At 41.9% G+C, this 72089-nt stretch overlaps 3 protein-coding genes across 9 annotated transcripts; all 3 read right to left on the bottom strand.

The window, feature by feature from the left end:
• Positions 1-13719: 13719 nt before the first annotated feature.
• On the bottom strand, positions 13720-17926 carry LOC147879662 (pentatricopeptide repeat-containing protein At5g27110-like). The gene is made up of 3 exons (XM_087371999.1): positions 17206-17926; positions 16991-17109; positions 13720-16910 (listed from the first exon to the last, which is right to left on the bottom strand). Exons 2-3 carry the CDS (start codon positions 17042-17044, stop codon positions 14376-14378), a joined length of 2589 nt encoding a protein of 862 aa, XP_087228125.1. The 5' UTR covers positions 17045-17109; positions 17206-17926; the 3' UTR covers positions 13720-14375.
• A 16141-nt stretch (positions 17927-34067) lies between these two features.
• LOC147879661 (pentatricopeptide repeat-containing protein At2g34400-like) lies at positions 34068-36798 on the bottom strand. 2 transcript variants are annotated; one of them, XM_087371784.1, is made up of 3 exons: positions 36773-36798; positions 36500-36656; positions 34068-36397 (listed from the first exon to the last, which is right to left on the bottom strand). In XM_087371784.1, the coding sequence occupies exons 2-3, from the start codon at positions 36618-36620 to the stop codon at positions 34347-34349; spliced, it is 2172 nt and encodes a 723-aa protein (XP_087227910.1). In that variant the 5' UTR covers positions 36621-36656; positions 36773-36798; the 3' UTR covers positions 34068-34346. The 2 variants fall into 2 exon arrangements, with proteins under 2 accessions (XP_087227910.1, XP_087227908.1); XM_087371782.1 differs by having other exon boundaries at positions 36500-36786.
• Positions 36799-40115: 3317 nt separating this feature from the next.
• On the bottom strand, positions 40116-56875 carry LOC147879660 (uncharacterized). Of its 6 annotated transcripts, XR_015540664.1 has the most exons (6): positions 56806-56868; positions 56388-56519; positions 53740-53775; positions 53234-53384; positions 41209-41280; positions 40116-41052 (listed from the first exon to the last, which is right to left on the bottom strand). XR_015540664.1 is itself a non-coding variant. In XM_087371843.1 (5 exons), the coding sequence occupies exons 1-5, from the start codon at positions 56655-56657 to the stop codon at positions 41873-41875; spliced, it is 498 nt and encodes a 165-aa protein (XP_087227969.1). In that variant the 5' UTR covers positions 56658-56875; the 3' UTR covers positions 41726-41872. The 6 variants fall into 6 exon arrangements, 5 of the variants coding, with proteins under 5 accessions (XP_087227969.1, XP_087227970.1, XP_087227971.1 ...); XM_087371843.1 differs by lacking the exons at positions 40116-41052; positions 41209-41280 and adding an exon at positions 41726-42048 and having other exon boundaries at positions 56655-56875; XM_087371844.1 differs by lacking the exons at positions 40116-41052; positions 41209-41280 and adding an exon at positions 41726-42048 and having other exon boundaries at positions 53740-53770; positions 56655-56875.
• Positions 56876-72089: the final 15214 nt, after the last annotated feature.

The raw sequence follows: 72089 nt of genomic DNA, 5'->3' as shown, positions 1-72089 counted from the left end.
TGTACCGACATTGCATAGTGATTCCATGAGTGCTATTCAGCTAGCACGGAATCCGGTCTTTCATGCAAAGACCAAACACATTGAGGTCAAGTACCATTTCATCAGGGAGGTACTTGAGGACAAGCGCATAGAGCTTGTCAAGGTTCATACAGATGACAACCGTGCAGATATGCTGACGAAGAGTCTACCTAGTCAGCGGTTTGAGTATTGTCGTGTATTGATGGGCATTGGATAGTATGCTCACTGGTTGTTCTCCCTGAACGGCATATTATCCTTTAAGTGGGAGGTTGTGGGGGTTAAAGGTCACTGTGCCTTTACCCCGGTTATGTACAATACTCAAACACATATATAAATGAATGAAAAAGAAGATTAGGGTGGTTCTGCACCCACCAAAACTTGTGTGGCTCTCTGTCTCTCTCTCTCCCTCTTCCGTTCTTGCTTCCGTTGAGAGCACTCTCATAATACTTAGCATATTGATCTCTCCTATTGATCTCTCCTTGGCATAATACTTAGGCTCAAGCAAATTTTCCAACTTCATGGCCTCATCCAAGACTTTGGTCTTGATGTGTTACATGTGACGTAATTTCTGTTGCAAACCACATACGAACTTAACCATTCTCTTGTGTCATCAACATCCTAACATAATCACACATATTGGTCTATAGTAGAATGAGAAAATAAGGTTTTAAGAATTTTTGCTTGAACACATCTCAATGTAGAAATTGGGGCCTTCAGCCATCGTTGACCCCATGGAGTTGATGCCTCCACCAAGTATGAGTGTATTGCTCCAAATGTGGGATTGCAAAGTGAATTTTTGCAGCATTATCTCTAGGGATTAGCTTGAAATAATCTTCCAACTTCCTCAACCAATATTCCAGCTCATTGGTGAGTTGGTCTTCCATTCAAATTCTTTCTAGTGATCTTATCCTTATCATTGTTGCCCAAACCCATCTCTTTACCTAGATCATTTTCGATGCCACTAGAAATAGACTTGAAAAACTGAGCAAAGGGCATTGCAAACCTCACATCAGGGTCTGATTGATTAAATGCCATAAGCTCATGTGAAAATCTCTCTTCCTTTTAAACGATGCTTGATAGAGTTTGAAGGATATACCAACATCATGCTTGATTGTCCTTGGAATTTCTCCACCATCAAATTTACAATTCAAAGTTGGAGGCACATTTAGAAAGGGGAGATATGTGTCTAGAAGGGTATTGCAAACAACTTAGAACTATCTCCCTTGAAAAGATGATCTGAGAATGGAAGTTTTGTGATGTCTTAAATTACAATTTGCAACTTTTGGTGACTTTTGTGCATGTGGTGCTTGCAATTTGTCCTACAAAAAATTTGTCCCACAGTGGTTTGCATGTCTGCTTTGGAAATTTTCACATTATCGATTTGTGCTACCATCCGATTAATAAAGTCATAGGACTTAATGAACAAAAAATTCATATTTGGTAGTCAAATGTGTAGGTATACCTTACATTATAGATATACTCCAATAGCCAGTTGTGTGCATTGTACTTAACCATAGTGGGCAATACCATAACAAAACACCTAAAAAGCACTACAAAAGTTTATATGGCTTGTAATGCTTGTACATATGCATAATGGACAACACCTTACTGAAAAACTTAAAAAATACCGCAAAATCTTAGATGGTGTGTAATGCTCTAAGTCAAGAATGTTATGAAAGATGGGGAAGCATTTCTTAAATGCCCAACAAAGTACACAATTATTTTCATTTACAGATATCCTACTTCATAAACCCACAAACTAAGAGAGAATCGTGATTTTATCCTTAATGTAAAGTCAATTTTAAAACTTTGACAGCAATTCCACAATCATATAACACAATCTAGCTAAGAAAAATGTGCCAAAGGAGAAGCCGTGCTTTTATGGGCCACTTGCGCTCCTTTGGATCTATGCTAACCCCGCAAGCTGTTAATTCCTTTAACACATGGCATTCATGGTAGACTGTGCGAATCCACTCTGATAACTACGCCTGCTAGAAGTCATATTAGTGTGGTGCAAAGTGCATAACAATCGTTCTGGGCTAAGCTAGGCAGAGAACCTGTGCAAGTAGACATCCATTGAATCCATAGACCACAATTTGATCCATTCCAAATAAGAAAGTACGTTCATTTTATTTGGAGCCAAATAAGAAAGTACGTTCGTTTGATGATTGCATCAGGATCAACACTCTTTGGTTTTGATACCCCCACCGCTCGGGGGGTGCACTACTAAAAAACCCTAGGTATCACATGCATTCAAGGGGTATTTTAAAAACCCCTCAACTAAATTTTAAAACCCCTCCTATTATTGTAACCCTGCTATTTTTTTTTCAAAAGTTAAATTAAAATACCCTTGCTTTTGAATGCACATGATACATTAAATTTTTCTAAGGTGAACCCTCGAGCCCCACTACAACCAACAAAATAGTGGTTGTACTGTCTCCACTTGTAGGCTCATCTTGTAGGCCCGACCTTTGGGCTTCTTCTTCTTCATCATTGCTCAATGACGCAGTTGTTGTGGGCTCGAAGAAACGCCACCAGTATCGCTCGGTTCTACACCAATAGAAATCCACACACCTTCTCATTGAGCACGTTGTCATCGTCGCTGGCATCGCTCCCTCATGCACATCTTTTTCACATCCACCAGCCACCACTGCATTTGGTTCCTCTATGCTAGATCCACCTATGCTGGAACTGCCCACTCCTCACATATAGAAGCTGCTCTCGAATGACCATTCCGAGTGGCAAATTGAGATCTTGCCTCTCCTGGAGTGATGCTGGGCGCTCGAACTCCTATGGCTAGAGAAAGGGTGCATCTAGAAGTGCAAAAAAAGGTGTGTGCCGCTCCACGTAGTGCACTTCCATAAAATGATCAGTCGCCTTCCACCACAGAGGTCGAGGTGGAAGGGTCAGTGAGAAGGAGTATGCGGTGCACTCTAGCCAGAAGCACAGTCGGTGCATTTTCTCCTTAAGGTGATTGACTTGGGCTGTATGTGCTCTAAGTGCATGGGCTCCTGACTCCGCAAGGGCATTGTAGCGAGCTTCCCATGACTCTATGTATTCCTCCACTACCACCTTGCCTTTGTCCGAAGTGCAGCTTTCGCTCGCTGTGGTTCCCTACTGTGATCCGGTGACAGTAGGTGTTGGACCTGTGCCAGTTGTCTATGCAAAATTGGTGGCACCCGCACCTGCACTGGAGAACCCGCCTGCTCAGCCACTTGAGGAGGGGGTCTGGGCCCTGAGGATGGGGTCTCAGCACGATGCTTCGGCATGTCTCCGAGACCACCGCACATTACTCTCGTTGGATCTCATCCTGGAGCATGACCAGCAAGTCATATAGCTGCTCCATGTTGACGGACATCGTCCCAAGAATTGTGGCTAGAAAGTACACTAGTGCATCCTATGCAACTCCGCAAACATGCTACGGAGGCTCTCTTCATGTGATGTGTGGACCTGGTCTGCAGACTCCTCCGCCGTCCGAACCTGCTCATCTAGTGTAAGGCATCGGTGCTGAGCTTAGGCCACGTAGTTCTAGAGTGCTGCATTCTACGTCCGCAAGTCCTGGTTTTCTTTTCGCAACTCCTATAGTTGTGCTCCTTCCACCTGCTAAGTTGTCCATTATTGTGACAACTCAATTAGATAGCACCCACATGCCTCCAACTGGGCAAGCGGTGATGCTAGTTGTGAGGTCCATGGAGAGGTCATCCATGGCTAGCCATCCGCAGTGACGAATAGAGCTCGTTGCAATGGAAGAGAGCACGCCACCTATGTTGATACGACAGTCGTCCCTTCTGCTAGCATAGAGACCACACTAGTCTACGGCATTGAGATGTTCAAGATCTGCTCATGCCACCACTGGGATGAGCCAAATGTGGCGGCGCTTTGCTAGTGTGTGCTCACTAGACTACTTATCGAAAGGGGGTTGGTCACCTTGCTCAACATTGTTGTCCCTGCCACACTGGTTGCTGCTGTGCAGAACTGGGCTGGGTATCCTCAATGCTTGCTAGTGCCGTCACATAATGACAACTGATGAGACTGCTGTTGCTACATCATGATTCCACCGAAAGTCATCAAAGAGGAGATTGGTGGTGGCAAGGGTACCGTTAACACTGCTGCAGACACCAATGGGGAGGAGGTTGATGGAGGCAAGGGGGGCATTGGAGCTGTTGAGGTCACCATAACCTGTGTGCGAGCTTGCGACGAACCGCCACCTTTCAGATTGCGCTTCCTCTTCCTCTATTGCTTGATGCGAGAGATTCTCAAGCCATCTGGCACTAGTGACCTGATGATAGCACCGAGGTACAAGGGCACTTCGGTGTTGCCAGTGATCAGGAAAAGCAAGTTAGGCACCTGGCGTAACTTTGTCGTAATGGCTTTGCCCCTTGTTGTTGCTCTCACCACTCTAGCTGCCTCTACTTTGAGTCGTTCCTTGAACACCACTAGGTGTGTCTCTGCTAACAGCAATATGCCACGGGTGCGAATGGAAATAGTATACGACTTGGCTTGCACAAAGACAGACTTGATTACCCACCTGTAGCCGTCCCTGAGATGCATGTCGGCATGGTTTCTCAGTCGATACTCTCCTCATACTGCTGGCCCAAACTGTGCCTCCAAGGATGATGCATCAGGATTTGGGAAGTCTTGTATCTCTCCAGCCATCGGCAAGAAGAGTTGCTCGTACATCAATCCCAATGTTAAGTCTTCGACTGATCTAGCGTGTTCACCTGATCGCCTTGTGCCAGTTGCTTGCATAGTTGCACTGTCTCAGTGTGTACCACGATTTGAGCTTAGGGATTTAGCATTAGAGTCAGAATAGAAACTGGGAAGAAGCTTTGCTACTCACACCTCCCAAGTAAAGAAAATGTACTCTATTCTTCCAGAAGGAAGGCGCAAGTGGTAAAGTTGGTAGTTATGATGGCAAGTCTAATTGGAAACCTATTAAGTCACGTGTAAATTGAAGAACTAATGTACTAGACGGTCTCTCTCCACAGACGGAGACTTACATGTGGATCGAGATGTTCAGCGGACTCCACAAGATGGTGGTGGTGGCATACTGGGACATGTTGGCACCTGATTCAAGTCAGAACGGTCAAAAGAGAATGCGCAGGAGCCCTGTTCGTCACAACCGCAATCTGAGTGTGGACGATGCGGTGCAGCCCCACAGGATCGACGTGTGTTAAGTGAGGCATCTTCATTGATAGCGGGCGGCATTTTATTGGTGGTTCATGGTTTATTCTTCACTTCGCAAGTGACAACATCAACTAGGGGACCACTTCATAGCGGGCTGCAGGCACTGATTGTCCAGGTCATTCTGACCAATCTAGTTGCAATGGCGGCTGCTAATGTGAAGTATACAAAATTCCAAGGGAAGACTCATGATGATCTGGATGCCCACATTCAACAATTTGATAAAATTTACACTCTCTACATGCCTGGTGTGGTGGATCTAATGCAGAAGGGGGACGTCTTTGAGTCCACATTGGAGGCTAAAGCAATGAAATCAAGGTCACTTTTCTATGGCAGTTTTGTAAGGAAAAAATGATTCCACAGATGCTGGAGGGATGAGGATCTTGAGACAAGGTGATCAAGATGTGGAAGACTACACAGCTCAGTGCCTCCAACTTTTGCAAAGGGTTCCAGTGACTCAATGACCGGTAGTAGAGGTGTTGAGAATTATTTTATCAGCGGTCTTGCCAAGGATGTGTGGACTGTAGTGGCAACAATGGACAAGGCTACTTTACCCTTGAATGATCTAATCAATCAAGCAATCTGGGCGGGTGAAGCCCTGCAAGGGGGAATGGCGAAGCACAGACAATCATCCAAGAGTAAGGGCAAATCCAAAAGGCAATCTTCAAGGAAAAAAGAAGGGATAGTGATGAAGAGTGGAACGAGGATAATTTGGCAAAAAGTTCATCGAAAGAAAGCAGTGAATCGGAGGCAGAGGAGGTTAAGAAGCTAAAAAGTTCTCGAAAGGAGGGAAGGGGAACTCCGTAGCATCCACAAGTCACTCAATGGGGCATCTGAATGTAGATCTTTGGTGTGTACATTGCAAGAATCCGTGACATTTTGAAATGGAGTGTGCGATCCAGCAATGGTATGCAATTTGTCGAACTAACACACACATAATAGAGCAATGCAGCTACAACGAACGCCATGTGCATTGGGACAACCTCAATGGCCACAACCACTAGCTATGAAGCCTGTAGTGGCATATGCATAGCAAGTTTGTACCGTGGAAGTTCAGGAACAACCTCTAGCCCGAGGGGGTAGTGGAGGGGTGCGCAATCATGGACGAAGTGGTCCGTGATCGAAGACGTGCTTCTTCTGCCTAGGTGAATGTCACTGGTGGAACGAGTCTCGTGAGGCTCAAGAATGGGATCGCAAAAAGCAAGAACATTAGAAGATGGTGGGGAAGATGCCCAACACATCTATGGTACAAATCATGGAGGACGACCCAGTCTTGGCACCAGAGGTGAATGTGGTAACTCAATTAGGCAGAGTGATGCAGACCAAAGTCGGGAAGAAACCCACGTTACTTCAGTGGCCTGTGCAAGAGGGGGTGCATCAGCAGGTGCTTGAGTGGGTCTAGGAAGTGGTCCCAATGGAAGATAAGCTGACAGCTACTCCAAGAGCAGTCCACAAAGTCCAGTTTGAAGAAGTGTCACATCGGGCGGTCATGCAAGAAGCAGGCCACTTAGGAGGTCGTACCAAGAGTTCCAAGGCAATTCTAGAACCAAGTTCCAGAGGAATGACGAAGGCAGACAACAGCTGGAATGGGTTATGGCCTAGATGAACAAAGATGGTGTGGAAGACATTTTGGAGGCACCCATTTAGATTTCGTTGGGACGGTTGCTACAGTTGGTGCTGCAATTTCATAAGAGACTCCTATAGACGTTTATCGGAGTGTCACCGGTACTCGAGATGGATGTATTTCATATCGCATCAGTGCCAGTTGCAACCGTACCTGTCACCGACATGCGATACCAGTAATCTCCACGAGCATCAATGGGCAAAGCTTTTCACAGGTGCTAGTCGATGGTGGATCTAGGGTTAACATCATCACCCTGTGGACATGCAAAGAATTGGGCTGGAATGATTGGGATATGGTGCCACTTTTGGTTTGAATGGCTGATCAGCAGAGAGTACGTCCTTTGGGCATGCTACGAGACCTGTGCATGGAGGTTGCTGGAATCGACTTCATACTTTTCCTTCATCATGCTTAGCATGGAGGCACCGCGGCCGGAGGACAGTTTCCTTTTGGGATGACCCTAGTTACAGCAGGAAAAGGTGAAGCAGAATCGGGCCCTCAATACGCTGTCGGTGTGATAGGGTAGACACAAGGTCCGCATGCCAATGGGGGTGGTCAGTGTGCTCGAGGGGGCAGTGTGACCAATCATGGCCAAAATAGTGAACATGCTCTGTGGCCTCGAGGATGATGACGAAGAGGAGTTTCTTCACAACCGCTTGGATGTGGTGCCACTGTTTACAATCGATGTCATGGAAATTTCAACACAATACCGCTGGCCAGAACTAGGGATGGGTCTAATGTCACCGCAACCGCAGCTGCAACCTATGGAGGACTTCTTGTCTCCGGATATGAATATGAAAGCTGTCTTGGAACAGGAGCAGGAATTTGAGGAGCGAATAACGTGGTAATGTGCGTTCAGGAAGATGCCCTGGAGACAGTGTTCCTAGGTGCGGATGGGATCTCCAAGACTGTGAAGGTCGACACACTTCTAGAAGAGGAACTAAGGAAGAAATTGGTGTCATTGTTGACCGAGTTTGCGGATGTGTTTGCATGGGACTATTTTGATATGTGAGGGCTCGACCCAAAATTTTACCAGCACCGGGTGAACCTAAAGAAGGATGCAATGCCCACCAAAATGCATCGTTACTGCATGAATCGGCATGTGGCTAAGCAATTCAAGACGGAACCAGAGAGGCTACTGTAGGTGGGATTCATTGCACCAATCGAGGATTCGGGGTGGATTTCTCCGATTGTGATTGTGCCCAATAAAAATAAGAAGCTAGGGATTTGTGTGGATTACCCCGCAAACTAAATGCGGCTACAATGCCAAACCCATTTCCACTCCCATATGAAGTGGCAGGGCACGAGCTCTTCTCATTTTTTAACAGGTACAGTGGATACAATCAAACTTAGATGGCGTCGGAGGACCAGCCAAAGACCACTTTCATTATGGCCTGGGGGGTTTATGTGTGCACAATCATGTGGTTCGGATTGTGGAATGCACCATCGATGTTCCAATGCACTATGTAGGAGATCTTTAGAGAATATTTAACAAACTTCATGAGAATCTTCCTAGATGACCTCAGCGTGTTCAAAACCAAAGCCAATCACTTTGATCACTTGTGGCTATGCTTTCAATGCTACAGAGAAGTGTCGTTCAGATTGAATCCAGTGAAGTGTGCATTTGTGGTCCGGAGTGGCCGCCTCTGCTGGGGCATGTGATGAGCACTAAAGGAATAGCAGTGGACCCGGATAAAGTGGTAGCAATAATGCAGGCGCTAGCACTAGCTAACCCGCAAAAAGACATGCACTTTTCGTTCGTAGTAAAGACTCTATCTGGTTCTCTATCAAAACCATAGTAACCAACCCTTGAGATGAAGCTCCTAAGGAGGTCTACTCTGTGATGGAAAGGGAGGGTAAAGAACCTACTTCCCTTAGAACCGAAACTACAAAGCTAGCTCCCCCCCAAGAGCCCTTCCACTATCATCATGTTATCCTCTTTTGCTCCTACTTCTCTAGGTTTCTCTATGGAAAGGCATTCTAGATTGGTCTCTTCTTCCCCTCAAGGGGATTTTCCAGCTCAAACCTGCAAAGTCCTCTTCCCCCCGTAAGCCCCCAATTTACCTTTTGTCACCCGGCCTCGGTGTACCCATTTCTTCTCCCATAATTCTTGAAGGAAAGATCTCTCAAGTTATGTACAAGAGACCAGGCCACCATAGGATGTTCCCAATGGAATCAAGTCCTTCTCTAGCCCTTAAGAAGCCGTTGGATGGTAAGGGTCTCGAACCCGCCAATTTCAACCCCCCCACCATCAGTCCTAGCTCAAGAATCCCATCCTAGTGGAACGTTGATTCACTATTCAATTTGCATTGAGGAAAGATTAGATGGAACAGGTCAATGAATATTCAACTACTTTTGTTAATCCTCTGATTGTCAGTGGTTTACCAACCATGTCTACGTATCAAAGAGGAATAACATTGACAAAAGTCTTGTCTTTGAGAGCCAATTCTTTGTTTTCTATAGCAATGTTGTTACGCAAGGTCACTACCAGTTTAATTTTGTGTGATCAAGACCTGATGTATCTCCCATATTTGCTATATGACAGGGTAGAGAAAGTTTTTATAAATATTTTAAATAATATGAGACACCAACTTTAAGAGAGAGAGAACTATATACACTAAGTTGTATTCCAAATAAATTGAGGATATATACATGGACCCCTTAGGGTAGGTTTAGAGTTTGTTCCATGAACCCTCTCTAGATGGTGCAATGTAAACCATACTCAACACCCCTCTACATAAGCAAAGGATGCTTAACAAAACACAATCCTTTTTATTTCTTAAATGTTTCATGATGGCAACAAAAGTAAAGACAAAAAAAGATGCACAAGAGTGCAACGAAAAGCATGTACAAAGTCAAACAACTTAGCCTTCACTTCCCCCTCTTGAGCTTCAATGGGAAAATACACTGTGATCTTCGTCGTCCATAAGAGTCACATGATCTCCTTTGCTAGGGCTTTGTTCCAAACCTGCTCCCAAGGTAGCTTGGCAAACTTCAGAAGCTTGTTGCTCCTAAGAATTCCTCTGACAATGTTGTTGCCAAAGAGGCGAGATGCAAAAAGGTGCTCTATGCCTTTTTTGTCAATCATTCCCCTAAATTTCTCCATGGCCACTAGCACAGTATAGGATGCAATAGATGGAACTGGAAATGGAGTGATGAGAGACCAATTGAAAATGAAGATGAAGAGGGAAAGTAGATAGTAAGGGAGAGTAAGAGCAAGTGACGAAGACGATGGAAATCCAGAGTTAAGTGTAGACAACAATCAGCTAAAAATGGACGCCTTGTCACTTGAATGGTTGGATGATTCAGTAGAACACCCCCTTCTTGGATATGATTAGTCAAAATTAATGCCATAATAATGTTCAAACTACCATGGGATTGCATGCAACACATCCCTTCTACCGTCACTAAATAGCTGATTGGCATGCGTACCGGCACACAATCAACCATGGCATTCTCAACCGAGTGATCTGTATCCAAGCCTTGTGTGACCAAGGAACTTGCTACTTCGTAAGGCTTTACTTTTCTCCATTTATTTAACTCGGGGAACACATTCCCTTGCAAATCCTCATGTTGTACCATCACATTGGGAAATAATTCAATCAACTTGTATGGCCCATTCCATCCAAGTTTGAAATTTGTTTTAAGGGGTCCTAGCTTGGCATTATACAGTAATACAAGCATACCTTTTTCCAAGTGTTTAGGTACAATATGCCTATCATGCCATGGTTTCCTTTTGCATGGAATCACCTGCTGGGATCAGGATACTTGAAGACGTAGTTCATCTAGGTGGCATAGATGATGCAATCGTCCCTTGATTGCTTCACTTTCATCTAGGTGATGTTCAGTGGCCACTCAAAGAGTGGGAACAATAAATTACAAGGGTACTATAGCTTCCAATCCAAAATTCATACAAAATGGTGTTCGATTAGTAGTGACCTTATAGGAAATATGGGAAGGCCAAAGCGCAGCATGAAGTTTAGCATCCTAATCAATCTTATGAGACTACACTGTCTTAGTCAAGATTAACTTGATTGTTTTATTGGGGTTGATTCGGATTCACCATTACCATGAGCATAATAAGTGGTTGAAACTGTATGCATAATCTTGAATTCATCCTTCAGCAACAATTGCATAACTTCATGCTAAAAATGTGAACCTTGATCACCAACAAGATGTATGGGGCATCCATATCTACAAATGGTATAATCAAAGAAAAACTTGGCAATACTTCGAGCCGGGTTATCACGAGTGCCTTAACTTCATTCCATTTAGTAGTATAATCAATTGCCACTATGATATACTTATTTTGTGTGAACCTAGCAGGTTTAAAAGGACCAACAAAATCCAATCCCCATCTCTAGAATGCTTCCCAAGAACGAGTTGGCTATAATGGTATAGACTGGTTTGGCATAGATGTCCAATACGTTGGCACACATCACACTACATACACTTAATCTGAGTGTCCTTAAAAAAGGTTAACCACCATAAACCTACCTGCAAGACCTTTCGGGTGGTCACACTTAATCTTAGCATCCTTAAACAATGTTTTCCACCATAAATCTACCTACATGACCTTTTGGGTGGTCAATTCTCCCTGAAAATGTCCACCAGATGGACTGAGTGAGCTTATTGCAAAACTAGAGCTCACTCATGTGGCAAAACCCATGGACAAAGAACACCATCTACACACTGATGGTAGAGATGTCCACCAATTATTTTTCTCAAGAAATAGTTTGTTATGTGTCTACTTGAAGGTACTCTCCTAGTCTTGCTACTCAGAGGTGGCCTTGTTAGTGCCTCTAGGTTGTTTCTCATCCTATTGCTTCATGGTAGTCTTTTCTTTGCCACTAGGCTATTCAGAGGCTACCTCTCTTCATCTTGATCTTTGCATCCTTCCCTACATCCTCCTATAAGGCCCTTGCTTGGTTGCAGTTAGTTGAGAGGTACTCGTGGGTTGAGATGTTGGTGATTCATTGGACATATCGTCATCTTGGGCTTTTCCAAAACTTGTATCAAGAGAGAAAGGGATGATTGTTGGCTTGCTTTCTATGGGCTGAGGCACTAGATTTATTGAGGGGAAAGATTTACTGAGGCACTAGATTTACTGAGGAAGGGCAAGATAACAAGTTTGGGGGAGCTAGCCAGGCTACCTGGTCAAAACACAATCTATACTTCATCATGCACAAGTGCGGTCTAGGCTTACAATGAGCTTGGACCTTGTGCATTGCTTGTAGTTGGGACTCAAAGATTTTTGTAAAAATACCAAACTAGTACACTTCCTGATTGATAAGCTTCTACTTTCCTTATTCCATAAGAGTCTTGGGCACATTGCATGCACTTTTCTTAAGAACTATATACTCAAATAAAAACAAAAAATAAGCAAACACCTTCATGCACCATTTTGTTGATCAACTAACCTTGTGCAGTCGAGTAGCCACCCTCTTGGAAGTAACATTAAAAATCTCATTGTTGGGCATGGGAAGTAGGAATACCTCATGCAACAACTTCTTTGTGACTTGAACATATTGCCTGTTGATGAAGAGACAAGGATCATGAGGAGAGTATGAAACCAAGACTTCCTCAATGGTATATGAAACTTGCATAAGGCCAATAAGGTCTTCCTTATCCTCCTCTTCATCATTATCTTATCAGTAGTATCAGCTTCTACCCCATGCTCCTCCTCATTTGTTTGTATTACAATGATCATTCTAATGACAAGGAACCTCTTATGTCATTTTTGGATATTTCTTCTCATATGTCACATCTCCTAAGTTCGCTAAAATTTTATGATTGCAATAAATATATAAATCTTTTCAGCTCAGTCTTCTAGGAGTTTTCTCTTCAAAGTACTGTCAATGTACTCGTAGTGGCTCCAATTCCTTTTAGGACTTGAGCTGGAGCATGGTTCTACCACAATGATCATGGCAAGTGGACATAGGAGGTCACACGTAACACCATTTGTCATCCACCGTTTCCATGCAGGTGCATTTTTGGCTAGTGATTGCAAAGTAGCACATGCAAACTCCTTGCATCGTTACTTAGCTACCTAGTTACAACACCTTGTAAACATAGCATCCTCTAGATAATATGCTCAAGAGGTCTTATGGAGACCATTCATGACTCTAGGATGGGTTTCATGTTCCACCACAATGGGTCAAGGAGGTACCCAACACTTATGCAATGAACTATGAGCTTTCTCCCATTGGTTTCTAAAGAAACTCCATGGCTCCCATTGAAGTCTGTCTTGACATTTTGCTGATTTGGATGCATCAATGGATTTCTAGCAATGTTCCTACTCTATGCTCCAAAAGTGCATACATGATAGTCAATGTTATCCTCATGGCATCCTCAAAATACTTCCATAATCTTGGTGACAATATCTTTTCTTTCATATCATTGTATTCATCTCTAACTACTCTCTTCCTTAGCTTAGATTCCCACTTTGAAAAATGTCACAATAGAAGGTCTCAATTAAAAAAGATTTATTTTTAAATAATGATTGCAATATGTTAAAGTGCATGCCAAATCTTGTTCTTATAGGCAATTATAACATTGCAGACCCAACTCGTGAACTGAATATTTATTGGATCCATTGATGAGATTTAAAGAAATTTACAATTTCTTGAGGATCATGTATAATCTCCTTGAACCACGCCACATGCTTGTATCAATCTTTCAACACCAAGTTCAGCATGCTGATGCATATAACCGAGAAAACTCACTTTGTAGTAGTCTACCAGCCTAGTTAAAACTCTTTGCATTGACCATGCTGAAAATTTTGTTGTTTTAAATTGCAGAAACACATGATAAAAATTTACTTAACAAGGGATATGTTTCTAGAGATAGTCCTAAAAGGCCAAGTTGATTGCTCATAAATATGTTATCATTCATTAAATCGTCTACATGGTTCACTGAATTGATCATATGGTAATGCAAAATCTAATCATGAAAATCACCACAGGATTGAGCATCATGGGAGAAATACAAAAGTCGCTACTATACAAAAGTGCAGAAATCACAAGAACATGAGATCTGCATAAGACCTAGCTTCTTGAAACTGCAGAATCAGCGTTCACACCAACACCTTTTAGGCAGGAGATTTGCTGTCTTTGTAAAGACAGCTTGCTATGACACAAATCATGATCCCGCCAATTTCATCATCTTCCTCAGAATACACCTCACCTATCTTTGCATCATTGTAGAAGGATGATTTCCAATAGGGACATTGGCTACTGAAGACGCACTAGCCTCACCAATAGTCCCTCCAAGCACACTTTCCTCCATTGAAGGCATGCAGACAGCTTGCATCTTTGACAGGAATAGTTTGCTTCTCTATCTTTGCAGTAGTCCTTAGAAACCTGGAGATTACTTATGGGGGTCCCCCGGATTAGGAGGCACACACTTGCCAGCTTCACTGGATATGTCTCTTGACACCCAATGCAAACGTGGGCATACCTGTCCTCCCTCACTGATGGGAAATACCTAGCTTTGTATAAACATTTTTCTTTTCGAAATGTCTTGCAGAAAGAAATGCACAATACTGCCAATGTCAGTCCACCAAATTCCCTGGCTCCTTCCATGCTTGTTCTTTTAATCTCATTGCATCAACCTTCAAATCCTTTTGCATGCGAGCATCGGCATAGATGTTTGACATCAAAACATAAGCTGCAGCATCTTTTTCATCCAATTGCATTGCATATTCAAAGGCTACTCTTCCAAGCTCCATGTTGGCCCACTTTTGACAAGCACCCAACACCGTATGCCACACCACAATATTAGTAAGGGAAGGTATCTTCCTCACCATTGCTACTGCCTCATCTAATTGGCCTGCACGGCCAAGGAGATCAACCATGCCAATGTAGTGCTCAACAGTTGGAGTGATGCCATAGTGTTTGCTCATGGCATCGAAGTATTCCTGGCCTTTATCCATGAGACCCCTGTGACTGCAAACAGTAAGCACAATAGAGAATGTGACCCCATCTGGCTTCACCCTTTCTCCTCTCATTTTCTCAAGCATATGGAAAACAATTTCACTTTCTCCTAGCTGGGCATATCCCGCCATTAGTGCATTCCACGAGAGAGCATCTCCAATAGGCAGCTTGTTAAACGCTTCTTGTGCTTCTGCAAGAGCACCACTTTGGGCATACAGATCCACCAAGATGCTGCCAACAGAAAGACTTCTTTCTAGCCCCCTTCTTGCAATCTCGGCATGTATCTCTCGGCCCTTGTCTATGGCTCCTATGCTGCCACAAGCTTTCAAGCTGCAAATAAATGTGATAGCATTTGGAGAGAGACCCCTCAGTTGCATCTGTTCGAGACAATTCAGTGCATCTTCACCAAGCCCATGCTTGGCATATCCTGCCATCAGCGCAGTCCAGGAGACTACATCTCGAACCGGCAGCTTGTCAAATGCTTCCTGGGCTTCCGCAAGCAAGCCACATGTGGCATACATATCCACCACTGTGGTGCCAACAAAAAGATCCCTTTCCAGCCCCTTTATGGCTAACAAGGAGTGCATTTCTCGGCCCTTGTCTACAGCTCCTATGCTGCCACAAGCTTTCAAGCCGCAAGCTAATGTGACGGCATCTGGAGAGAGACCCTCCAGTTTCATCTTCTCAAGACAGTTCAACGCCTCCTCACCCAGCCCATGCTCAGCATATCCTGCCATTAGTGCAGTCCATGATACCTTGTTTCGAACTGGCAGCTTGTCAAACGCTTCCCATGCTTCTGCAAGCAAACCACATTTGGCATACATATCCACCAAGGTACTGCCAACAAAAAGATCCCTTTCCAGCCCCTTTCTGGCAATCTCGGCATATATTTCTCGACCCTTGTCTATGGCTCCTATACTGCCACAAGCTTTCAAACTGCAACTAAATGTGACAGCATTTGGAGATAGACCCTGAAGTTGCATCTGTTCAAGACAGCTGAGCGCATCCTCACCAAGCCCATGCTCAGCATATCCTGACATTAGTGTAGTCCATGAGACCTCGTTTCGAACTGGCAACTTGTCAAACACTTCCTGTGCTTCTGCAAGCAAGTGACATTTGGCATACATACCCACCAAAGTACTGCCAACAAAAAGCTGTCTTTCCATCCCCTTTCTGGCAATTTCGGCATGTATTTCTCGGCCCTTTGCTATGGCTCCTATGCTGCCACAAGCTTTCAAGCTGCAAACAAATGTGACAGCATCTGGGGAGAGACCCTCCAGTTGCATCTGTTCGAGACAGTTGAGTGCTTCCTCACCAAGCCCATGCTCAGCATATCCTGCCATTAATGCATTCCACAAGACCTCATTTCGAACTGGCAAATTTTCAAGTACTTCTTGTGCTTCTGCAAGTGAGCCACATTTGACATACATATCCACCAAGGTGCTGCTAACAAAAAGATCTCTTTCCAGGCCCAAAAGGGCAATCGTAGCGTGTATTTCTCGGCCACTTTCTGCATCTTTCAGCTTAGCACAAGCCTTCAAAATGGCCACGAAGGTATACGTATCAGGAAGCACAGAATCCTCTTGCATTTTCTCATAGAGGTTGAGGGCAAGCTCTGATTTCCCACATTCAATATATCCTGAGATGAGAGAAGTCCAAGAATACACATTCCGATCAACCAACTTGTTAAAGACCTGTTGAGCATCGCACATGCTTCCAACTTCAACCAATGTTGGGACAAGGTAGTTCCCAAGAGATCTATGATCTTCAAGCCCACTTTTGCACATGTAGGCATACAAGCGCTTGGTATAAGCTAGGTTTTTCAATGTTCTGCACTTCTGCAGGATGCACGCAAGGTTCTGAACTGAAAGCAGCTGGGGTATCTGTTCCAAGGACGTGAATATCTCCTCTAAGCTGAGCTTTTCCCAGCACCTCTCCTCACACAGTTCTTGTGCTTGAAATGCATTCACCTTTAGTGCAGACCTGAAGCCAACACTGCCACACTGCTCCACCATGCTACGGTCTTGGGCCGAGCGAGTGGATGCCCTGGGACTTTTCTTTTTGTCTTTAACCCGACCCGGATTGTACCAGCCGTCTATCCATAGCAACTCCTTAGTAGTCATATGTTTGAAATATGGAAATCTTTGGTTTGCCTGTTCATGAGACCTGTCAGACTAGCCAATATATAGCATAACCTGTGCAATCATGCACTTCAGAGAAGTCGTACACTTACTTTACTCGCTGGTTGCCCCACCACTGGGAAGGATCTCAGAAGTACATCTTCCATAAACGCTCAGTCTGTTGGACCTGATGCTATCCATAGCCACTCCTCGGTAATTTTATACTGTAAATCTGGAGAGCTACCTGTTGTTAGAGATTCACATGAGACTAACCAATCTACGTCTTTACCGGTGCAAATCATTCAGTTCAGACTCGTCGCACCCTTACATTGATCTCTCGGTTGTCCCATCACTGGAAGGGATAAGTATTTCGTCCGCATGCTCCCGTATCCACCTGCCAAGGATGACACTCACGACACAGATTTGGATCTATGCTTTGATGTCCTCCATTTTTAGGAAGACCCTCAAAAAGTGCATTATGGAAGTCAGTCTCACACAAACCCATGTCCGTGCTGCCATGTTCAAGTAGTTTTCTACACGCGATATTGAAAACCATTTCCTTGTGTCTTGCATATACGAATTTACTCTTGTGTGTTGTGGACTCCACTTCTCATGCTGTCAATGGCAGGCGGTGTGATGGCATAATTCTTACCTCCGTGAGGTATTTAAGCACCCGTTCCATTGCTGTATTTCCAATGGCCTTCTTCCAGTTTCCAAGAGCAACGCTAAGTAAGGAGTTGTGGACTTAAAACCCAAACGGTGGTGTAAAAACAATTTCTAAGTTCTCTCTCTGTCTTTTCATGAGAATCTCTGTGTAATCTCGTGCTTGTTGTCATCACCCTTATATACATACCTGTGTAACGGGAAGCATGCTATCAAACCACTCAATTTGAGTCGTCATCTGGTTGGATGCTCGTGAATCTTTCGTTACAGAGAAACCACATTCACTCTTTGAAAACTTGTTTTTTGATTTGTAGACATCTTTGCACACTCAATATGGTGATACGACACAATGGTATCCAAGTGACTTAATCACTTGAGCATCCAACCGTTTCTCTACCAAGGCATCAAACTCCCTTGTGAAAACTAGCAATCACTCTTCTAATGCCTCAAGGGTTGCAAGCCCAAGAGACCATACTCTCTACTTGAAAAATGGCCTTAGCAGTGTGCAAGGAGTGCATAGATTACGTCAGTTACTTGCAAATAGGGTGACATCAGCTATGTTATTTTCCTTTGAAACAAACAAAAAATAACTTGGGTGTACAACATCAAATATGTGGTCCATTAGAAGGACCAATGTGATTCCAATGGTTGGGCATCGAGTAGAAGTGATGCAACCTACTAATGTGAGAAGCTTTATCAACTCAATACAAGAAAAAAGAGGCAACCTACGTGAGAAAGTCATGTCTAAATGGCATTGTTTTGGCACAATAACACAAGATTTTTGGCAACTAAGCGAGAAGCTTTGGGAATCAACTCAATGCAAGAACAAAGAGGCAACCTAAGTGAGAAAGTCATGTCTACAATGGCATTGTTTTGGCATAATAACACAAAAGTTTCTTCAAGAAGAAGTATGCATGTAGGGTGTGCAGGGGATGCAAAATGTACAACCATCACATCATACACATGCTTGACACAATAACACGAGTTTCTTGAAAGAAGAAGTATGCATCTAGGGTGTGAAGGGGATGTAAAAAGTACAACCATCACATCATACGCATGCTTGGCACAATAACATAAGAGTTTCTTCAAAGAAGAAGTATGCATGTAGGGTGTATAGGGACTACAAAAAGGTACAACCATCACACCATACACATGCTTGACACAACATAGGTCAATAGTCAAAACTCCTAATGCTATCAGTCACTATCTTTTTCCCTCACAAATCATTATGTTAGTGGTTATTTTTCACTTGCATCCTATGAAATTGGGGAGGAGACAGAGTGAGAGCGAGCGAGTGTGTGTGTGTGTGTGTGTGTGTGTGTGTGTGTGTGTGTGTGTGTGTGTGTGTGTGTGTGTGTGTGTGTGTGTGTGTGTGTGTGTGTGTGTGTGTGTGTGTGTGTGTACATGTGTGTGTGTGTGTGTGTGTGTGTGTGTGAGAGAGAGAGAGAGGGAGGGAGGGAGGGAGGGAGCAAGGGGCAAAATGATAAACAATGGTCAACCAACTCCAATCAGCACGATGATGAATCTAGTGAAGTAGAGAAGACAACAAATGCAATAAAAAGTGAAGCCAATGGAGGCATTCCAAGAGGCATTCAAAGACAAAACAACACGATAAGTGGCTCCACCAATGAAAGCATAGAATAACAACAATGGTGAGTGATACAAGAATGATGAAAAACAAGCGCTCTAAAACTTTGAAAAGCCAATGCAACGATGACAAATCAACAAGTGCAATGAATGGGTAACACATGATGGACCAAGGTCAAAAAAGGGAAAAAAAATCATTGAAGTAGTGCTCCAATGGAGACTCAAACCCACAACCATGAGTAACATGACCAAATGTTGTAACTAGCCAAGCCACAGACCTTGGTGGAAGAAGGGATCAGTTTGTATTTAAAGCCAATGTATGGCCAACTAGTAATGTTGGCAAATCTAGTTATAAAGTTGAGTAGGTAGAAATTTTAGGCAACCCCAACAACTATTAGCACATAGGCCAAAGAGGATTAAGACCAAAACCAAAGAGGGATACCTCTCTCATTTCCAATGTATGCATTGCATGAATAAAATGATTATAGCATATGCAACCACGAAGCACTCACTTCATTCATACCAAATATAATTCACTCCACTAATGAAATCAAATTCATCATCGTCATAACCCAATCATAAGGGCGAAAGAAGGTAGTCATCACAAAGGAGCTATAGGATTCAAGGGTTCTAACCTCCAAAAACAAACCGTGATGCCTAGAAGGACCGATGTGGTGTACCTTGACTATGCAAGACTGAAAGAAGGATTGATGTGTTGTATCTTGACTATGCAAGACCAAAAGAAGGCTAGTAGTAGGGGCATTAATGAAAAGTGACTAAGCAATAGTAGTGTCATGAAAAAGGGTGCACTAAACTGGCTCCATGAGAACATGGATGATTCCAAAAGGGGGGGAAATAAACATTAACGCCAAAGAATTTTGGCATTACTCCTAAAGTCAAAGGGAGCCAAACACAGTAAACCCAAGAAGAAGGCCAAAGACCACAAATTAATGGGCTAGCCATAGCGACAAAGGACATCAATGAAAGAAAAAGGAAGTGGCGAAAGAACACATGCAACAAAGGGGAGAAAAGATGCGAAGGATATTGAAAAAATGGTGGAAACAAATTTGGGAGCAAAGATGATGCAAAAGGCCCAGAAGTATAGAATCAAATCAACATGGCTTGGAAGAAATTTTAGAAACCGAACTTGACAATTTCCATTGGCCAACTAGTGGAACTTCCTCCTCATGGTGCAAAGTTCTTTGACATGTTGTTCATCAACGAGCGACCAACTCCACAAAGACAACAACCACAAGGGTGGAGCTGACCAAATTGGTGATTTGGGATGAATAAGACATGATTGATGTCAAAGGTCAGAATCATACAAAACAGTGTAACATCTATTTTGGGTATGTAACATTGGTATCCGCTTTAAGTTCCCTCAAAAGTTCATCAAAATTATAACTTTTTCAAGAAAAGGTTATAATTTGCAGAGCCAAAATTTTAAAACTTCCTAAATTTATGCAATTTTCATATATCATGCCTACAAATTAATAAGGACCTCGATTACATTGCAAAATATCAGTCTATTTTCTATAATCTCAAAGTCTAAAAGGTTTTTCCTTTGGTTGACCTTTTTATTCCTTTTAACGGAACGCATGATACGTCTTAGGTTGTTGCACCAAGTAGCATGTCCTACTCATTATGGTCCAAACTAAACTTTTCACTATCACATAAAGCACATTAAGCATAGAAAAATATTTAAAAAATAATAAAGTAAACTCAATGCCTCCTTTCTTAAGAATAGTCAAATAATACAAGTTCACAAATGTCTCAAGAACCCATATTCAGACTATATGTATTCACAAAACTCTCAATACAAAACAAAAGTTTCAAGAACCCATATTCTAACCATACATATTGACCAAAAACTCTATAGAAATCCACATATCTCTTTTTATCAATTCTGATAGATGCAACATTTAAGTCATATTTCAATCTACTCATTAGAAATACATATCTTCTATCTACTCAATTATACCATATGTTTCATCTAAGTCATCTCCATGAGCCTCCTCAATTTGGAATTTTCCTACTAATGTTTCACTTGCTTTCTCTTTCTTGACCTCCTTGACCCAATTATTGGCTAGCTCGCTTGCCTCCATGAAATTGATTTAAATGTCTCTAGAGGTTGGGGCTTAGGTGAGGCCGTTACCACCACTGAGTTTGTATCAAAATTTCAACCTTTCAATCCAAGATCTTGGTGTTCATCAAGAAAATGATGAATTGCAATCAATCTCTTCTTTATGTAGTCACTTTAAACTTCATCTTTCTCTACCACAATTACATTTTGACCCTTTTCAAAGCACATACTATCACTGTGCTTGGTTCATTTGATAATAGATCTATGAGCTAATTTATGAGGAGTTGTGGTTTTTTATATGGATTCAATATATCTCCATTCTTGCCCATTCTAAAATGCCTAGGTTTCTTTGACACAAATAGGAATATTAAAATGATGAGTAAAAACTTGCAGATGGAGGAAAATTGATGTGACTAATAACTTTTTTACTATCTGTAGACCAATATCCAAGGAAATATTCTCCATGGTAGAGGTGAACCAATGTCCCTTCAACAGCCTCACATTAGGCTTCATGGGGGCTTCATCCTTCAACATGCAGCAACATTCTAAATTTAATGTTATTATAAGAAAAAACACTAACCATAACAATTGACAAAAAAAATCTTTGAATTTTTGTGTGACCACATACTAATAAAGATGATCACATGCATCCACAACATTTATCATTAATCACACTCATCACGACCCCAGATTGTAAGTCTACATTGTAAGTCTACATGAAATATTACAACCCACCAAAGTGTTTCCATTATAATTATCATGAACTGCTAGAGCAAACTCGTGAACTCATTTCTTTGTAAGGGGTTTCATCAAATGTAGAGCCAAGCACATCAAAACCATAAGGTATATCTGTAATAACAAGTGTGTACTCATTCTTTGGTACTCTCTTTGCCAATTAATTACAATCACCATTGATCACACGATAAAAATTTGATGGTCAAACTAACAACTCGTCAGTGAGAAAAATAGATTGTTGTCATATCTGATGCTCCTTTTCTTTGATAGCTTCATAAATGAGCTTCTTGAATCTTGTAGGCATAATGGTACTCTCAGTACCCTTCTTGATATGTCTTTAAATATTATTGTCAAAACAGCAATTATATCTATTTTGAGCATCATAAATTTTGCAGTGTAAAAGATAAGTATCATTAAGGTTTGCATATTAGATTAGCATACCATGCTTTTAAGACATTAAAATATGGAGCAAGGATCTCCATTTTTCGACTCTCAGGATACTCCTCCCGAAATGGATTACAATCTAGAATGTTCAATTGCTAGATCATTGATCTTGCATTTTCACGTATCTTTTATGCTAACATTGAAACACATGTATACTTTATATTACTTTAACAAAAAAAAGTTTCTTGAAGCATTGTTAAAACAAATTAATAAAAAATCAAGGAAGCCTCATGAGAAAAATGAGAGATGTTTACTTACTCAATCAAACTCATTGCCCATTCCTTCAAGAGATAGACCCCTAGACACAACTCTACTAAGCACAAACTTAATGAGAGTCTTATCTTTTATTTCTTACATACTCTTCCATGCTATGGCTTGAATCTTTTCAGGTAAATCCTTCAATGTGTGGGTGTCTTGCTTACTTCCTTTAACCGTGATTTCCCCCCCCCCTTTGACTTCTAAGTTCTCCCACTTTGTGAAAATTATATTAATAAGATCCCATACTTTACCATTGTGGAATGCAATTTGGAACATTCCACCCCAGGCTTTGAATATGCCACTTGGCCTTGACAGATATTTAATGGATGCAAAAATCCTTATCTCATTTAACAATGACAAATAAAAATCTAGAGTGATGGAAGAACGATCCTCTTTAAGGATTGTAACAAACTCATTGTCATATAAGCATGCATGTTCAATCCATGACATTGACTTCCGATAGTCATTGTCATTGTTTTGGTCAAAGGCCAACAAATTCACCTCCTTGGTAGTCAAACCAACATACACAATACAATTACATGTAGGCTTATAATAAAGATTGCATAGAAACTTAGTATCTAGCTTCCTTTTTGCTTCTATTGAATGGAAGTCTCTAAGGAAAAAGTACTTATAATCATTTGCCTTGCGATGATCAAAATACTACTTGTTGCTAGGATGTTGCATTGAATCTAAAGCACAATGAAGTTCGCAACTTGTGCATGGGGATTTTCATTTATCCTTGACTTCAAATTTTCAACATGAATTTTATGTATTTCTTGTACATCTAATGTATGTAGGCCAATGGTAGGATCAACAGGCGGTCGAACAATCTGATTGATCAAGAAGAATGTTTGACGATCCACAAGGTTTTCTTTTTGAATTTTTGCACATATTTTATTTTGAGATGTATCAAAAATACCATCTCTAATATCTACCTCCGCTAATTGTTTTTTGTTTAGTGTTTTCCATTTCTATGTGTTCCATTCTCATTCATTTCTCTTTTTGCACCTTTGACCCCTTTTTGTTTTGTTACATTTTCATGCTTGTCAATGGCTAGGGTCTCCACAACAACATCCTCATCGGACTCATCTGAAGGAACCTTACTTGCAACCACAAGTCATTTTTGTGGGAGCAACATGTTTAAATCATGCCAACTTAGTCCATGAGAGCCTAAAAGAGGGTGCTATGAATCCTTGTGAACCTGAGGGAGTGACCTTTTTGTGGTCTCATTCATGCTAGGTACGTGTTAAGGCATTAACAGTACGTGGAGTTAGTGCGAATTCTTAGAGACAAGTACCCGCAACTTTCAGTCCATCAACGGTTGCAAGCACACATTGTATATCCATGAGACCAGTGTCTCGTGATTATTTTATGCATTATTCATGTATTCGGATTCCACAGAGATGTCACTTTTTGTATTATTATGTCTTTGTGTGTGTTCCATGTGCATGTGAGTATGTACACAATGTATCCCATAGAGCCTTCCACTTAGGGCGTTACACATTGGCGACCACAATCAAACACAATTTTTCACATATGTGGGGTGGGTGTCAAGTCCCATGGCACACCAGTCATATCCACATTGTGGGGTGGGATGGCATCTGAGTCAACCACAACCTGCAATTTTGGTTGCTGATCTGCAAGCTTGCATTGACCGAAAGCGATAGCAAATTAGCAGAGTGCTCGAAGAACTCATTGTGGCGGCGGTGAATACAAGGCTGCATCACACTCGATTCAATCATCGATGTTTTGACAACAAATTGGCTCAAAAGATTTGGCATCTACATGCGAAGATCAATTGTATGTCTGGATGAATCACTGAATTAACCAACGGCATGCATGTGAATGAGGTCACAACATCCCTTGGATCAACTAGTTCCAACAACGAGGCTGCCCTGGCGGCCTAGGCTGTCTATTTTCATTGACAGAGATCCCTTGGTGGAGAGAGATGTTTCACAGAACCTGCAAGATGTTGCAGCAGGCATTCTGTGACATGGCAAGGCCCAATTCAAATAGGAGCACCCCACAGGATGAGGTGAGGGCACTCCGCTCTTTGCAAGGCAATAGTTGAGTTTAGTATCTACTATTTGCCCTTTTTCACATGGTTGGCGAGTGCTAAGGGAACCATCTACACCAACTGCGGGACACATCTTGGTGGCGGTATGAGGTTTTGTTCATCACTTTGCCATATTTGCTAGTATGAGGTGGACAGGTTTCATTGATACCAAGCCAACCATTTTTGAAATACCTTGGAACACATTGCTCATACTTTCCTAGTTGCATCATCAATGAATGTCACATAGTATTCAGCCCCACCTAATGATTGTGTAGGCATGGGACCACATACATCTGAATGCACCAGATCAAACTTTTCAAGCTCTTTCTTTTTCCTTCTTTTATGGGCTGATTTAGTCTACTTCCCATAGAGATAGTGCTCACAAAATTCAAAATCAGAAAAACTCAAATGCGGTACATAACCCAAATGGCATAAGAGTTTCATTCCATTCTGGCTCATGTGCCCCAACTGGCAATGCCACAAAGAAGTACTTGCTTGCTCGGTTATTGCAACATGAAAAATGCTCTACTTCATGAGTTATGGACAAATGCCAAAGTACCTAAGGTCAATGAAAGCAATTGGCATTGAGAAGCGGTGAGTTTGAAGTAGTGGTTGGGTAGCTTTAGAGAAGACACTTGACTAGATGTCCTACTCTTGTGCATGCTACCCCATGAACAGGAAGACGTGCTCATGGAGGCACACTGTGGAGTGGTAGGAGGCCACTTTGCAGGAGCTATCATGGCCAAAAAGGTGCTACATGCTAGTCTGTGGTGGCCTACACTACAGAAAGATGCCTGTCGATTTGTGCTGTAGTGTGATCTTTGTCAACGGCTTGGTCAACCATCGAATCATCGAGATTGCATACCTATGCACCCAGTGCTACCTTTGGGACCGTTTCAGGACTAGGGACTAGACTTCATGGGTCCTTTCAACCCCATAGCCATGCAAACTAGGAATTGCTATGCACTTGCAACCACAAATTACTATACCAAATGGGTGGAAGCTTTGGCTCTATGGGATAACACTGCACGTTCCATAGCCAAGTGCCTGTATAAGGATGTATTCTTTCAGTTTGGTTGTCCCATCGAGTTGGTCAGTGTTTGCGGGAAGCATTTTGTGGCTCAAGTTGTGAAGGAGATGACTTCATTTTATATTGTAATCCACAAAAAGTCATTGTCATACTGTCCGCAAGAGAATGGCCAGAAAGAGTCTTCCAACAAGTAATTTAAGCGGATCACCACTTTGCTAGTGAATAGCCATCACACGGATTGGGACACGAAGCTACCATCCACAGTATGGGCATACCGCACTTTGTCCAACGTGGCTACAGGTCTAACCCCTTTCAAGCTTGCATTCGGTATGGAGGATTTCACTCCCTTGGAGTATGTGGTGCCGAGCTTCCACATTGTGGTAGAAGACAGGTGGTAGAAGACAAGCTACTTCCGCAAGAGTCGATGGAATTCCAACTGAATGTGCTGGAGCAGCTGGAGGAAGAATGGATGGAAAGTTATTACTTGACACAGGAGGTTCAAGCAAGGAGAAAAATGAGACTGGAGTTGGCATCAAAAAAGAATCTTATCAAGAAGGGAAAACTAGTGCTACTCTTCAAAAGCCGCATGGAATAGATGCCAGGCAAGCTGATGATGTCGTGGTCTGACCCATTCTGAATCTTTGAATATTGCATCCCAACCTAATTTTATTTGGCAGATCTTCAAGTCCAGGTACTATCGCTTCCAGTGAACGGGCTCCAATTGTTGTTACGGAGATATCATCGATGCCTTAAAATGCACATTTCTTGTGGCACCTGAGGTACTTATTTCTTGGATCAGAGTGGGAGCACAGTATCTGATGATGGGGTCTAGCAATCCATGTCATGATGGGCACTTAACTGCGAGTGATATCTTGAGTTTGGTGTCAATCATCATGCATGTCTCAACCATTGCCCCCTGAAATAAGCTAAGTCCAATTCTTCCTAGTGTTCACTCAGAGTGCCTCGCATTTGCACTCCCTCATTTGCTCTATTGCACTCTCATTCTTAGTGTTCTACTCATCTCTTCATCAGACCTTCTCTATCACCTTCTTCCCATCTTGCCATTAGCTCTCACCCTCATGGGTATGGCGCTTGTGCAACTCAACACCTTGTCGCCAATCCTAGCACTTAATGATGAAATCATCGCCAGGTGGTTGAGACAACTTCGCCTTCAAAGTTTTTCTAGCATCGATTGGGCACTCATTGTCATCCACTCAGAGACAGTACAGCTATGTAAATAGCTTGCTCGAGGGGATCGGGTATAGACATTAGATGGGCCGCGCACTTTGACGGTGGAGTTGATCTATGATTGGCTATCCCTGCCCATGGACAGGGAGACACAGAACTTCCCCATGCTAGGCTCCGTAGCGATGGTGGTGGAGTTTGTAATACCAGTCAGAGGAGAGTATCTCCTCAGCAAGCATAATAGCATACAACTTTGAGAGGGATATCGTTGTCTCTTGGAGGCTTTGTTCCTACAGGCAAAGACATATACCATGTCCATGCATACCCAAGGAATTTGGTCATTGGTAGAATCACAGCTGAGGGCATGGGCTTTCATTTTGAAGGACAGACTTCAAGCAGATGCATCATGGGTAGCAAAGGCAACAACACAGGAAACACCAATGTCGACCAAGGTTGGTCAGGTGCTCAATCTCCTATTCCCCATCACAGGTGACATAGAGGTTCCCCTATGTCTCAGAGCAGTGATCTCGTCTTTGGTACTAGACGGCCCATGAATGATGTTATGTGCACAGCAGAGGAAGAGGAAGAGGGACTGTGAGGGCAAAAGTTCATTGCAGCCACAGATGCCCAGTTCGAGTGCCCCTTCATCCATAGCAATCTTAGTGGCTCCAGTGCTGCCCTTGCCCCCATCTAGCTCAACACCACCGATCTCAGAGGCATTTAGCACTCCACGACCAATCTTAGTAGTAATCAATACTCGACCTGTAAGTACCATAGGAGTGACATAAAGTGTGACATTGGTGGCCAGCGCTATGGAGTTGGCACGGACGGAAGGAATTACTAGTAGGCTTGCGGTGACCAGTCAGTGGCTAGTGAGGTGAGTACTTTTGCAGTTTCCTCCAGTATTAGATCTATTTTGGGAGAAGTGGCAGGTTTTGGGGACTCTCTCTGACAATGGTGAGAGACAATTTTCAATCCACTTGCACTTTGACCATGGTGGTGACCATGTCAGCAGCAGCTACCTCGATGGTGTCTACACAATTGGTTTGCTCACTGCCTGCCACTCCAGCATTGTTTGTCACGGCTAGGTCCTCTCCACCAACTTTGTTTTTTAGGCCCTCGACAGCTGTGTTGCAATTGGCCTAGTTGGAGGATTACAACCATTTTTTGCTAGGGTTGTCAAGACATTGGGCAGCGCGACAAGCTGATATCGTGCAACTGGAGAAGTTGTAGAATGAGAACGAGGCATTGCAAACCTAAAACACTGCACTCCAAATTCAAGTGGTGCAGATGCAGTAGAACAAGATTCGACTTCAGACTCTTTAAGAGCGGGTACAAGATGCAAAACGGGTCGGACACCCTAGCATAATTTTTGGCGACGGTGCTCGGCCTAGTGGCAGTCAACGTGGACCATCTATTCGACTTGCTAGCCACTTTACAAGATGAGATGAGATGGCGGAAGTGGGATGCCCAAATAGTGCACTTGCAATGCGTCTTAGTTCTAGAGACCTGCCTGAGTATCACTCGACGGCCCCCAGATCTAGATGCAAGTGGTGGAGCAGGTGGTTTCTCAGGTGAGGGTGCAGAAGTTGATGTAGAAGGAACAAAGATGAGCTGCACTCTAACCCCCACTGTAATTGGATCGTAGCAGGGTACTACCAAAGGTGATGGGCATGCCGCAGATAAAGGCAAGGCAGTAGTGGAGGAGATCGATGCTTCATGGGAGGATAGGTACAATGCACTTTCGGAAACCGGAGCCCGTGCTCTCAAGGTGCGAACAACCCAAGTCAATTGGCTCAAAGAGAAGATGCGGAGGTTGTGCTTCTGGCTGGAATGCACCATGCATTCTTTTGCGCTTATCTTACCGCCTCATCTGCCTTGGTGGAAGGCAGTGGATCAATTTTTGAGATTCATTATGTTGATCGCCATACCCCTTTTCCACCTCTCCCAGATGCTCCCTCTCTTTGGCCACACGAATTTGAGAACCCGACGTCACTGCAAGAAAGGCAAGACTTCAATCCGCCACCAAGGGCAACCATTTGTGAGCAGATGTCCATGGGAACAGTCGTCTACCAGCTTGGGTGGAGCCCTTCAGAGAAATCGAATGCAGTGGTGGTGGCTGGATGCGTTGTACTTATTTAATTGGTTATGGATCAAGCGTGTTTCATGGATATTTTGGAAATCTACTTGCACAGGTTCTCTGCCTTAGCATAGCCCAAAATGATTGTAATGCACTTTGCACCGCACTAACCTGATTTGTCATCAAGCCACAGCAGTTAGTGTGGATCTTTATAGAACACCATGAGTGCCATGTGTTAAGGCATTAATAGTACGTGGGGTTATCACTTAGCGCGGATTCCTAGAGGCACAAATACTCGCAACCGTTCAGTCTTAGCGGTTGCAGCCACATGTTGTATATCAATGAGATCAATGTCTCTTGATTATTCTGTGCATTATTCACATATTTGGATTCCACAAAGATGTCTCTTTCCACATTTTTATGCCTCTGTGTGTGTTCCATGTGCGCGCAAGTATGTCAACAATGTATCCCGTAGCGCCTTCCTCTTAGGACATTACAATATATTGTGTCAGTGCTTCTAGGCTTCACATTTTCCATTTGAATGCTACATCCCTTGAAGCTCGTACATCCTTCATGTAGACTACTCTGATTTGCACTCCTAGTGTGTCCATGATGTTGGTCTCATCCACCTTCTTCCTGTCTCCTGATGGTACTTTGGTCAATGTTTCCCTCCCTAGTCTTTGGTCTCTTGATTGCCCCTTCTTTGAGTTGGTTCTTATCTTTACTTTCCTATCTGGTGCCTTCGCCATATAATTCAACTTTGCACTGTCTTGACCCAGAATATACTACCTTTGAGAATGCCTTCATGCACTTCTTCGCTTTTGGCCTTCTCTTGATTGTGCGTAGTCCTTGGATGTGGTTCAACACTCTCCCCACTTAATTTTGGGACCGATTGCTTTGCCCTTTGTTCCTCCACTTCTTTGTTGATCTATTATTTGTCCTTCCTCCTTTGATTTTGCTCTATTCTTGTGGTTTTTGTCCTCTAGCTCTAGTTTGGCCTATGCTTTCAGCCCATCCTTTTATGGCCCCTCTTGGTACCAACACTCTTCTTAAGGACATATAGTTCTATCATCTTCTTCTTCACCACCTACCTATCATCCTTCTTTTGGTCTCACTTAATCGGCTGTGCTCCTTTGGATTGTCTCCACTTCATTCCTTGGTTAGATGCTCGCCCATGGGTGCTTTCAAAATCTAGAACCCTTTCATCTTTGGGACACATTATTTCTTTTCCCTTCCATTATCCGCTTCCATGAACATGCATTCACAAAGTTTTCCTTCGGTTGCCATTTGTTGTGAGCTCTAAATGGTCCCCATTCTGCAAAGTCGGCCTCTTTGGCACTTCCATGGCTCATGGTGCATCCTTTGGAGATCGTGATTCTTCATGCATCGGCACTCCCATGCTTTAGCATTATTTGACATGCCATATCCTTCTTACCATCTCCCCTTTTGTTTGGTTTGTGGGTTTGCACCCCTCAAAGCCCCTTGCTGTCACCCTTCGAGTCTTGAATAGCCCATCACTCTTTCATGATGTCTTTACTCCTTCGTTCTTTGTCCTATCAGGTTGCATCCTTGGGAGCTTTCTTGATGGCATCTTTGCACCATATGAAGACCCTTAGTGCTTGATTGACCCCACTTATTCTCCTTGATTTCCCTAGGGTTCGTGATTCTTGGCCACTTCGCATTTTCTCTTCACCCATTCCATTGACCATTGACCTGACCTTCATTCTTCCTTTTGACCTTGGACCTTTCATTATTGCCTTTCAATTTTGAGCCATGTCTTTAGTATGTCTCATTCTATCCAACGGTTTTGTCCTTCATGTTGTTGTTGCTGCTTTGGGATGTGATCACAATTGCAATACACACAAGGAAGAAATCTTCCATTAAAATCTGTCATATCCTTTTGTTCATTGCTCCTGCCACTTTGAATATAGCTTGCGCTGAGCAGACTGCTCCTCCAACTTCCCTCCCTTTTGCTCCTTTATTACCTGGGGTTTTCTCAATCCCATTCCTCTTTGGATCTTCTTTTCTCATACCACCTACCTTTCTTTGGGTGGTAAATTACCAAAAGGGATCAATTGGATTGGTAGATACTACAATTTGGTGTATATGGAGTAGCTTATGCACTTCTTTTCTTCTTTTAGCTCTATCAACTTTGTGTACATGCTATTCCTCCTGCCATCTGGCTGTCTACACTTGACTCATCACTTTAGGGATGACTTACACCCTCTGTGGCCTTGTCATTCTCTAGAACTGCTTCATTTCTATTGCATTCCCTAGTTGTCTTCGTCTATCTTGCATCCTTGGGCTGGTTTGCATGCCATTGAATGGCTCCATCTTCAACTTTGTTCCTTCAACTTGCTCCTACCTCCCTAGTTCCAAACCCTTCACCTCTTAGATTCAAAGGATCCCTAGCTTGTGACCATTTATCTTTGTTCCTGATGTTGTTTGAGTGGCTTCTACACTACTTTATGGGCTTTCAACTTCGGGGTCTTGTTTTACCTTAGCATCTTGAAGATGGCAATATTTCTTATAATGGTTTATAGGGTTTCCCCTTCCTATCCTTGTTTATCTCCATCTTGAGGAGTTGAAGTTCAGCTTTCCTCTTAGACCCGATTGGTACTCCTTTTCCACCCTGTGATCTTTCCTTGACTTCCACCTATCCATAGCTACCTTTTCTATACTTTCTTTTGTGAACTTTTATATATTTCATCCATACATTAGTAGGCAATTCCATTTGATGGATAGTGGCAAGTCTGTAGAGCTAGGATTGTGCCTTGGAGCCAAATGGGCCAAAGAGGATTGTAAAGAATAAACGAGGCAGTTTAGCCACCACACGATGGACCACAAGAGACATCCTATTGCACCTGATAAAGATCTAGATGAAGAAGAGATTTTCTGAGAAATGAATTGGATAAGAAAATACAAAGGGTGTAGAATGAATTGAATGGAAGTAGTTAGCCCCTTTGGGAGATAGTAAATAGCTGGTGTATACTACCCACCCACAATTACAACCAATCACTCCTACCTGTCCATTACTTGGGCATCTAAACATCCCTAACACTCCCAATTTTGACTAATAAAAGACTACCAATTTTTTGAAAGGACTGAAGATACATCAATGATTGGATTTTGGAAAGTGATCCCTCTACTTTCAAGCTCATACGGGTGAGTTAAAAGTCCGTCTTTAATTTCCAAATCGACTGGTTTTGCTCCTTGTCCAAAAAGATCTGTATTTTGAGTTACACAATGGGGATGTAGACCTACAACTTATGAGAACAAGGATATGATTGTTAATTTTTTAATTGGAGGAGAGGGGGGGGGGGGTCACTCTTCATAAAACCCATATAGCATGTGAGAGCAAGCATGTATTAAAAATACTCTTGTTCTTGCATTTTTACATTTTCTCATGTAATGGATTAACCCTCTCCTTTATGTATACATTTTTCAATCTTAAAATTTAGACACCCCTCCATAAACTACACTAAGTTGCTATTTTAAAAATGACCACATGTATGTAAATAGCATGTAAGTCCCCCTATTTAAAAAATTACCCCTCAATGCACTAACATGCTACGTTACATGTTTATGAACAACCCCCCTAAGCTAGAGCCATGCTGAGCTAAAATACTATATATAGCCATCCAAAACAATTTTGTTATATTAGGACTCCATAAGCTTGCCATGCCTTGTACGAGCAACAATAGATGATAGGACTACTCTTTCTTGGACAAGCAACAACAGATGGATCTACATGAGCCACAACAGATGGATGCACATTAGTCACATCCATACAATGGATCCCCTTCTTATTCATAAATTGCACATGAATCCCCCCCATATCCAATTCAATGCTCCTTCTAGTCTCATGGATGGGTACCAAATGAGCAAATGTGCTTGAAAAAACCCTTGCCTCCAAAAAGTTTATTACACTGATGCCTCTCTCTTTTATCAAAGTGGGATTACTAGAAATTGTGCAAAGTTTTTAAAAATTAAACAAGTCAAAATAAAATTGAATGGTCTCTCCTACCCTAAGTATTGCATACATGTAAATACTAAACATATGCATTTTGGTACATGGGATATTAACATTGAAATCTTTCTTTAATCTAACATAACTTTATGAGTAATCAATTGCCTTGTTGAGCTAAAGTGCAAAACAATATTAAATCACTCTTTATATAGGCTTTTTTTGTTTTGGAAATGCCTCTTCCAAAGGTAGGCAATTGGCCATGATGACATAGCTCAAACACCTTGACAAATCAACAATACAATGGTATGATAAACATCCATCAAACTTTACCCCCAAAAAACACAGCCTCCAATCTTGCTACGCTAAAGATGCCATGGTAACCTTGAAAATATGGGTTTCATGATTTAGTGCAACCAAAAAAATAGATGGATCACAATAGTATTGAACACTTATTCGTCAAAACTAGAGAGAAAGTGTGCAAGTACATATGGATAAAGTTTTTTGTTATGGTAACGTTAATTTTGGTGATGTACAATATATGCATTCTATTGCTACAAAACGTATATAATCTATAACAAATAGTATATCAAATAAATCTTATTTTTAAATTGATCAACTTTTGTACACATATTTTGCTTCCCTTCGAAATTTAAGATGGTTTTGAAATTTGTGTTTTAATTTATGATTCTCATTCGTTCTTGAAGTGAGATATGTCTTTGGAGATGTTTTAAAATGTCCAATTTCTCTCATACGTTCATATTTCTATCATTAAATAAATATTCTATATAGGCTCAATACATTGCACATATCGTATTACAAGTTTGATGATGTGCACAACAATTCCATTATCTCAGTCATGAAAGTCATAACCAAATTGAACGTCATGGGAGAATCTCTACTAAAAAAAATTGCAAGCACCACATGCACAAAAATCACCCAAAAAAAATCAGACTCAAAATTCACCCCCCCTTTTTGGTAAAAAATTCACCACCTTGTAAAGGCACTTCATTTCTAGCAAATTCAAAATTCACCACCTCCTTTTTTGCAACAAACTCACCTTCATGTAAAGGCAACTCTCTATAACACAAATTGTGTCCTGCTCACTTTTGTTCTCCTTTAATAAACACACCTTTGAACAAATTGTGTCCTGCTCACTTCCATTCTCCTTCGAATAAACACACCTCCATCACTTTAGTACACAACAATTCCAAAAACATTCCCTCTTGTAGATACACTAGGGTCACCAATAGTCCCCAACAAGGACGTGGAAGCAGTTGAATATTTTCTGCTTCTTTGATATCAATGCCATTGCCACATGGCACTCTTCCAAACTAGGAGATTCTCAATAACATGTATGGGTGTCCCTTGGGTGTACTGGTTATGGCACATGCAACAGCCAGCTTCCACATAACCCATCTTTCTTTGCATCGGCAGATATGTCTCCTAACACCCAATGCAAATCTGGGACATACCCTTCCTCCCTCACTTTGAGGGGAATATCTTTTATATTTACATATATATACTTGCGTTGAAATTGTCTTGCCTCTCTGACCAGAAAAAAATGCATAATACCACCAACATCAGTCCAGCAACTATGTCCTGTCTTTTTCCATGCTTGTTCTTTCACTCTCAGTGCATCAACCTTCTCCTGTTCCATCTGCAAGTGAGCATCTGCATAGATGTTGGACATCAAAACATAAGCTGCAGCATCCTTTCCATCCAATTTGACTGCATGTTCAAAGGCCAGTCTTCCAAGCTCCACATTACCCCACTTTCGACAAGCACCCAGCATTGTATGCCACACCCCAAGATCAGGATGGACAGGCATCTTCTTCACCATCGCTATGGCCTCATCTAACTGGCCTGCACGGCCAAGGACGTCAACCATTCCAATGTGATGCTCAATACTTGGAGTGATGCCATAGTCTTTGCTCATGGCCTCAAAGTACCTCTGGCCGTTATCCACCAGTCCCGCGTGACTGCATACAGCAAGAACAATACAGAATGTGACCCCATCTGGCTTTATCCCTTCTCCTCTCATTCTTTCAAACATATCGAAAACAATTTCACTTTCACCAAGCTGGGCATATCCTGCCATTAGTGCAGTCCATGAAACCTCATCTCGAACTGGCAGCTTGTCAAACGCCTCCTGTGCTTCTACAAGCGAGGCACATTGGGCATACATATCTACCAAGGTACTGCCAACAAGAAGATCCCTTTCCAGCTCCTTTGCGGCAATCTCGGCATGTAATTCTCGGCCCTTGTCTATAGTGCCTATGCTCCCACAAGCTTTCAAGCTACAAACAAATGTGAAAGCATCTGGACTTAGACCCTCCAGTTTCATCTGTTCAAGACACAGCAGCACATCCTCGCCAAACCCATGCTCGGCATATCCCGCCATTAGTGCAGTCCATGAGACCTCGTTTCGAACAGGCAGCTTGTCAAACACTTCCCGTGCTTCTACAAGCGAACCACATTTGGCATACATGTCCACCAAGGTGCAGCCAAGAAAAACATTTCTTTGCAGCCCCTTTCTGGCAATCTCACCATGTATGTCTCGGCCCTTGTCTATGGCTCCTATGCTGCCACAAGCTTTCAAGCTGCAACTAAATGTGACAGCATTTGGAAAGAGACCATCCAGTTGCATCTGTTCAAGCCAGTTTAGTGCTAACTCACCAAGCCCATGCTCGGTATATCCTGCCATTAGCGCAGTCCATGAGACCTCATCTCTTACTGGCAGCTTATCAAATGCTTCACGCGCTTCTGCAAGCAAGCCACATTTGGCATACATATCCACCAAGGTGTTACCAACAAAAAGACTTCTTTCCAGCCCCTTTCTGGCAATCTCAGCATGTATCTCTCGGCCTCTTTCTGCATCTTTCAGCCTAGCACAAGCCTTGAGAACAGCCACAAAGGTATACTTATCAGGATCTACAGAATCCTCTTGCATTTTCTGGTAAAGGTTGAGGGCATGCTGCGATTCCCCACATTCAATATAACCCGAGATGAGAGAAGTCCAAGAATACACATTACGATTAAGCAACTTGTTAAAAACCTGCTGAGCATCGAACATGCTTCCAACTTGGACCAACATTGGGACGAGATAGTTCCCAAAAAATCTATGATCGTCCAGCCCACTTTTGCACACGAAGGCATACAAGCGCTTGGTATAAGCTAGATTTCTTAATGTTCTGCACTTATGCAAGATGCATGTAAGGTTCTGAACTGAAAGCATCTGGGGCATCTGTTCCATTGACGTGAGTGCCTCCTCTAAGCTGAAAGTTTTCCAGCCACTTTTCTGCGCTTTAAATCCATTCACTTGTACTTTAGAGCTCAAGCCGACCTTGCTATACGTCTGCAACGAGCTCTGATATTGGGCCTGACTAGTGGAGGCTTTGGCCTTTTTCTCCAGCATGCCGTTAACCCGACCTGGATCGTGCCAGACGTACGGTTAAACACTTAAATACCCACGTACAGGAAAAATTCATCTAGGTTTCTCAATTTCGACAAATTTGAAGAATACGGCAGTACCTGAACCCGAGAATTCCTCCACCACTGCTCCGGACGCCATCGGAGAGGTAGCGGTTGATTGCCTGCGTAGATGAGCTGCCAACCACTCGGGGTGTAGATCTGCACGCACATAGTGCTGCATAGTTTTGTTGAGGTTGCGTCAGATCATGAAAGGGATCTGACGCAACCACACAAAATTAAAGAAGATGAATTCTATTCAAATGGCCTGCCCAAAGCCTGTTAGATTCTGTTAAATTCTAAGGAATTGAAGTGTATGTGAGGGAGTGATCTCACCACTAAATGTAATATTTTCCTGTCTGTGGTATGAATTTGCTTGCGCTTGTCCAAATGTGATCTAATATATTGTTGTTGGCGTTTGTATCAGTTGATTGGATTCCATGAATGTTCTAAATGTGGATGTGCTTGTCGTAAGAATATTGAGGTTCATATTGAAGTCTCCGAGCACGTATGTGTTGTTTTGTGGAAGTGTTGAAATTTTGGCTGCGATTGCTCTTGTTGTCTTTGTTTTTCGGGTCTTTGTTGTTGTATTCATGGATTGTTGTCAACATCTCTATTCCATTTTCATTGTGCTTTTCAACGTGCAAAAGCATGTGTTCTTTTTGGTAATATGTTGCAATTCCATTTCTTCCATCTCTACATGTGACATTGAATCCAGGGAGTTTGTCTGCCCCTCATGGGCTCAGTCAGCTCGTAATATTTAAAATTGTTTTTCCAAACGGATGGCAGTAACATCGTGTTTGTGGGATTATCTAAGAAGATCCATGCATCCTTTGTAGGGCTTGCTTAGCATAGATCTCCACATAAGAGTACATCCACTCCTCCAAAGGGCTACTGGTGATTGTGTTTTATCTCGCGCATGCGCATGTCCATTGCGATGAACGTGTTTTGATCGATTAGTGAAACTTCGTCAACTACTACTAGTTCCACGTGCTTGTACTGTGCTGATAGTTGTTGCAACTTGTCAAATGAGAAGCTTGTGTAAGCCGATGTTAGAAGAGGCAAGTGTAGTGCAGAATGGATGGTTGCACCCCCTATGAGGAATGCTGCTCTTCCAATGTATGCCAAAGGGACTCTGGGAAGTTCAACGTCATTTGACCTTTCTTTGTGCTGTAATGTCGCATGAGGGCTTGGACAATACGGAGCAATGTGAACTTCTTTCCTATCATTGCATTGCCATTGAGAAACAAGATTATTTGCTCATTATTTTCAATTCATTTTTTGAGAATCAAATCCTCGAGTAGGAGTATTAGTTGTTGTGTCAATTGTCTGAGCCTGCAATAAAATTCTTTGTTTGGCATTGTTTTGTACGTGAACTTCATAGTCGATGTACTTTCTCATTTTTGACATTGTTAATCGAGTTCAAAAGCTAGCTCCATGCCTTCATGAACATTCGTGGTTTCAGAATCGCTTGATGTAAATGTAACCACGACATCGTTACCAGTTTTGTTTGTTTCCTCTGTTAACAACTTGTTGTATTGTTTTTTGTTGTGCTCTATTGCTTGTTTGTTTTCTTTGTACTTGTCGTGCCATGTTGGATGTGAATCATCGAGCACGTGGTCATGGTAAGTATAGGAGGCATAGTTCGCGGAAATAGTTTTTAGGGTCCTTAGCTACATTGTAATTGTTGAAGTGAATTATTTTAGGACATTTCCTCTTGCGCAAACCTTTCTTGCCGTTAGTGTAGTATGCTATGTAGTCTGTCAGGCAAAGGTGTTGCATGCTTTCGACATGATTAGTGTACCTTTTTACTAGTCTGCAAAGAAAATGTATGTACTTTATGGGTCCTTTTGCTCTAACTGGAAACATCTTTTCAACAATAGCGTCCAGTCTTCAGGAGCACTTGTGTTAATGTATGCAAAGTTTCTAGTGGTGCTTTTCAGTGGCAGAGATAGAGGTACGTAAACGGCTTGTTGTGCGCTAATATGTTATGTGTTGAGGATAGCATTGCCCACCTTGCATATTCTTTCTGATGCAGGCCCATTGGTTTCTAGGCACGTTGTCATTGCTTCCTTTATTGCTTGTATAGTTGCCTTGTCTGCTTTTGTTATGTATGAGGTGCAGCACGCTGTCGCACTGTGAGACTTCAGAACGAGCTGTATGTCAATGTTTGCATTCCACAGTCTAGTTATTCGTGGGTTATAGTTGTTTGTGTACAAGTCTTTTGATTGTCTTTGCAACATCAATGTTGGTTGCGTCACTCTCAAAAGGCAATAAATGTCTCGTTTTCTGTCAAGCCTACCTTAGCCAAGAAACTCTGGCAATCTAAACTCATAGTGGAAGTATCTACCAAGGCCCTTTCAATGTTTTGTCTTTTCCTTTAAGGTTGTCATTATTAGATCAGGTTCCAATGGTGGCAGGATGATCATTGTTTTGCATAGTGGGGGTATGGGGAATCCGAACCTACAGCGCTTTCTTCACCTCATGTAAGTTTTTTTGTATTGCATCCGTGATTGACAAAAAAGGGACATCTTATTACGTTTTAGTTGTGTTACACATAGTGTACAACATTTTCTTTCGAAGTTGTTGTATTGGTTAAACAATGAATCTTGCTCCACCAAGAAAGCGAAACTGTCATTCACTCTTAGCAATTGCCGTGTCACGAATTGGCTTTTTGTACTCGTCTTCAAACCAACAGTTGCGTCTTCCTCTCACGTACTTCCTTGACTGGCTTAGATACGACGAAGGTTTTGATACTGGTGGTGCATTGTTTGAATTGTTGTCGTTAAAAGATGCGCGGTTGTTGGCTACTATAAGGGATTTGCGAATTCTATACACTTTTTTAGCCTTCATGAAGTATCGCTCGTGCTGAAATTGATTGTGGTATAGTAGCGCTACTTGTGTAGCGGGCAAGGAGGTGTGACTTGTAACTAGGCGACAAAGATCTCCCTCATCAGCATTTGTCCATGTGGTGTAGACTTGAGACCTAGTTTTGTGCTAGAGGAACAATTACCGTCTCAATACAAGTCTAATCGAGGTGTCATAGCATTTAGCACGTCTGTATTTATTTATTAGAAACAGTGTGGATAATGCTTTCCCATCGTAATTACCTTGAAGGAAACATCAAATGTTGAGAAAATTTTAAGAATATGGAATAACAACAACTTTGACTTAACTCCACTTTCAAGCAATTGAACATTTCCTACAGGCAACGGTTTATCGCTATGATAATCTACTGACAACTTATACCATGGAGATGCTCGATTGTGCTCATTGCAAACGCTCGCGTAAAGTAGTTTGAACAGTCGATCGAGTGAAAACTCAGCAAAGAAAAAACGGATACAGAAGCACATTTGTATTGCAGGGGTGGTTCTTCTTAAACTCACTTAGTTTAAAAACGTCATATTCGTGCAAGTGTGTGTTTTCAAAGTCCATGTGGTCTAAGTTTTGAATGTGCAAGTACAATGGAAACAATGTGTGATGAAAGATAAGATATGACCAAATTTACGAAAAGGACACCTTATTTTCCTCAAAGCACAGAACAATTTCCTCCAATATGGACAGCTTGACAGAGCACAAAATTTCGTGATACACCCAAAAAACACAGGACCCAGAAACTAGAAAAGTAGAATGGTTACAAGAAACATGGAAGTGGAAATTTTTTCAAATGTATCTCGACCAACGAAGTTGTACTGGCTTCTCTTGTAGAGAGGTAGTTTGGGAAAAGAAGATGGTAAAATTAAGTCAACAACATGCTCGACTAACATGTCAAGTGGGAGTCCATGTGGAGAACACCAAACACATTGGAGCTTGCTCATCGGAGAGTGAAGGACAACTGGAAGGGAGGTTGAAGTAGTTGGTGGAAGAGGAACACAAGTTGGTGGCATATGTCAAAATGTACACTGGAGCAGCAGAGGTTGATCAAGGGGCTGCTGTAGAAGGTACTGTAGAACTTTTGCTGTTGGAATGAAGGCTACTGCTGCTTCAATTTTTGTGGGGAAGCAAATACACTTTTAATATTAAAGTTTACTGCGCAATTATCTTCTACACACACGTATGAGTCCATGCGGTCTAAGTTCTGAATGTGCATGTACAATGGAAAGAATGTATGATGAAAGAACATATGACCAGATTTATAAAGAGGACATGTTCTAAGTTCCCTCAAAACACAGTGCCATTTTCTCCAATATGGGCAGCTTGACAAAGACAATTTTCTGCTACACCCCAAAAACACTGCACTTAACAACTAGAAAAGTAGCAGGTAACAGGAAACATGGTAGTGGCAAATTTTTCAAATGTAGTTCGACTAGCGAAGTTGTATGTGTCTCTCCTTATAGAGAGGTAGGTTCGGAAAAGAAGACGGTAAACTCAATTCAATAGCATGCTCGACTGACATATCAATTGGGAGTCCATGTGGGGGTCACGAAATGCTTTGGAACTTGCTCAATGGAGAGTGAAGATCAGCTGGGACTAGAAATTAAACCCATCTATCTAGGGCTGATATACTTACCATTGCAATTTGCCTCATTCGATATGCATGTCTTCCTTTGAGTAGCAACATAAATAGGTTTCACAGCATCAGAGAAATCTATGTCTTTGTTTACACATATTGGTACCTGATACCATGGGATGAGCTTAAACACATTTGCTATTCAAAAAAGCAGTCTGTCCCATACACTATGGTAGATACAAAACACTCACACAAAAGGGTCGATGGATTGCCTAGAAATATAAAGTAAAAAGAGTAATTATTTGAGTTCAACTCCTCATACCTTGCATCTCACAGCCAAGTTTATAACATCAGAAGGTCGAGAATCCACACTTTGCATGTCCATGTCACTTGGCTGCAACATCAGATAGTGTAGCAATAAGTCAATTCGCTGGCATGCAAAAAGGACACTTTGTCATAATAACAAAGTTAGAAACTATTAAAATGGCAATCTATAAACAAATACCCAAGCACATTTGTATATCCCACATGATCACATTCACATAAACTTCCTTTTTTAATCGAAAAAATATCCAATTGTACCGATCCATCCCATGGCTTATGGATTGGTAGCTCACCATCCAAGCAGGAGCATAACTACTCTCCAAATTATTCTTTGCAATACATCCTTGCTCGCTAAGCTAGCCAAAGTCTTGCACATTTAGAAGTAAGGATACCAATCAGGTTGAGGCTAAGTCAGAGCCCATGAACTATACAGACTGGAACCATTTGTTATACCTTAATTGGATGTAGCTACTAGATAAAGAAACAACAAAGAGAGAGACAAAATCATGTAAGTATACAACTGGAACCATTTGTTATACCTTAATTGGATGTAGCTGCTAGATAAAGAAACAACAAAGAGATAGACAAAATCATGTAAGTATACAAATTAAAAGCAGAATGGTTGTGGCTGCGAAACCACTTATTGGAGCATTGAAACTTGCTCATTCGAGACTGAAGATAAGCTGGAACAGAGGTTGAACCAGAAGGTGGAAGAAGAATGAAACTTGGTGGCATGTGTCGAAATGCATGTCGGAGAAGAGGTTGCTAAAGGGGCTAGTGTAGAAGGTACTGTAGGTGATTTTGCTACTGGAATGTAGGCTACTGCTACTGTCGCTTTCTGTGGGCAAACAAATACAATTGGAACATTACAAAATTGCTATGCAATAAGATTTTATAGATACGTATTAAAAATCTAAATGCAGCAAATACACTATTCAGCAAGTGTGATACAAAATATGTGAAGGACAAACCGGTTGAAGCTTGCAGACCAGACAACTTTTGCTACACCACAAATTGATTTTGTTGATTTAAAGTATTCCACCCATACAATGTGGCATTGGTTTCCATAGTGTGGCTGCACTTTATTATGATGGGAACACTAAAGGATGTTGCACCTCAAGCTTTGCAGGACACAAATTAAAATGAAAACATAAAGTGGAAGTATGCTGCGTTCGAGTTCAGAATCATGTGAATATAGAAATTAAAAGTAGTACAAACCATTTGAGGCAAGTGAATCCTATTGAGGGAAACTGAATTTATTTATTCCATGCAGGGAATTTCAAAAAACTCACTGAATTTATTTATTCCATGCAGGGAATTTCAAAAAACTCACTACGGACACAACTTATGTTCATATAGTAGAAGCCAAAGTCTTTAGCTCAACAAAAAAAGAAAATCAACACCCTTGTGGCTGCGAAACCACTTATTGGAGCACAAATTATTCCATAAGGAGCTCAAGCAACTCGCTCCATCATGGTAGGTGGCAGGTTCATGCGTTTGGCTCAAATGCTATGATTGAGCCAGCATTGTTTATAGTGAAGGTGCCACTGGGCTTGATGTCGAGCAAAAGAGAGAACACTGTTAGCATGAAGCTCGAGAAATGAAGTGCCTATGCGGAGAAGCGCGTCGACATGGTTCCCATGAATCTCAACTGTAACGTCCAATGCATCACATGAGGCAAGGGATCTTCAGAATACACTGCACAAAATCACAAGTGAAGCAGAAAGGATGGCCTGGGCTCATGACTAACTTGGACCCCACCACACGAACCGCATTGGTAATCAATGAGCTGTGCATTCAGGTGAGTGAAGTGCACACCCGTCACCTGCAACCACCAACAAAGCAGCATTTCAGTGCAACTTGATAGTGCATGCGACATACAAGGTTTAAAGGTGAAAATACTAAACCTTTCACCTGTAACCCAAGCTTGAACCTTGGCTCGTGAATGCCTCTTGAAGTTCAGCTCTCTTTTGACCCTCTGGAATATCAACCAGGATAGTGAAGTCAAAAAAACCTGAGCCACTCTCCCAGTCACCAAAAAACGTGTTTCGGGGCAACGAAACGCGAAGAAACGTTTCTAGACAAAACGGTTCTTAGAAACGTCTGAAACGGGCAGTTAGGGCGAAACGTCTGGCTGTCAAAAAATCCGCTGCGACGGGTTTCTTTTTGAATTTGGCCGCCGTTTTTGTTTTTTCGCTCCTCTCCCGTTGAATTTGGCCGCCGTTTTCATTTTTTCGCTCCTCTCCCACGCCGCTCCATTGCTTGCCTTGCTCCTAGTGCCTACCATCTACTCTACCTTCTACTCTACCCTCTACTAGAGACTCTCTCCTCTCCTCTCCTCTACTCTCTAGAGACTCTCTCCTCTCCTCTCCTCTCCTCTCATCTACTCTCTAGAGACTCTAGAGACTCTCTCCTCTCTGTAGACGAAACGTTTCTAGAAACGGGTAATTAGGGCGAAACGTCTGGCTGTCAAAAAATCCGCCGCGACGGGTTTCTTTCTGAATTTAGCCGCCGTTTTTGTTTTTTCGTTTTTTCGCTCCTCTCCCGCGCCGCTCCATTGCTTGCCTTGCTCCTAGTGCCTACCATCTACTCTACCTTCTACTCTACCTCTACTCTACCTTCTACTCTACCCTCTACTCTCCTCTACTCTCTAGAGACTCTAGAGACTCTCTCCTCTCCTCTCCTCTACTCTCTAGAGACTCTCTCCTCTCCTCTCCTCTCCTCTACCCTCTACTCTCCTCTACTCTAGAGACTCTCTCCTCTCCCCTCCCCTCCTCTTCTCTCCTCTCCTCTCCTCTCCTCTCCTCTGCCCTACCTTGCCCTACCCTACCCTACCCCCTACCCTACCCTAACCCTACTCCACTCTACCCTACCCTACCCTACCCTACCCTACCCTACCCTACCCCTACCCTATCCTACCCCACCCCTACCCTACCCCACTCTACCACTCTACCCTACCCCTACCCTACCCTACCCCACCCCACTCTACCCTACCCTACCCCCCTACCCTACCCCACTCTACCCTACCCCCCTACCCTACCCCACTCTACCCGACCCGACCCTAACCCTAACCCTACCCTACCCTACCCTACCCTACCCTACCCTACCCTACCCCCCCCCCTACCCTACCCCACTCTACCCTACCCTACCCTACCCTACCCCTATCCCACTCTACCCGACCCAACCCTAACTCTAACCCTAACCCTACTCCTACTCTACCCTCTACGTGCTGTAAATTGAATGTTCTCTTAATTTTGCAGACCTTTTGTTGTCTCTGCTTGTTCCCCTCATTTCTACTCCTCAAAGATTTGTTTCATTGTTTATAGCAATAGAATTTTCTATTTCCAAGAAGTGCAAACTGCTTCAACATGGGCTATAGTTGGCTTCACTGTTTATGGCATGACCAATGCCTTTTCTTGAGAACTTCAAGCACCTTTAGCATAGGCTATAGTATTAACACTACTTCTCGCTCCCATTATTGACTTGCAAGGTGCAAAATATTTGTGCCTCTACATGCATTGGTTGCAGTTGAGGTTTAAACTCTTCCTGCAATAAAGGGCCATATTATGTTGTCCCAATATTGCTTGATTTGACTTTGTTGATCTTTTGATGTGCATCTATGTGTACTTGCAGCCAACAAGAATTCTGAAGAGAAGAAGGAAAGACCTGATGAAGTGAATTCCTGCAACGATCGTTTTCTTAGGTCCATCCATCATCGTCCTCTACGAATGCCAGACTGCAATGCAAGAGCATTGGTTGCTTCTGCATCCAACTTTGTGTGAGGTGGGAACTCATTTCTTGTCCTGCAATGAATAGCGGAGCTGTTGGAGTTTATACGCTTTCTCTTTGTGTTCGAAGGGAGGTTGTTGGTCAAGTATGGAATTTTTAAGGCTAGGGATCCATCACGGGTTGAGGGTGCGACCATCATGAAGAAAGTTGTTCGGGAAGGCGGAACATCGAACTTCTCTTTGCATGTAGATGCTACTACGAATGTTGTCAAGGGAGAACCATTTGATGATGTCATCACAATGCTACCCGAGACCACAATTGCTTGCTATGTTCCTTGGGCATCATCGCTTGTTTGCACAGCAAGGGGTACAATATCCACATTAGTAGCTGAAACCATTGCGTTCCTGATAATCAAGGCAGATGCAGATAGCTTGATGATTTCCGACGGGCCCCTTCTTGAAGCCCGAGCTTACTATAAGTAGTCATTGATTCTAACATTTTTTGTGTGCGGACACTCAAACCTTGCCACCATTAGTGGCTTTCCTAACTCTTGGAATATCGTGCCACAAATTCACTTTGTCAACGAGTGCAAGAATGTGTTGTCACGCTCCCAGTCACCAAAAAACGCGTTTCGGGGCACCGAAACACGAAGAAACGTTTCTACACGAAACGTTTCTTAGAAACGTCCGAAACGGGCAATTAGGGCGAAACGTTTGGCTATCCAAAAATCCGCCGCGATGGGTTTCTTTCTGAATTTGGCCGCCATTTTCGTTTTTTCGCTCCTCTCCCGCGCTGCTCTATTGCTTGCCTTGCTCCTAGTGCCTACCATCTACTCTACCCTCTACTCTACCTTCTACTCTACCCTCTACTCTCCTCTACTCTCTACTCTACTCTACCCTCTACTCTAGTCTCTACGGTCTACCCTCTACTTTCCTCTACGGTCTACCCTACCCTACTCTACCCTACTCTACCCTACCCTACCCTACCCTACCCTACCCTCTACGCTCCTCTCCCGCGCTGCTCTATTGCTTGCCTTGCTCCTAGTGCCTACCATCTACTCTACCCTCTACTCTACCTTCTACTCTACCCTCTACTCTCCTCTACTCTCTACTCTACTCTACCCTCTACTCTAGTCTCTACGGTCTACCCTCTACTTTCCTCTACGGTCTACCCTACCCTACCCTCTACTCTCCACTAGCCTCTACCCTCTACTCTACCCTCTACTCTAGAGTCTAGATTCTACACTCTACGGTCTACCCTCTACAATCTACTCCTACCATGGCCTCAAGACGTGCCGGTGGACCGAGTGGAAAAGTTTTATCATGCACTTGTAGCTCCTGGTAGAGCAGGAGCATCATCCCTTACACCTGCTAGTTCTGAGACTCTCCGCACCACACGTTTGAAGAAGCAGGTGGGATTAATCAAGAAAGACATGGAGGGACTCAAGGAAGCTTGGAGTCGGTATGGATGCACCATAGTCTCCGATGGATGGAGTGACACGAAGAGGAGACACATGATTAATATCTTGGTCACTAGTTGTGTGGGAAACATATTCTTGAGGATGGTTGATGCCTCACATGCCGGCCTTCACATCACCGGAGAGTGGATATGGGATCATATTGAGGCAGCCATCAAGGAGGTTGGTGAAGACAATGTGGTGCAAGTCATCACCGATAATGGCTCCAACTGCAAGAGAATGGGAAGTCTTCTTGAGGAGAAGTATCCCAAGATAGTATGGACACCTTGTGCCTCACACTCTCTTGATTTGATGATGGAGGATATTGGAAAGCTGCCTTGGGTGTCTAGTGTGGTCGAAAAAGCAATGTAGCTAGTAACTTATATCACTCGTAAGCCACATGCATTTGCCCTATTCAGAAGGGAGTGTAAGTGGGACCTTATGAGACCCTCAAAGACACGCTTTGGCTACATCTTCCTGGTTCTTAGCAGGTATGATTCATGAATCATGATTCAATTTTCATCATTCAAAGATCAATTCCTCTAATTATTCATTGTTTAAATTTGTTTAAACTTTATCATTTGTAGGCTCGTTAAGACCAAAGAGAGCCTTCGTCGCATGATGACCAATTTAGATTGGCTGGATTGGAGTGACTCGAGATTGCCTACTGGACAGAATGTCGAGGGGATTGTCTTTGACAATCGGTTTTGTCAAGAAGCCCTTTGAATTCAAATGTCCATAGAGCCCTTGTACTTCGTGCTTCGACTCTTTGACCATGAGGGTTGTACTATGGGCTTGCTATACGAGTTCATGCTGAAGCTTCGAAAAGCAACGGAGGATTGTCCTATTGAGATCCTCAACCAAAGCAGGTACATATAAGTTGAAACTTGTAAGTTTAATACTCAATTCTCCTAGCTCTAGCCTCTAACTTGATTCGTTTTGGTAAATTTTCAGAAAGGATGACATATTAGGAATTTGGAGGAAGAGATGGGATTGGTTTCATAGGCCAATCCACACTGTTGCACATATGCTCCATCCCTTGTGAAAGGAGCCTGTTAAATGGAATGATCGGGTGCTTGTGAACGGATGGACCTAATACTTGGAGAAAGTATGCGACTCATCGGTCCAGAATAGGTGAGGTAGCATGGCGTACAAGTTTGCAGCCTGCTCACTACTAACTTCTAAGTGCTTTTAACTTTGTATCTTCATTTATGATTTATTTATATTGTCTTCTTCTGTATTGCAAATTGCAATAGCATTGAAGAGGACGTAGTGGAGTTCCGCAATGACATGGGTCATTTCTCCCGTGCAATTGCCAAGGAAAGAGACAACAGGCTGTTGGCTCTTACTTGGTGGGAGAAATTTGGGATTATGAATCCCTCATTACAGAACTTAGCTCTCCGCATCCTTTCGCAAGATTGCACATCAGGTCCAGCTGAGAGGATATGGAGCATATGTGTAGACATACACACCAGGAAGAGAAACAATTTCGTTCTAACTTCTTATAGTTCTTATTTATAGGCTATATAGTATAGCGTCAAGCTTGTAACATTTTGAAAAACAATTCTTAAGTCGTGAGAATTGACTTCTTTATGCTTTGTAAACTATGTCAGGTTGAGCGTAGAGCAACTCAATAGGTTGGTATATGTCAATGCCAACCTACGTCTACTTGAGAAGTACAGGTCTGCAGATGATACCGGTAGCATCGAGTGGAAGCCCAAGCAAGTCAATCCTGACAAGATCAAGCTAAAACATGTCGACATGTCCATCATCCAGCACAGTCGAGAGAATGACGATGCTTACGAGTTCCTACGACAGGATATGCTTCGATTCCGACGTCAAACACGTTCGATGGCTCGAGCTCGTGGACCACGAGTACGTGCTGCTACTATTGCAGAGGATACAGGGACACCCCAGACTCGTGGTTATCAACGTCGAGCACGAGTCTCACGAGAGGGATCACAGGTATCTGTTCTTTTATCGTCATCCCGAGGACGTCGAGGCAGAGATGAGCCAGAGGAGGAGGAGGCATTGGTAGACAGTGCGGACTCAAAGGACTCAAATCAGTTGCAAGCCCCTACTTGGTTCGAGGGTGGCACTTCCTCTTTCTTCACAGAGGATGTAGATCCATCTGCTGATTCCAGTGCTGATGATGACAGTGATGAGGCAGCAGATCTTAGAGAGGGCAACGGTCCCTAGCTCTAGAGAGTCGAGACTAGACTCTAGAGTGTACTGTGTACACTGCAGTTGTTAGCAGCTGGCTTGCAGGCGACGGGCTTTGATTATGTATACAGTTTACACCATACAGTTACCAGTATATCATTATGGCATGTTACATGTATGATGTAAACAGTAATACATAATACATTTTGTTATATTTTGAATCTTGAATCTTGAATCTTGAAATTTGATTTTAAAATTTGAATTATAAAGTTAAAAGTTTATTGTTTGAACTATGGGCCATGGCACATGCTAGCAGCCATATGCACTTGTAACTAATTAGTTAATAGTAATTTGTAAACTGGAAGATCTCTGTCTTTGTAAACCTCAATCTGTAGGCTGCGTGACGCATCTTTTTACTCTTTCAACTGTGTAATATGTGTGTGCATTGTGTGCACAATATGGATATCTGAGAGCTCTTTTGAGAGAGAGAGAGAGAAAGAGAGAGAATCTGAAGACAATTATTTATGAAGTATATATAACTTCTATAAAATATAGTATTTTTAGGCGTTTCTAGACGAAACGCCTGTAAAAATCTAGAAACGCATTTCTAGAAACATTTCTTGTGACACTGACAATTCTTGCCACGCATGTAAGAGAAGTTTTTGAGAGTGTACATCACAATGCCCTCTTCATGGTACTCCTGGATTAAGCGTGAGTGAGTTACGAGCAGTGTCATAAGAAGCATTTCTAGAAACGTTTCTAGATTTTTACAGGCGTTTCGTCTAGAAATGCGTAAAAATACTATATTTTATAGAATTTATATATACTTCATAAATAATTGTCTTCAGATTCTCTCTCTCTCTCTCTCTCTCAAAAGAGCTCTCAGATATCCATATTGTGCACACAATGCACACACATATTACACAATTAAAAGAGTAAAAAGATGCATCACGCAGCCTATAGATTGAGGTTTACAAAGACATAGATCTTCTAGTTTACAAATTACTATTAACTAATTAGTTGCAAGTGCATATGGCTGCTAGCATATGCCATGGCCCATAGTTCAAACAATAAACTTTTAACTTTATAATTCAAATTTCAGAATCAAATTTCAAGATTCAAGATTCAAGATTCAAGATTCAAAATATAACAAAATGTATTCTGTATTACTGTATATGTTCTAAACTGTATACATAATCAAAGCCCGTCGCCTGCAAGCCAGCTGCTAACAACTGCAGTGTACACACTACACTTTAGAGCTAGGGACCGCTGCCCTCTCCAAGATCTGCTACCTCATCACTGTCATCATCAGCACTGGAATCAACAGATGGATCTACATCCTCTGAGGAGGAAGAAGAAGTGCCACCCTCGAACCAAGTAGGGGCTTGCAACTGATCTGAGTCCTCTGAGTCCGCACTGTCTACCAATGCCGCCGCCTCCTCCTCTAGCTCATCTCTGCCTCGACGTCCTCGGGGTAACGATGCAAGAACAGATACATGTGATCCCTCTCGTGAGGCTCGTGCTCGACGTTAATAACCACGAATCTTGTATCCTCTGCAACAGTAGCAACACGTACTCGTGGTGCACGAGCTCGAGCCATCGAACGTGCCTGACGTCGGAATCGAAGCATATCCTGTCGCAAGAACTCGTAAGCATCGTCATTCTCTCGACTGTGCTGGATGATGGACATGTCGACATGTTTTAGCTTGATCTTGTCAGGATTGACTTACTTGGGCTTCCACTCGATGCTACCAGTATCATCTGCAGACCTGTACTTCTCAAGTAGACATAGGTTGGCATTGACATATACCAACCTATTGAGCTGCCCCACGCTCAACCTGACATAGTTTACAAAGCATAAAGAAGTCAATTCTCACGACTTAAGAATTGTTTTTCAAAATGTTACAAGCTTAACGCTATAGTATATAGCCTATAAATAAGAACTATAAGAAGTTAGAACTTACTTGTTTCTCTTCCTGGTGTGTATGTCTACACATATGCTCCATATCCTCTCAGCTGGACCTGATGTGCAATCTTGCGAAAGGATGCGGAGAGCTAAGTTCTGTAATGAGAAATTCATAATCCCAAATTTCTCCCACCAAGTAAGAGCCAACAGCCTGTTGTCTCTTTCCTTGACAATTGCACGGGAGAAATGACCCTTGTCATTGCGGAACTCCACTACATCCTCTTCAATGCTATTGCAATTTGCAATACAGAAGAAGACAATATAAATAAATCATAAATGAAGATACAAAGTTAAAAGCACTTAGAAGTTAGTAGTGAGCAGGCTGCAAACTTGTACGCCATGCTACCTCACCTATTCTGGACCGATGAGTCGCATACTTTCTCCAAGTATTGGGTCCATCCGTTCACAAGCACCCGATCATTCTATTTAGCAGGCTCCTTTCACAAGCGATGGAGCATATGTGCAACAATGTGGATTGGCCTATGAAACCAATCCCATCTCTTCCTCCAAATTCCTAATATGTCATCCTTTCTGAAAATTTACCAAAACGAATCAAGTTAGAGGCTAGAGCTAGGAGAACTGAGTATTAAACTTACAAGTTTCAACTTATATGTACCTGCTCTGGTTGAGGATCTCAATAGGACAATCCTCCGTTGCTTTTCGAAGCTTCAGCATGAACTCGTATAGCAAGCCCATAGTACAACCCTCATGGTCAAAGAGTCGAAGCACGAAGTACAAGGACTCTATGGACATCTGAATGCAAAGGGCTTCCTGCCAAAACTGATTGTCAAAGACAATCCCCTCGACATTCTGTCCAGCAGGCAATCTCGAGTCACTCCAATTCAATCAATCTAAACTGATCATCATGCGACGAAGGCTCTCTTTGGTCTTAACCAGCCTACAAATGATAAAGTTTAAATAAATTTAAACAATGAATAATTTGAGGAATTGATCTTTGAATGATGAAAATTGAATCATGATTCATGAATCATACCTGCTAAGAACCAAGAAGATGTAGCCAAAGCGTGTCTTTGAGAGTCTCATAAGGTTCCACTTACACTCCCTTCTGAATAGGGCCAATGCATGTGGCTTACGAGTGATATAGGTCACTAGCTGCATTGCTTTTTCGACCACACTAGACACCCAAGGCAGCTTTCCAATATCCTCCATCATCAAATAAAGAGAGTGTGAGGCACAAGGTGTCCATACTATCTTGGGATACTTCTCCTCAAGAAGACTTCCCATTCTCTTGCAGTTGGAGCCATTATCGGTGATGACTTGCACCACATTGTCCTCACCAACCTCCTTGATGACTGCCTCAATATGACCCCATATCCACTCTCCGGTGATGTGAAGGCCGGCATGTGAGGCATCAACCACCCTCAAGAATATGCTTCCCACACAACTAGTGACCAAGATATTAATCATGTGTCTCCTCTTCGTGTCACTCCATCCATCGGAGACTATGGTGCATCTATACCGACTCCAAGCTTCCTTGAGTCCCTCCATGTCTTTCTTGATTAATCCCACCTGTTGCTTCAAACGTGTGGTGCGGAGAGTCTCAGAACTAGCAGGTGTAAGGGATGATGCTCCTGCTCTACCAGCAACTACAAGTGCATGATAAAAGTTGTTGTAGGCAGTAGTCCTTGCAACATTGAAGGGAATATCGCAAGCGTAGAAAAACTGCTCCTCTGATGGTCGCACCCTCAACCCGTGATGGATCCCTAGCCTTAAAAATCCCATACTTGACCAACAACCTCCCTTCGAACACAAAGAGAAAGCGTATAAACTCCAACAGCTCCGCTATTCATCACAGGACAGGAAATGAGTTCCCACCTCACACAAAGTTGGATGCAGAAGCAACCAATGCTCTTGCATTGCAGTCTGGCACTCGTAGAGGACGATGATGGATGGACCTAGGAAAACGATCGTTGCAGGAATTCACTTCATCAGGTCTTTCCTTCTTCTCTTCAGAATTCTTGCTGGCTGCAAGTACACATAGATGCACATCAGAAGATCAACAAAGTCAAATCAAGCAATATTGGGACAACAACATATGGCCCTTTATTGCAGGAAGAGTTTAAACCTCAACTGCAACCAATGCATGTAGAGGCACAAATATTTTGCACCTTGCAAGTCAATAATGGGAGCGAGAAGTAGTGTTAATACTATAGCCTATGCTAAAGGTGCTTGAAGTTCTCAAGAAAAGGCATTGGTCATGCCATAAACAATGAAGCCAACTATAGCCCATGTTGAAGCAGTTTGCACTTCTTGGAAATAGAAAATTCTATTGCTATAAACAATGAAACAAATCTTCGAGGAGTAGAAATGAGGGGAACAACAAGCAGAGACAACAAAAGGTCTGCAAAATTAAGAGAACATTCAATTTACAGCACGTTAACAGGAGCTCCTCATGTACAGTTACTATGGAAATAAGAACTACATCAATTATTGGATCCACAATTGATTACAAAGGGAATTTTCTCAATGCATTTAAAGCTAACAAAAAAGAGCTCCTCTTTAGACACGCTACCACCAATTTGTCAGTGCACATACTATACTTGCAACAATAAGCACATAGCCTACGCTTTCTGTAAAAATAACCTGCAAAGAAGAAGACAAACGCACGCCAAAGTCACTACTTTTTCCTCGAGCAATCAACACCTTTCATACACCAAACATAAATGGTCAAAGTTTACATGTCCTCACCTTCTGCATATGCTTGTCTGGCTACAACAAGGAATGCTTTCCATAAAGACTTCGCTGCGCTAGCTTTCTTTATCCTAACATGCCCCCAATCTTCAAATCCTTCGTGTATGATGTCATGACCGTGTAGGTGCCTTCGAAGAAGCTGTGTCCTCTGCTCTAGAAACATTGGTGTGAATGCTGAGTAGTCTCATCACAGTAAATAGCGCACAAAAACTGATATAAACAATTACAGAGGTGCTTGACGAACAATTCATAGAATACATAAAATCCAGAGCAGACATAGCTTATATAGCTTCGAGAATGATGTAGAAACATGGAAGACACAACGAAAAAGGACCACGCAACAACGTTCACTTAATTTCTTTAAAAAACCTCAATAAGGGACATACAAAACTCCATACCACTTTATTGAAACTAAAACCACAAAGGCACTCATACTGCACCCATAGACACTAACCACTGCATATGGAAAAGTGTTCAAAAGAAAATATCAATTTGCAACATACCCTCCATATTGTTCGTGGGAAAGTTTGATTGCTGCCCTGTCAAAAAAAAGCAAACCATGTTCGAAATGTAACACCATTGAAGCGAGAAGGAACAACACACAACTTTTGGAGACAATTCAGTACAATTACCCTTGAAGACACTACTACCCTTTTGGAGACAATTCAGTAGAATTACCCTTGAAGACAATTCAATAGAATTACCCTTGAAGACACTGTTCCCCTCATCGCAATAAATGTCTATGACATTGATATGCGCTTTTCCCTTCAAGGAATCCTTCTCCACTAGTTTCTCAAGATATGCTGGGGTCTCTTCAACAAAATACCATGAAAGAGTACTGTATCCTTGTCTATGATGACAAATTCAGAAACTATGGTCTACGATGAATGCAGAATCAGTTCCTTGTCTACACAACTCTACTGTAATCAGTAATTAAAAAAGGACAGCATCGCTACATAGCAAATTAATTATAGCACACTGTTGCTATAGAGTAGGGTGGCCTTCAAGAAACACTATGGAGAAAATGTATTTCAAATAGAGTTTCAGAACACAGAGAAGATGCATAAAAGGTACATCTGAAATGAAAGAAAAAATATTTGGCAAGCGATTGCATTCTAACGACAAGTTGCTGTAGTTTCCTCTCACCTTTCCTAGAAGGAGTGCACGCAGAGAATAGAAGACACAATGCCTGGACGATTATAAGAGCAAGGCAAATAAATCATCACAACTCATAGCCCACTCACAAAGCACGGAAAATAGACTCAAGAACAACGTCAACTAAATACGATCAAACATTGAAGGCAATGTACCTTACAAATACTATAACCTAGTGAGAACCCATGCAAGGAACCCACATTAGAATGTGAGCGAGCTCATAAGAATAATATTGGGGATTTACCAAGTGAAGACAAATTGAACCATGTATGCATATGGTATTTTAACTACAACTGCATTACTACACAGTTCTATAAGTTGCATTCTCTTCTACATTTGTTGTGTGGTGAGATAATGGTGAAATGTGGTGCAAAATATGGTGGTAGAACATTGAGTGGTTGGACACTAATCATGATTTCCTGGATTTGGAAGGCCAAACATCTCATCCTGTTGCAATCACATTGTGCATGAGAGCTACGTAAGACATTAGCAACATGGAAATTTGCAAGAGGATTCTACTGCCAATTTGCTAAAAATGCTAGTCATTTGAAAATACCAATTATACAACTACCAATTCAAGTGATCTTAGAAGGAGATATTATGGGCATGGCATGGGTGCACACTAATCATCATTTCATGAATTTCAAAAGGCAAAACATGTCATTTCATCTGATCACATCGGGCATGGCAAGTCTATGAAAGGTTGGCACGTTGAAAGTTTGCAAGCAAAGAGTGTGTTCAAAATGCTAGTAAGCAAAAAAGTACATTTCTACAACTTCCAATTGAAGTTAGCAACTCACCTTCAAAGAAGATATTGTGGCCAATGCACTCAAAATATTGAAGTACAAATTCAATAAAACTGTCAAAATGATATGCTCAAAGCTCAATCTTGAATTAGGAGAATGTCTTTCTAATGAATAACCATTACAAAACTGAACTTGAACATCAAAACATAAAAAGTGCCAACAATGAAACGTGAAGTTTGAAACACATATACAAAATAAGCACACATTTGCTATAAGAAAACCTCATTATTCCTGTACATGTACTAAGTGACAGAAGAACCTCTTGGAGGGTAAACCAACAATACATTTGAATAACATTCCTCTCATTTTTTGAAGATGACAACTACAGCTTATATGTAGATCTTGTAAAAAGGGTCTACTACATGAGTTTTCAAAGCTTTCGAGTGGATAACCAAATGAACTAGCTGATATGGCTAAAGGCTAATGTAAACGATGCCTTCTCATAGCATAGTTAGTCACTGCATGTACTATACATGCAACAGTACGTACTAAGCCTCCGATTTGAGGGGAAAAATCACGCAAAGAAAAGACAATTGCCCTCCAATAGAGCATTGGTTGCTGCTGCTCTATTAATCTACAAATACAAGGTAAAAGGAATCCAAATTTTTCTACACTGGCAATCGCATTACAGATGTATATGCTCAGCGTTAAACACCTATACAATCAGCAGTATAAGTAACGCAGAAACAATAACAATCTATGGTCTTCAACTACAAACACAGCAACAATCGAGGAATAAGGATTCACCACTGGACTGCAAATTGCTATCACAAGATTTTCCCTCCACATAGTCACCAAACTTCCTCTCCAAGTCTAGCACAAGTAAGCCATAAGTACCACAAATGAGGAACACAAAAAGGAAGCGCAAGAAATGAATTGAAGGAAGGGAAGGGAATTAAAAATCAGCAACCTCTCCCAAACGTGGTGCTATCAGTGTCCATCGACTGCACGCACACATCAACCTTCTTCTGGCCCTCCATCATCAGTACAAAGTGTGAACCCAAATACACAACACCCAAACTAATGATTGACAAAATTGGTACAAAACACAGTGCGATCAAGGTCCTCCAGCACAAACGTTTATATAGAAGGTCCCAAATCCAAAGATACATGAACGGCCACATAGAACCCCAACAAACTCAGCGATGATGAAAGAAAAGATTCTGCAACCACTGTCACAACAGTCATACCTCCAAAACGGGCATGCAAGGAAACTGACAAAGGTTGCGATGGAGCTGAGCAAGCAACCGAGATGGAGAAAGTCCACCTGCATGATTGTCTTGGATTCTACCATGCCTTTCCTGCTCACTTCTGTCAAATACCTGAACACATTGCAAAGATTGGAGAAATGCAGCCTTTCAAACGATGAAGCCTACCACTGAAGAGCAGTCGATTTCCAAACTTCGACCTGCTTTCGTAGGACCAACAAGTGAAATCTGAACCTCGGACAATATTACCATTCACAAATATCCCATTCAGTGAATGATTACATTGCTGATTGTCAGAAAATAGAAGATCACAAGGTTCTGCGCAGAGATGCGATACGCAACAGGCATGGGATCGAGGAATGGCAGCACAAGTTTCCCACACAATTTTAGATCGACCTACTCTGCGTGAGTCGGACATATCCTTGCTTCTTGCCACGAATCCCCCGAGCCACTCACTCATCAAACCTGCCACAATACACCTGTGCACAGAAGCAAAAAATTAGGGCTTTAATGGAATCAAAAAATCTATTAGCCAATACAAAATGGCTACTTTTATTTTAAAAATAAATTTAAGCATTTTTCTCTTTTGACCACTAAGGCCTACCCATTCGGGGTAGGCCAGCCAAAAAGAGATAAAAACAATTGAGTACAAATACTTGTGAGCACTTCCCTTAGAGGGAAAATTTGATTTGGGAGAGAGAGAGAGAGAGAGAGAGAGAGAGAGAGAGTGGGGGGATGAGTTGATATGGGAAGGGGGGAGACAAGAGAGAGAGAAAGAGAGGGAGATATCACACAAAATAGAAAGTGGGGAAACGTGGACACGTTTTGGCTTGCCCTAAGGGGGGAAAGGCTTTAGTGAAGCCTCGATTTCTTTGGAGATTATAAAATTAATTTAATTTTTGGTGCTTGTTGCATGGAAATATGCCATTGGTCATCCTTGCATGGAAAGATGTCATTGGTGATCTACCATAGTTTCCTTTTTTCGCCTATCCTAGGCAAGTTGAATAGTGACTCATGTGGACAGTCACATCATGTGGATGATGCATTCTTTGTGATTGTGGGGGCAACCACGTGTACATGAGATGTGGTTGGCCAATTGCCCATGAAATTGCATGTTCTTTACATGCATGCAATCTTTTCCTAAGTGAATAGTAGACGAAGAAGCCAGATAGTGTGAAAGACGCATGCAGGGTTGTGGACGTTTTGATGCTCCCTACAGTTGCTCTCTCATGGAGGACTTGTACTTCGCACCTTTTTGTGTTGCAACGGAGATGATTTCATGCCTACGAGCGCCGAAATCATGGAGTTGCTCTATCCTCTCACCAGTCATCTCATTTCATGGCGGTGCTTCTTGTGGGTCTCTTTGAGTTTCGCACAACGGTCGTTGCAAAAGAGAAGATGTGCATGTTTTCTTTTCAGGTACCCAGAAGACGACCCATGGAGGTGATCCACATACAAGTGTCAATATGTGTATTGATTTGCCAGTGCTTCTCCATGCAGTTGCATGTGTTTCAAAGGTCTTCCTGGTGGATTGCGCTTGAATTGATCCATCGGAGTGCACAAGCAGTGGTTTGTGAGAAGGTGTTCGCCATGGTAACTATAAAATAGAGCCGGTTGTTCATGTATCCTTCATCTTTACTATTTTTGCACCTGTCATCTTGGCTTAAATCACCCTTGTCATATTATCAAACCCATTCAACATCATCCCAATGGCCTCCAACAATTCACATCTCCCTCTTGAATGGATGGAAAGTGATAGTATGAAGTTTGAGCAAGGTATCGTTTGCTTCCGCTTGAGATGTTACTTCCTTCCTTGTAATATATGCCGGCATCCGTAATTTGATACATTGTAAAAGTGTTGTTCTCCAATCTGTCTTCGTGTTTGTTTTTTCACAAAATTCGAGAAGTTCTTGGAATCTACTCACATTGGACTTGTTGAAGAGAAGTTGAAAGATACGATTGGTAGGATTGGACAACCATGTAGGATTGCGTGAGAGAAAGATTAGTGATTCTATAGGAAGCTTTGTGCATAGGACTCATGTGAAAAAGCCTTTTCTAGTTGTCTAGGTCTTCGAAGAATGTTTGGTCCAAGTGAAGGAGAAAATAGAGACTTGCGAGGTTGACATGACAAAATATGAAGAGGGGAGAGGAGAAGAGTGGAGACATGCACCTGTAGTGAGTGCTATATATTCTACTTGAATCTTGAATCAAAGACAAAGAAACAATTGGCTATTTGTTTGACAACCACGATATAGCACCTTGACCAAGGCAAAATGCATATCCATGTGTTGATCTTTTGGTCTCATGATCTTTGGCATAGTCACTGTCACAGTATCCATGCAACCTTGGATGACTTTCTCTGTATTCTATTCCAAACTATCTTGTATCTCTATATTCTATTCCAAACTGTCTTGTACCTCTGATGTATCTCAAGACTCTTTTGGCTGCATTCCAATGAGACTGTTTTGGATTTGTCATAAACTGTGCTAGTGAACTTACTTCATAACAAATATATGGCCGTGTGATAATCAGATATATAGCTTTTCTGAATCTTTTGTAAGTTTCAAACTCTGTTCCATGGGAGTGGCTGCAATCTTGCAATCTGCCATATGAAACTTCTTCAGGAGACTATCAACATATTTGAGATGACTCATAAAGGTGCTATCTGAAACTCTCCAGAACTCAATTCCAAGACAATAGTGCATAAGTCCAAGATCTTTCATGTCGAACTCTACAGATAAGTCTTGTTTTAATTTCTTGATGAAGCTATCCTTGCTTCCGGTCACAATCAAATCATCTACATACAAAAGTGCAATAGTAATGTCTTCCCCTTGAACTTTGTAGTAGAGAGTATGATATGCATTGGACTTCATGTATCCCAAATCAGCAAAATACTTGTCGATTTTGCTATACCAACTTCTGGGTACTTGCTTTAAGCCATAAAGACTTTTCTTGAGAATGTAAACCTGATTCTCTTTTTGTGGTTTAACATAACTTACTGGTTGTTCCATGTAGACTTTCTCATCTAGGTAACCATTGAGAAATGCATTCTTGACATGGAGCTAGTACACATTCCATCTGCTGAGTGTCGCTAGTAATATCAAGAACCGTATGGAATCCATCTTTGCTACTCGAGCATAAGTCTCATCATAATCCTGACCATATTGCTGTGCAAATCCTTTTGCAACTAGTCTGGCTTTGTATCTTTGAATACTTCCATCTGGATTGTAATTCACTTTGTATACCCATTTGTTTGCTATGGCCTTCTTTCCTTATGGAAGGTCGCATAATTCCCAAGTGTTGTTCTTGTACAAAGCATCCATTTCTTCATTCATAGTAGTTTGCCATTCTGGCTTGTCTACTGTATCTTCAAAGTACACTAGCTCTTTTATAGCCATGATGGTAGTCATAAGAGCATAGTTGGTGGTTTTGACCTGAATTGCTTTGCCTTTTTGAGCATATGTCAATCTGGCTAGTGGTCTGCGTTCAACACATCCTACGACCATCTCTCCTCTCTTCACAAGAAGCAATAAGAGGAAGTATGTGTTATGGGCAAGCAAAGATGAGAATCAACTAAACCACCTACTACACAATTTCGGAAATCATTCAGCAAGGGATATAGCAAGTAGATTCTTGTCAATGTGTTCATGCATGAGCCACACAATAGCAGGAATAATCAATAAAGTGTATAGACTCAGAGCTAGTGGCACAAGTGCAGACAATGATGGTCAACAAACTGAAGATGAACCAATTCAAAGACACAAATGTTCTTTGCATCTTCCCCATGATGCAAACACAAATACGAAACAATCGCTTCAACAATCAACTAGAAGTACAAAGAGGATTAGATGAACGATATCTTAAAAAAATCAAACTATAAAAAAGGAAACTCACAGATACCCTTCAATATGAACGTACATGCAAGACATTGACATTTTCAAAGAAAATTGACAGCATTGACGAAATGCAAGAACATTGCTTGTGTAGAGTATGTGAAAAGCAAATAAAGAGCCAAAAGGTTCCCATATTTAGTAATACGAACATGACTCTGGCAAAACAAATGAATTGCATGTCATTATTAAACAACATCAAAGACCGTCTCATTTCTATCCTATGAGGGGTGATATGGAATGCGAGGAAGCATAGTGAATGTATTTGCAGATTTGGATAGGGCCGACCTTGTTTTATTGATGACAGTGCAACAGTTATGGTGTCCATAAATTAAAAGTTAGAGTACAAGCACAGCTACCTATGCGGGCTTGTGCATCCACCAACCTTAACAATGTGCGCATTGCAAGAGCTCCTAAGATCACTATTGTATGAGCAAAACCACATAAAGCTAAATTCAACTTGGTTGCACTACACCACTGAGCTATAGAGGCATTTGGACGAGAAGAACGGCTGCAACATCTTCAACAATTGTAGCCAAACAAAATATGACTTAGACACATACACTCTTGTACATGGAATCTACACCAGCCAACAAGTAATCGACTTCAAAGACAAAGTGATCAATGTTGCACCTTTAGAGGGCTTCTCATCACTGGGCTTCTTCAAAGACAAGCACTGCAAGGAACTTGCATTCCCTAATCTATTTTATGGAAATCCTAGATTGTATACAATCCCAACAACTACATCATATCAGAGTATAGCACACTGGCAATCCGAAGGTTTGCACTGTAATTTGAGAACTTGTTCTTTAAAGCAATGAAAATAATGACAAAACAAGTACTATCCTCCACATGGGTGAGAATGCGCAAAGGACAATTGAAAGGTCGAAACGCTGTGTGTCCAAGATGCAATTGCCAACACAAATCTCAAGAAGCTCCTACAATCAAACATTGGATACAAGAAATTTGTATGCCTAAAGCTTGATGGACTACAATAACAAATTAAAGAAGAATCTCTTTGCAATGATATGGCAATTGGGTGCACCCACATTTTTTGTCACACTATTAGCAGCCGAAAGGTTGTGGGATCCAATAATCCAAAAATCTCAAGAAGCTCCTACAATCAAACATTGGATACAAGGAATTTGTATGCCTACAAACTTTGATGGACTACAATAACAAATTAAAGAAGAATCTCTTTGCAATGATATGGCAATTGGGTGCACCCACATTTTTTGTCACACTATTAGTAGCCGAAAGGTTGTGGGATCCAATAATCCAAACACACCGATTCAATGTCTAGAAAGCCCCATAGAGATAAGAGACTTAGTACGTTCTGATCCCATCACCACAACACAGTACTATGTCCACCGTTTTGAGGCACTAAAACAACTCGTTCAAAAAGACAATGATATCATTGGAGAAGTAATGGACTACTTCTTTGTAACAGAGTTCCAAAATAGAGGAAGTCAACATGACCACAGATTCTTATGGATAAAAGGTGCACCATCTTTAAACAGTTGCACAGTTGACGAAGTCACAAAATTCATAGACCAATACTTAACAACAGATGTTGCATTACTAGATCTTTGTGAAAAGGAAGTCCAAAACACACAATCATAGAAAAGGTTGTCAAAGGCAAAATAAGCAATGTCAGTATGGGTTCCCTTTACGACCAATGAGGGAAACAACAATCCTACTACCACTAACCGATGATAGTGATGCCATTCAACATCTAGCAAACATAAAGCGAATAGCACGGTACTAGAAGGACCTAATATATTGGATTTGGACTTTGGATCATTTCTACAGCAACTTGGGCTCACTGGAGAAGAGTACACATGCACACTGCGATATAAGACAACACAACCAACAATATTCTTATGCCGTCATCCAAAAGACATATACACAAACAACTTTAACCCAAATATATCAACACTGTGGCAAGAAAACACTGGCATACAATTCATATTGAACCCTCATGGAGCTGTGACATATTGCACATCGTACATGGCAAAAGTAGACAAAGCAATAGCCGGTGCAGTGAAAGACACTCTAGCCCGTTGTGTTGAAAAAGGAGCCCCCGCCAATGAAAGAGTAAAAAGAATGGGAAATGCAATACTTTAACACACAACACATTAATAATGCACAACAGGTGATTTACCTTGCACTTTCCCTACCATTTACGAGCAACATAAGGGAGTTCACATACGTCAACACAAGTCAACTAGATGACCATACCCTAATGTTAAAATGGTGATCATAGCTTGAGAAGATGGACATCAGTAACACAGATGTCTTCTGTGATGACATCATTACAAAGTACAAGAAATGACCATGCAGCCTCCATGACATTTGCTTGGCAGAGTAGTACAACAGCAACAACTACACAATGTATGGGCAAAAAACAAGAAGAAGAAAAAAACCTAACGTAATACAATTTAATAACTATAGTGAAAACAAAGACCCCAAGAACCATTACAGAGAACTTTGTCTACTATATTTGCACTCATGTGCAAGGAACACTACTTGGATACAACAAACACGAATTGGCACGAATTCTACATGCAAAACCAGAGCACAATACAACATAACAAAGAAAAATTCAATCAAAACATACTACCACTAAATGAAAATAGTACAACTGCTATTGAATCAACATTATCATCAACTTTAATGATGCACCAACACCCATTACAACAATATAATCTGGTGTTGTCTCTTTCCCATGGCTTCCGTAGGAAGAGAAGGGTATTCTCAGTATGTAGGGTTCTGAGGCTTTTTGTGACCTACAGATATATTGGGGTTGTCGTTTGTAGTATACGTGTAGCTTAGGACCTTGAGTCGTATTCCGTTGAGAGACGTAAGCTTAAGTGTGGTAAGCAAACATAGTGTATGCATGTGTGAAAGGAACATGCATCATCATGGTTGGGGTAATGAAGGCTTTCGCCTTCATTGGGGGTTGAAGGGTTTAGGAGGAGTTTAAGGGTTAGAGGGAGGTTCATTGTTTAGAAGGAGGTTCCAAGGTTTAGAGAGAGGTTCTAGAGTTTAGAAAAGGTTCAAGGGTCAGAAGGAGGATCCAAGGTCTAGGGTAGAGTACCTGGTGGAGAACTTGTCTCCCTCGTAGTTCATGGAGATTAAGGGTTGAGGAACTAAGGGTTTAGGGGGAGCATAGGAGTGGGAGAGAAAGAAGGTGTAAGAGCATAGGGGAAAGAAGAGAGAGGAGGAGGGAGGAGGAGGAGGAGGAGGAGGGAGGAGGAGGAGGAGAAGGGAGGAGGAGGAGGAGGGAGGAGGAGAGGGAGAGGATGGGTTGCAAGGTTGGAGGAGAGGGGAGGAGGAGTTGCAAGGTTAGGACATGCTTTTGGACGTGGAGTGCAAGGAAGCATGGACACGTGAGACAATTGCTTGGAATACCAAAGTAGAACTCAACACAATGCCCCAAAGAGTGTGGGCTTCATTCCATTATGGGGTATTTATACAAGTTGGAGAGCTTCTCTCTCTGCATGTAGGAATTGTAAGACATTCTCTCTCTACATGTAGAACTTGCATATAGAAGTTGCATGTAGGAGTTGCAAGTTGCATGTTGCAAGTAGGAGTTGCATGTAGAACTCGCATGTTGCATGTTGCATGTAGGAGTTGTATGTAGAACTTGCATGTAGGAGTTGCATGTTGCAAGTAGGAGTTGCATGTAGAACTCGCATGTTGCATGTTGCATGTAGGAGTTGTATGTAGAACTTGCATGTAGGAGTTGCAAGTAGAAGTTGCAAGTAGAACATGCATGTAGGAATTGCATGTAGGACTTGCATGTAGGAGTTGCATGTAGAACTCGCATGTAGAAATCGCATGTAGAACATGCATGTAGGAGTTGCAAGTAGAACTTGCATGTTGAGCATTCCTAAGAGATTATTCCTAGCCTTATGCAAGTACAAGTGGAGCTTTGCCGCTACTCTACACACACATTCTGTACTACCTAAGTCCATGTTGGCACAGAGACAACATACTCCCGGATCCATTTTATTACCCATCCTCGGGTTATGGCTTATTGTGAGCACGTAGCTGGGTTGCCATGCGTGTAATCCAATGGCTGTGGAACTTGTGTCATGCCAGTTGATCTTGCTATAAAGCCTTGGCACCGTACAATTTTGCTCAGTTTTCAGGTAGCATGTATCCACCATTTGTTCGAGTAGAGATACGTGGCGTGCTTCTAAGAAGATGACTCTTTGATAGAGTCGGCTTGTAATCTGAGCATCGATCCGTTCATTGGGATTGAAATTAAGTGGAGGGAAATGGCTATCGAGGTGACATGGGACCTTCAAAATGTATTCCAATGTTTTGCAGAAGATAGCACTTAGGTGAAGGAAGCGATCAAAGTGGAATTTTACATTTTTGGCCTGATGAACCATCTAAGTTTTTTGTGAAGAAGATGACTAAGTGCTGGATTCAGTCTTACTTTAGTGTCCTACTCAGCAAAACAAATGTGCGGAGTGGAAGGGATCGATTCTTGCCACACTTAACCCCCAGATTGTGGATAGGAATTGTGCTGCTTCCTTGAGGCGAGGGTTAAGGATGGTGCGAAGTAACATGCCATCCCTATGGAACATTGTGCCCTTGGCTAGGAGAGGCTGTACTTCGAGAAATTTAGCATCGGTAGGCCGTGTAGGGTATTTGGCACCTTGTGTTGGGAGTGAGAAGGCCCTTTGAATGACTATATTGTCAAGGATAATGTTGAGTGGGCTCTGATGTACAGTGATGGTGTCGTACTTGCCAACCTGTGCATTGCTGGAGTGGTAAGAATGGAGAAAGTCCCTGATGTATGTAGTCATTGTAGGACTATCCTCCAAAGATTTTAGGCTCTCATACAAACTGCTCAAACCCCTTTGCTCTAAGTAAGATATTGTTGTGTTGGAAAAAGCATAAGTCGATGTAGGTGTCCACACAAGTTCCAATGACTGGGCCCCGTCAATGGCTATGTAAGCCAGTGGTGACAGGGGATGCATTTGGCATGCACAGAGTCCTCCTTAGAGCTATCGCTCTGGACCACAAATGCCTGTGGTTGCCATGGTTGAGAGGAGGTAGATGGCTTCAAACTCTGGAGGGGGTCTCATGGTTGAGGCGATGGGCTCTTGCATCCTCTTTAGTGGCAGCATTGTTGTTGAACCTGCATCCATGTGCATATGGTATACCATTGATCATTAGATTAGTTGGCATGCAGGTATGACATTTGTGTGTGTTTGTGAGAGATCTTATTTTTACACATGCTTTGAGAGTGTGAAATGAAATTGTGTGGCACAATTATTCATGCAATCAACTATGTGTCTAAGTGAAAGCATGTGAGTGCACGTGACCTAGTAGCTAGGTATGGACTAACTATATGCTTATTTTTATTGTTTTCATAAGGCAACTAGAACTCGAGCATCACTTTTGAGCCCTAGGTTGAAATCGATTGATGATACCTATATGTGCAAAGACGTACATATGCAAGTGAGTGCTTGTGATACAATCTAACCCTAACTAAGGAAGACTTGGGTTTCCCAAATCTTCATTTGTGTCGAGGATGGCTTGTGTGTTGAAGTAGTAGCGCTTCAATCGGCTCCCGTTGATGGCTCCATCCAATGTTTCCAGTAGCACAACGATTCATCTTCTGACTTGATAGGGTCCTTGACCTAGATGCTTGAGTTTGCTCTTGTGTACTTTGGCATTGTATAACAAGACCAAGTCACCTTCCTTTATGTCTTTAGCTTTAAGATTTCTGTCAAACCATGCCTTTCTTTTGCATTTATCTGTTGTCATGGCATGGTAGGCGACTAGTCTTGTCCCTGTATGCTTCTCTAGTTGATAAAGTCTTTCTTTCAAGGATTCATGATCTCCCATGCACTTCTGTACTACTATGCATAGGCTTGGTATTACAAATTCTAGTGGGACCATAGCTTCAAGGTCGTACACCAATTGAAAAGGTGTGTTCCTTGTACTGACCTTGAGTGTGGTCCGGTATGCCCATAAGGCTGCATTTAGTTTTTCTGCCTAATGAGAACGTTGTGGTTCTACTACCTTGGTGAGGATAATGCATAATATTTTGTTGGTGGATTCAACCTATCCATTCCCTTGGGGGTAGTAGGGTGTGCTTTTTCTATGGATTACCATAAAGCCAAACAAGAGTTCTTGGATTACCTCATTGACAAAATGTGTGCCTCTATCTGACACAATTTCAATGGGGCTTCCAAATCGATCACATTCTCGTATAAGAATCTTACTGTGCTTCTGGAATTTGCCTTTCTGACTGGTTTAGCTTCAGTCCATTTTGTAAAGTAATTAGTGGCCATAATGATGTAGCGTTCCTGTGTTCCCTTTGTTGCTGGATGGATGGGACCCACATAGTCAATCCCCCATTTTTCAAATGGTTTTTGTGCAACAATTGTTGTTAGGGGATTAGGGATTACGTTAACGTAATATCGTAAATGTGAACATGTTATTAACGTTGCATACTTACGTTGCAAACTCACGTTAATAACGTGTGTATTATCGTAACCGATCAAAGATTAACTGGTAAACCGGCTATTTAATTATCCCACCGGGCAATTTAAGTTTCCAACAGGCTATTGCAATAGCCGGACGGGCCCTGCTAGGAGATGACTAAATCCTGGAAAGCTTTCTTAATACATAATATAGTCCCCAGATTTGGAGAAGCATGTAGAGATAGCTCCTTGGGTAGCACACCCTTGCTAAGGCTTGGTTGTTCACTGTTCTTAGAACTAAGCTCTGAAATGATTTGTTGATTGGGCCATTTGTCCTACTCTTGGGCTATGTTGGTCCTTGATATAGACATTTCTTTAGAGTGTTGATGAGACCTAGCTTGTTACGTGGATTGGGCTATTTGTCCTTTGTTGGGTAAGGGTAGTTCATGATATGTATCCTTCGACACTCAGTTTGTTAATTGTAGAGTTTGTGTTTAGGTATTTGGGCCATTTGTCCTTTGGGCAAGAGTAGTCCTAATATCTATTCTCACGTGTTGCTTGTGATTGTATGCTATTTGTTGTGTATTGTGGGCTACTAGTCCTATTATTGGGCAGTAGTAGTCCTCATGTGACGTTTCTAACATAGGTATTGTGTAGTGGATGAATCTTGGGTTAGTTGTTCTCTAGTGAGTTGGGCAAAACTAATCCCTGAGGAGGCCATTCATCTTAGTTGTGTTTTGTTGTGTGGTTGACTTTTGGGCATTGTGTCCTATTCTGGGCAGTATATGTCCTAAAGAAAAGCTCACTATTGTGTTATTATTTTTTGAATCATGTGTGTCTTGTATTGTTAGGCTTGTGTTGCAGTCTGCGTGCATGTATTTTTCAATAATAATTTTTATATAGGACCACATGTGAAGACAATAGAGAGGCTTTCAAATTATACATTGGTAACTCCAGAGAGAAGATTATTGACTGCTACTAGGTCTCAGGTTTGCAAAAGCTTATGTTTTTTTAATTTTGCAATGTTTTAATTATTTAGAGTATATGTAAGTGCTATTGCCTATTCATTTTGTAAAATGTTAGTTTAGTATTTCATTGTTGCATGTTCATACTGTAAACTCAATGAAATATGAGTTAATTGCTTAAATGTGTTCATGGAAAGTTATGTGATAAAGGTTGATGTAAAAGATGTAGAATCCTTAGTCATTATTACAAGTTAGAAGTTATTGACTCTTGTGAGGGATTTGTGATAATTAGGACTTATACTAGAACAAAGGAGTCAATGAAAGATGGTACAAATCCTAGTTTAGTGCAAGTCAGTTAGCCATGCTTATCACAAGGCTCGACCACAAGCAATGGCTAGAGTCTAATCCTAGTCAAAAAACGTAAAGCAAAAAGTTGCCTGGTGCTGAGTGGCAATTTTTCCATAACTTAAATCGCAAGTATTACAACTAGGTGTTCAAATACTATAAAGTGCAAAAGAGTGGTGGAGCCTCACATATTAGAGATCACTTCTTTGGCAGTAATCTCAAGTCAATAGGAAAATGCACCTATCCTGATAGGCAGAGACTGGCTACAAGGCTTAGGGAAGAAATAGCTAAGGAAGAAAAGAAGAAAGGGCGTCATCGAGGAACAAGGCTTGGCACTACTTTTGCATGCACAAACACATCATGTGATAAAGTGGCCAGTGGGATGCACATTGATGTAGACAGAATAGATCTGGAAATAGAGACCAAATCAAATGTTTCACAGGCCAATATACATGTCACTAGAAGGATGCATGAAAATAAAAATCCAAGTTCATCTCAAACACCTTCTTCAATGATGAGGCAAACATCCTTGCGTGAATGCTTTCAAGGGCCTTTGTTGGAAGATGCGTAGTATGCGCTTGTAGAGGCAATATTCTTCATAGGATCGTCATTGCCGATGGTAGACAAGTAGCAACCATGGAAACATGCATGGAAGAAGATTGGTGAATTCGGTCCTGGTTTCACTCCTCCATCTTATCACAATACCAGGCATTCTTTACTAGACAAATGCTATGAAGAGGTGAAAGAGAGACTCAACCGAGTAGTCTTAAATAATCTTGATTTTTTGGGATGTACAGTTATGAGTGACGGTTGGACAAATGTACATTGTCACCCTCTCATCAATGTAATGGTTGTCTCACCTCGTGGCAAACAATTTTTAAGAGCTATTGATAGCTCTGGTCAAATTAAGACGCACTTACATAGCACAAGTTATTGCTGATGTTATTAATAATGTGGGAGCAACAAATGTGGTACAAGTGGTGATGGACAATGCAAAAAATTGTCGAGCTGCAGAGGTAAAGAAATTCATAGGATTTACCCACATATATATGCTACTAGTTGCAATACCCATAGCTTGAATTTGGTTTCGCAAGATTGGCACAAGAGTGATGATACACAGTCGTTCAAGGAGCTTATCGAAGATGCTCACAGAATAGAAAAATTTGTGCTTAATAGACAACGAGTCCTTGACATCTTTCGACCACATATGAATTCAATGTTAAAGCTACCGGTAGAAACAAGATTTGCTACGCACTTTTACGTTCTTGAGGCTTTGTTGAAAAACAAAGATCCTATTAAAGAGACATTCTCATGCACCCTCTATAGAAGGTGGGAAGAGGTTCAAAAAGAGAGCGTATGAAATAAGTTGAGAAGGACTTGTTCTGGAAGAACGTGGGAGATGCATACCATGTAATGATGCCTGTGATGTATGCTATTAGAGCTCTTGACACAAAAATGCCTAATGTGGGGAAGGTATGGATGACTTGGTGGGGTGTGCAACAGAGCCTGCAAGACCCAAAAATACTGAACAAATCGGTTGTGTCCACGTGGAGAATACCATACACTAGGAGAAAATGCAATGTGCTGTTGAAATATTTCCATCAAAGGTGGGTATCTGCCCATAGTCCATTGCATAGTGTAGGATATCTTTTGGACCCTGAGTACTGGAATATGCGGTAGTGGGCGAGATTACCTAAGGAGGAGAATTTTCTTTTGGACCCTGAGTACTGGAATATGCAGCCTGAGACTGAACAAGAAGTCATGGATGACTTCTATCAAGTAGTCAATACGTTCTACCTGGAAAGAGATCAAGTTGCTCAGTGCATTTCGGAGTTCACCAAATATAGATTGAAAGAGGGTAGGTTCAACGGCACTTTTGTACAGGAAATGGCCAAATAACAACTAGCATGGAAGTGGTGGATGTTGAATGGTACGGGTTGTGAGCTTTTGAGGTCATTGGCAATGCACGTACTTGCTCAATGTGCTTCAAACACCAGTTCAAAGAGAAATCGGAGCACGTATAAGTATGTGCATAGTACTATTCAAAATCGATTGTTGGTCGATCGAGCTGAGAAACTGGTATATATGTATTGCAATAATCGTATCTTATTGGATATTGAGTCTGATGCCTATACAAAGAGCAAGCTCCACGGTGGTCCTATGACTGTCAAGCCGATGAACAACTAGATGATGTGGATATTCAAAGAGCAGTTGTAATGGAGCAAGAGATTGAAGACAATTTGGAATTGGAAGTTAATGAAAGAGATGCTCTACTAAATGTCCAAGCAGAAATAGTCGACAGTGAAGAGGAATAGAATTTGTAGTCATTTCCAACATATGTCCACACAATATTTTCAGCATGTAGATCACAATGCACGATCCCTGCCGTATGATCAACACACACTGCATCCATAAGGGCATACACAATTGAGGGAATATTGTCTAGAAACCCCTGTAATCCAGCCATGTCATTAGCTTCAATCTTTGGATCCGCCCCCGGGTTTCTGATTACTCCTCCTTGCTTCAGCTTGAGATGTGCACGCCTATATGTACATTTGTGAAAAGGTAATTGCATCATCATTTTCCCTAGGGTACCGCCGTTGAAATATGGAAAGATAGTTACCCATGGAGTCTCTCCTATCTTACCTATGCAAGAATGAGACAAGGGTGCAATTTTTGCATCCCTTGTTCAATGTCAAAAGCCTCAAACTATTTCCCTATGGACCTTGCTAAGTATTTTTTTGTAGAATATGTTAGATGACTAGGAAAGTAAGAAATACTAGCGAACTGGACCTTGTGACAACCTCCGTATGCACCTTTCCCAATCTCTTCTTGCCATACTATAGCATCATGTGGCACTACAGTGAGATCACCGTACACTCATTGTTTCTTGTCATCCATTGCAAGTGTCCAAACCCCCCTGTATCACCTGATGATGTTCCTACAACACTTGTCTCTCTCTCGCCACCTCTACCAGATTCATCTAATGCTTTGTGCTGCCGTTTGCTCAGCGATAACTGCTGCGACTCAATGTCCTTTGCTCTCTTGATCCTACGCTTCTCCTCTGCCCATTGAGCATCCCATAAAGATATTATTTCCATATCATCAGCTGGTCGTTGGAGTCCTAGGTCAGTGACACACTTAGTGACATTTCCAATGACACTGAGACATGTGTTTGACCACTTCCGGGTGCCATAATCTTGCCTCCGTCAAATTTCCTTTTCCCTCTCCTTCAAGTCACATCTTTGCTGCACTTAGTATTGCATGAGTGAAGTCATCGAGTGATGTAGCATTCTGAATGGTGCCCTTGATAGCAGTTGGCAACATGTGACTAATCTTATTGACTAGCTCCAACCTAAGAGCTCTCATCACATCCCTTCTCTCATCTCTCTCATAACTGACATCACCCATTCTGCATACAAGACCAATTGACAATGAGACAAAGAGCATGCTTCTTGATAACAAGATTATTGTAGGTGAGAAAACAAGGATGTCAAAACATAAGCATAGTAAACACATACACATACACTATAAAAAATTAAAACATGTACACAGTAAAATGCATGCGGAGAGAGGAAGTTAGTTGGTCACATCATTCTTTAAAGAAGAAAACATAAGTGAATTCATTTCGCATGCACGTGAGCATCAAGCACAAATTGCTCATGTAGATGTAGATTGTAGATGGAATGTGCATTGTCTGACGTCACTACAATGCACGCACGAGAATGAGAATGCAAGGAGAAATGACACAAATGCCGAATGAACGACAAAGTGCCGAGCTCTCGTGTAGAGATGAACCTAGTGTAATGACATAGGCGGCCAAATAAACAACCAAGTGTCAAAATTATACATAACCCCCCACTGCCTAGAAACGACACAAACGGCTGACTAAACAACCAACTGCTGAGTCCACTTCTACCCAGTAGTACACACTTCTAAGAACGACACAGACAGTCGAATAAATGACTAAGTGCCAAACTATACCTAGATATTGGTTGGAAGTGTTACGTCTCAATGACACACATGGTCGAA

This window comes from Dipteris shenzhenensis, chromosome 33 (genome assembly GCF_047967505.1).
Source record: "Dipteris shenzhenensis isolate YYH24624 ecotype China chromosome 33, Dip_SZ_1.0, whole genome shotgun sequence".
Lineage (NCBI taxonomy): Eukaryota > Viridiplantae > Streptophyta > Polypodiopsida > Gleicheniales > Dipteridaceae > Dipteris > Dipteris shenzhenensis.
This window is presented reverse-complemented; position numbering and strand designations above follow the sequence as displayed.

Excerpts from the sequence above, each read along its gene's own strand:
- LOC147879662 (XM_087371999.1), bottom strand. The coding sequence starts at position 17,044 with ATGGAAGATGTACTTCTGAGATCCTTCCCAGTGGTGGGGCAACCAGCG. Across the intron at positions 16,911-16,990 it reads TGGGGCAACCAGCGAGTAAA|GCAAACCAAAGATTTCCATA; the intron begins GTAAGTGTACGA and ends TCTCATGAACAG.
- LOC147879661 (XM_087371784.1), bottom strand. The coding sequence starts at position 36,620 with ATGCAGCACTATGTGCGTGCAGATCTACACCCCGAGTGGTTGGCAGCT. Across the intron at positions 36,398-36,499 it reads GGAGGAATTCTCGGGTTCAG|GTCGGGTTAACGGCATGCTG; the intron begins GTACTGCCGTAT and ends GGCACGATCCAG.
- LOC147879660 (XM_087371842.1), bottom strand. The coding sequence starts at position 56,865 with ATGAGTGAGTGGCTCGGGGGATTCGTGGCAAGAAGCAAGGATATGTCC. Across the intron at positions 53,776-56,387 it reads CTTGCATGCCCGTTTTGGAG|GGCAGCAATCAAACTTTCCC; the intron begins GTATGACTGTTG and ends TTTTTTTGACAG. Across the intron at positions 53,385-53,739 it reads TCCCACGAACAATATGGAGG|AGGACACAGCTTCTTCGAAG; the intron begins GTATGTTGCAAA and ends TTTCTAGAGCAG.